This window comes from Pseudochaenichthys georgianus, chromosome 12, assembly GCF_902827115.2.
Source record: "Pseudochaenichthys georgianus chromosome 12, fPseGeo1.2, whole genome shotgun sequence".
Taxonomy (NCBI): Eukaryota; Metazoa; Chordata; class Actinopteri; order Perciformes; family Channichthyidae; genus Pseudochaenichthys; species Pseudochaenichthys georgianus.
In genome coordinates this window covers 22288860-22360948 of record NC_047514.1, presented here as the reverse complement: position 1 = coordinate 22360948, position 72089 = coordinate 22288860, and the positions used below count along the sequence as shown (strand labels likewise).

The window sequence follows — 72089 nt, the reverse complement described above, 5'->3', positions numbered from 1 at the left end:
CATGATAGCTGCTTCACCTGCAGCGCCTGTAGTCGAAGGCTGAGAGGGAAGGCGTTCTACTATGACGCAGGAAGGGTTTTCTGTGAAGAGGACTTTCTGTACTCTGGGTTCCAGCAGTCGGCAGACAAGTGCAACGCAGGTGGACATCTAATCATGGACATGCAGGCCCTGGGGAAGTCTTACCGCCCCGGTTGCTTCCGCTGCGTCATCTGCAACGAGAGCCTGGACGGAGTGCCCTTCACTGTGGACACTGAGAATAAAAAGTATGGAGACTCAGCAGACAAGGATGCAGTTTTTTGCAAGTGCCTTGTATAAATTGCACTCTCTTTTTTAAGAGTGCAAAAGAGGGAATTGTAAGGACATATTTGTATGTATTCATGCAAAATGTGAAGAAGCTTGAAAATGATTTGTGTAGAAAACTGGGCTGGTTTTGGGCCTGCTAACATGTGGTTTTTAGAGGACACAGGAAGAGGGGGAAGGTCAGGAGTTAACATACAGTCATCCCTGATGTGGGGTGTTGATGATAATTGGGGCAGCCAATCACTGGTCTGGAAGGGAGGCGCAGATAACTCCTCCTTGGGTCAGCGAGGGATATAGACAGAAACCCCGCTGTGTTCGGCCTCTTTCTCCTCTGGCTGGCTGGCTGGCTAGCTGGCTGGCTGGCTGGCTGGCTGGCTGGCTGGCTCACGTGAGTATCAGGTAAATGTGGGATCCCACAGAACTGTATGTAATTTGTACTGTATTGATTGTACTTGATTGTATTGCATTGTATATTACCATTAAAGTGGATTATTGTTAAACGGTTACTTGTATGATCTGGATTCCCTTCCTGTAAGATAATGGCTTGTGTAGGGACGCGAGGAGATTTGGAAATGCGGCCTAATTAACATTTATATCTCCTAACAGTGTTTACAGAAGTACCTGACTATGCCGGACTTTTGTGCAGCCTACGGATGTTTAATGGTGAATCGCTATCACTGGGAGCATATATCGCCAACTACTATGTATTTATTAAATATTCATGTTCCCCACATATGTTTATGTTTGCTCAGTCTAATAAACCCATAACATGGTTGTGAAAGAATACCAAAGCTGAGGCTGGACGATGATTGATTGTTGGTGTGCCATGTGTCACCGTGTGTCTTATTGGTTTTGTGTTATACTGTATTGTATTGTGTGCAGCTGGTCCTTATATCCAAGACACATTTAAAACAAATAACCTTGAACCTTGAAGCCCCATCTCTCCCCACCTGCTCCTGCTTCCTACACCACACCAAGTTGTTCTTCTTAATAATAATAATAATACATTTATTTTGGGGGGCCGCCTTTCATAACACCCAAGGACACCTTACAGGGGCATAGAGGCAATATAGGGAACCATTTAAACAGTGGATTTTGTGATATATCAGCCGGGGTGAGACAAGACAAACCACAAATGGACTACAGAAGGACACAAAAGGACACATGGTACAGTTTATATTATTCTTGGTCTTTTTTCAACAACATATTTCAAAGGTTCTGGATTTGTTTACAAATCTAGAAACTAAATACAAAACTAGGATGATATGAAGATCTCATGTCAAAAATAATTGTGATAAATGAGACAGAACTGGCCTGTCTGTGAGCACATTTTATGTTGGTTTGGTTCTTCTGATAAAGGTGTGAATATCTAAATAATATACCAACATATGCTATTGTCATTAGTTGTGTCCCTGTTCTTCAAGCTAAGGCATTGCTAAATTAACAACTCTTGGCTTTCAGGGTGGTAACATGAGACCGATTTTTCTATATAAAATATAAATGTATTTTAATTTGATAATTTATTTATAATTTATTTTAAATATTAACAATATAATAAAATAAATGGAAATATATACACCGGCAAATATTTAATATAAATACCTTGTGTGTGTGTGTATAGCTATTGCTTTATCTGATTAATGTTATTTTCATATGAAAGTCCATGATTATAAGTATGCAGTATCATAACTACATCTTTGATGTTTATAAAAAACCAAACTGTTTGAAAATTGGTTGAAAATTGAGCAAGCTATGGTTATTTAAATAGTAAACCATAATGTTATGAATGAGAGAACTGCCTGTGGCAAGATGGCGGGTGAGTCATCTAGTGTTTATATATATATATCTATGGTCAGTACCATATGTGCTCGGGGTCCGTTACGGTTACCAATGACGTCACGCATTGGCTGTACAGCAACCCAAACAGGAAGTTAACCTAAATTACATTTAAGACACTGCAACGAAAGTAACAAAAACAATGTAATATCCTCTTCCGTTTCACAGAACACAAATTGGGTTATTTACATAATTATGTTTACACTGGTGACATTTACGGGACACAATTCACTGGGTTATATAATGAATGAATGAATGAAAACTTTATTACAGACTCAGGGTCCAGATAAAAGACAAGACATTACATAGATAAAAGACAAGGCATTACATATAATAAATTACATACATAGCATAAAAAGAATTCATAGTTTAGGAATAATTTAAATCTGTGTCCTTCAAAGAGACAACTATACCAATGTCTCCACAGCTGCGATTGGTAGCGTGTAGTACTAAACCTTATGTTCGATAAGGCCAAGAGGATTTCATTATCAGAGTCATTAAGCCGGCAAATACATTTATACATAATATTTCTTAAAACAGCTTGTAGAGTATTGACTCCTGCAGCCACAAACATTTCACTTGCACTCGACCATCGAGGTCTCTTCAGCAATATTCTCATGGCATCATTATAAGCTACTTGAAGTTTCCGTAAACTTGCTTTTCTGTAGTTTGACCACAAATGTGCCGTTTAGAGCGGTGTGCAATATGCTCTGAACAGAGACATCTTCACTCCATCTGTACATGCACCAAACCTACGCAGGAGAATGTTTGCTTGTGCATACATCATGCGGCATTGCCTATAAATATCTTCATCATCTGTCATTTGTTCTGTAATAAAGTGTCCAAGATATTTTAACTTATTACAGACACTAAGATTAATATCAGACAATTTAAAATCAGGACATTTAAGACATGTATCTTCTTTGGTTCTAAAGATCATGACAGCACTCTTACTGGCGTTGTATTTGATGTCATGTTCCACACCATACACAGAGCACACAGCAAGAAGCTGCTGAAGACCAGCGCTAGATGGACTCAGCACAACAAGATCATCTGCATACATAATACGGTTCACTAGAGTACTACCAATCATGCATCCAGTATTACAGGCTTTCAGTCGCTTGGACAGATCATCAATATAAAGGTTAAAAAGAACTGGGGACATAATTCCACCTTGTCTGACACCATTGCTAACCCCAAATGGGGCTGAGTCCCTATTGCCCCATTTGACTTGCATAGTCTGGTGGCCATACCAGTAGACCAGAACTCTCACAATGTATTTGGGCACCCCTCTTTGACTCAGTTTAACAAATAACTTCCTATGATTAACACGATCAAAGGCTTTAGAAGCATCAATGAAACACATAAGAACTGAGGAGTTATGACCTCTATATTTGTTGACAATTTCCTTTAAGGCGTATATACACAAGTCAGTGCCATGTTTAGCCTTAAAGCCAAACTGGTTATCTGTTGAGTTAATAAAGTCATCTAATCTGTCCAGCAGAATTCTTTCTAGGACTTTTGACAATATGCTGGCTAATGATATGGGCCTATAGTTATCTAGGCTTCCCACTTTACCGGCTTTGTCCTTAATAATAATATAGTGTGTGTTCCACTACGGACGAGTTAGTGAGTGCACCTGTGTTGTGTTGTCATTCTAGCTTGTGTTGCGTGTATACAAGGGCCCTTTCTCATTTCATCAAATCCCCCTCCTCGACTCCTCGGTCCTCCGGTAGTGACCCGGAAATGAATTTCAGCGCGCCATGTTGAAGGACATCTCATTTCTCTAAATGCACTTCGAGGACCGAGGATCGAGCTTCGAGGAAGCTCTCTGGAGGAGCTATAACCGAGGATACACTGATGGGTCCTCCACGGTCCTCCACGGCTCCTTCGTGGATGCATTTCCGGGAACAGAGATGTTTCAAAGAGTCGTGACGCACGGCCGGACTTATCTCAGCCAATGACAGCTCTGCATGCATCCCCTGGATATTATTTTATTAACTGCTTTCATCGCGACGCGATGTTTACAGTGAGAACAGCTGTGAGGTCCGTGCAGAAAGCAGAGCATGTGTAAAATATATATCACTCAGTATAACAGGCCTACTCTCTTTATTTGCTTTAGTTTAGTAGATATCTACAAACAAAGAGTCGATCTTTTTCTAAAACCATTTAGTGCTTCACATAATATAATACACAACGGCTGTAGCCTGTTTTAGGAACTGTATGTGTGTGTGTGTGGTGTAGGTGTGTGTGGTACAGTGTGTGCGTAGATGCAGCGGACAGACAGGTCTCAGTTGGTTTGGTGTCCTCTGCTTACTTTTAATACTTGTAAATACACCTTTTGGCCTGTAATTTATTTTCCTCATTGTAGCGACCAGAGAGGGGAGTGGGTTATGTTATTATGAGAGTGCTCTGTTTGATTCTGAAATTGTATGTTTATATAAATATATACATATATATGTGTGTGTGTGTGTGTGTGTGTGTGTGTGTGTGTGTGTGTGTGTGTGTGTGTGTGTGTGTGTGTGTGTGTGTGTGTGTGTGTGTGTGTGTGTGTGTGTGTGTGTGTGTGTGTGTGTGTGTGTCCCCGCATCTATAGCCTAATATTGTCTCATTATACCGCACTGTGAATGAATTAAAAGTAGAGCCGGGACTCGATTAAAAAGATTAATCTAATTAATCTAATTAATTAGAGGCTTTGTAATTAATTAATCGAAATTAATCGCATTTTTATTCAAATATACATATTTGACCTGAGAACAGTGAGAAGCAATTTTCACATGGATTTTACTCCAAGTGGTTTACAGTCGAGTGCAATCCAGTGAGCCAGGGAGTTGGTTATTTTCTCAGACGTGGACTTACTTATCCTGGCCCTGAAACCAGTCATCTGGTTGAGTGTGGGTTGGGTCAGGGTGTGGTTCCTTGCACCCGGAGTCGGGCTAACTGCTACATGCTAGCTGCTACATGCTTTGCATTTAGGTGATACTTTAGGCTTGATGTGCTGCGGTGATATGCAAATAATTTTTTGCATAATTTCCACACAACCGTGCTCTTATCGACGCTTCCATCCGTCCGTTTTTTAAAACAAAATTTCCCATCCACGGAGCCGACCAAAGGGGTCTCATCAGCTTGTTCGTTCATGTTTGACTATTGTTCACCGTGGTTTGTTGTTGTTTGAAGTCCCATGCTGATGTCATGAACATTAGTTGGTGCTCCAGTATAATCGGTACGCCTGAACTCATCCAGTGAGAAACGTTCCGCTGTGCAAAAATAAGTGCGATTAAAGTGCGATTAAAATGCGTTAATTTTTTTAACGCGTTAATTTTTGTGTAATTAATTAATCTTAATTAACGCGTTAAAGTCCCGGCCCTAATTCAAAGTAAATATATAAGTCGTCATGAACACATCTGTCCATCAGACAGGCTGCTGTGCCTCCTGTCATCATTAATGGACGACTCTTTAAAATGACCGCTCATACCTCATTCAGGGCCAGTTCGGAGCTGGAGCTTGAAAAGCACCGGGTTTTCCTGTTCACACCGCAGCAGAGCAGCCTCTTAGCTCCGGAATCCGGTTCATTTCGAGCACCAAAAAATTGTCCGGCCAGAGCAAAAGCACCGCATACGTCAGGCTTACGTCGAGGCGGGGGCAGGGGCAGATCAACTCCTGAACAACAACAAAAAGCCCGCGTTTTATCCAGTTTGTACACAAGGATGGAGAAACTTAACAAGCAGCAGTGGTCCACTGAAGAGACCAGCTACCTACTGGGAATCTGGTCTGCCGAAGAGGTACAGAGGAAGCTGGAGCACAATCGGCCATTGTTGTTGTTGTCGGTGTCAGCTGTGAGGGGTTTCCGCGCGGTTTGGCTTTATGAAGCAGGCACGCAAACGGTTACGTCATGACGCAAACGATGACGCAATGACGCAGCACCAGTCGGACTCTGGGCAGTGTGAAAAGAGCCGGAGCTAAACCGAAGAACCGGTTCTGAACCTGAAAAGCTCTAGCACGGAGCTTGAACCGGAGTTGCGTTGGTGTGAATGAGGTATCAGAGGAGAGGAGTTCTCATTTCTCTAACCGCCTGCTGCTTCCCCTCCTCTCTCCTCGGTTCCCCTCCTCGGCTCCTCCGCTCGCATCTCCTGTGGGCGGGACTAAGTATCGAGGATAGGAGTCGAGGAGGGGAGTCGAGGAGGGGAGTTAGAGAAATGAGAAAGGGCCAGAATCATCCTGCTGACTCCCATTCATCGGCTCTACAACTCTGTCGATTGTTCTTTTTTGACATTCAACCATAAAAAATAACAATCGACATTAATCTGAATGAGGGAGGTGATTTATTATCATTACAATGTAATTTCCCGATCATTTAAATATGAATATGGTGAAATACATTCTTACAATAAGCGAGAAATTGATTTAACTCCTGTTTGACAATAACTGTGAATTTATTTCCTTTTATTTAAAATTAGAAATCAAATTTGATCATACACCTATAGGGGGTTCTGTCACAAGTTAGACACTTCTATTATTGCTTGTTTGGTGGCTCATATTAACTCTCCTGTCATTTCAGATCCCGCCTTCCTCCAGGCTCACTTCCCTCACCTGGTCTCCCCAGCCCTTCCCCTCACCTGTTACTCATTCCCTCATCACTGTCCCCAGCAGAAAGAAATTATGACATTGGAAATCGAGAACTGTTGGCAGTGAAACTTGCCCTGGAAGAATGGAGACACTGGTTGGAGGGAGCAGAGCAGCCTTTTGTGGTCTGGACTGATCACAATAATTTGGAGTACATCCGTTCAGCTAAGCGGCTGAACTCTCGTCAAGCCAGGACGCTTTGATTTTTCTCTTTCATACAGACCTGGTTCTAAGAACATCAAACCTGACGCCAGTTCCAGCCAGAGAGCTCTCCATCTCATACTGAGAATATCATCGCTTCTACATGTGTCATTGGTCTGGTGACCTGGGAGGTGGAGGATAAGGTCAAGCGCTCTCATGCTGAACACCCAGCCCCAAGTGCCTGTTCTGTTAACCGTCTGTTTATTCCTGCCACTCTCCGTACCCAGGTTCTCCAGTGAGGTCATAACTCTCGCCTGGCTTGTCACTCAGTAGTGAGACGGTCCCTAGCCCTGATTCGACAGCGATTTTGGTGGTCTTCCATGGAGAAGGATACCAAAGAATTCATTGCTGCTTGCCTAGTCTGCTCCCAAAATAAGACCTCACGCCAAGCTCCCTCCGGTCTTCTTCATCCCTTGCCTATCCCTCATCGTCCCTGGTCCCACATCTCTTTGGATTTTGTCACTGGACCACCACCCTCAGACGGTAACACAGTCATACTCACAGTCATAGACCGGTTTTCCAAGTCTGCCCTGCTTATTCCATTAACCAAGTTACCTACTGCCAAGGAAAAGGCTGAAATCATGCTACAACATGTGTTCAGGCTGCATGGTCTCCCCAGTGACATTGTGTCTGATCGGGGACCACAATTTACTTCTCGTTTTTGGTCCGAGTTTTGCAGGCTGCTGGGAACCAGTGTCAGTCTCTCATCCGGATTTCATCCCCAGTCCAATGGTCAAGCAGAGCGAATTACGCTGTCTAGCCTCCTCCACTCCCTCCTCCTGGTCGAGGCAGCCTCTATGGGTTGAGTATGCCCACAAAACCCTTCCTAGTTCTGCTACTGGTCTTTCTCCATTCCAATGCTCCCGCGGATACCAGCCACCCCTTTTCCCTGCACAGGAACGTGAGGCCAGCGTCCCATCTGCACAGGCATTTGTAAGCCGATGTCGACGCATGTGGTTAAAGGCCCGCTCCGCGCTCCTGCGCTCTTCCGACCGTTATCAACGGACCGCCAATCGCCGTCGCAAGCCAGCTCCACAGTACTCCCCAGGGCAACGTGTCTGGCTCTCCACACGGGATCTCCCTCTCAGAGTTGAGTCAAAGAAGTTGTCTCCCCGTTTTGTAGGCCCATTTCCCATATCTAGGGTCATCAATCCTGCAGCTGTCCGCCTGCGTCTGCCCCCTTCTATGAGGATTCATCCTACCTTCCACGTGTCCAAGATCAAACCAGTTAATGTGAGCCCTCTTCAGCCCCCCTCTAGACCCCCACCATCACCCCGGACTATCGACGGGGAGACTGTTTACACTGTCCGTCGCCTCATCAAGTCCCGGCGACGTGGTAGAGGGTTGCAGTACCTGGTACACTGGGAGGGTTATGGTCCTGAAGAGCGGTCATGGGTGCCCGCTCGCAGTATCTTTGACCCATCTCTCATTACTGACTTTCACCAGGCCCATCCCGATCAACCTCGTGGGACGTCAGGAGCCGTCCATAGAGGGCGGGTTCTGTCACAAGTTAGACACTTCTATTATTGTTTGTTTGGTGACTCATCTAAACTCTCCTGTCATTTCAGATCCCGCCTTCCTCCAGGCCCTTGTAATCAGCTCACTTCCCTCACCTGGTCTCCTCAGCCCTTCCCCTCACCTGTTACTCATTCCCTCATCACTCCACAGTATTTATACCACCTCACTATCACTTGTCCTTTGCCAGATTGTCTTGTCGTTTCCGCCAAGCTCTCCAGTGAGTGTTGTGCTCTAGCCTAGATTTTTGTCCTGCCCGGTTTTTGATCCCTGCCTGCCCGTTTACGGATCTCGAGTTCCCGCCTGCTCCCTGTCTGGTTTTGGTTGCCTGTCTGACGGATTTCCTGGTTTTGACCCTGCCTGTCCCTGACCTGAATAAACTGAACATTGCTATACACTGGTTGTATCTGAGTCGTGCTATTGGGCTGATCTGTACCTGTGATCGTGACAAGGTCATACTCAGGTGCTAACATGAATCTGAAGGAAATCCTAACATGGGGGTGTCTAAATTATGTGTTTTTTTTATTTGGAATTCAAATATGAGCTTATTTAACTCGTCTCTAACCTACATCGTTTTGTATTTCTAAATTGGCCATTTTACCCTTTCGAACCTCTATATAAGATAGTAAAAGATATAAAGGAAATCATTTATGTTGACAAAGCCAAATCCTATTTAAATATTTATTAACAGGTGAACTGCATATATATAACTGGATAAGATTACAAAGAGCAATCTTCTGACTTCTTGAACTTTGCCAGGTTGCACAAGTCCTGCTTTGACTCATTCTTGGACATCAGTCTCCTGCTAGTCTCCTGAGCTCTGATCTCTCCTCCATCCCTCTTTTCCTGTGAGAAGTACTTAGCAGAAGCCTCGGTCACCATTTTAACAACCCCAATTTCTCTTATTCTTCTCCTTCTCTCTCTCTCTCTACCTACACTCATTCGTCTTTGATCAGACCCCCGGTATACGCTAGTCAGCGCCCCTAGTTACACCAATCAGCGTGCGATTACCGTACAGCCAATCACAACGCGTGATGTCATTGGTAAGCGACGGACCCGAGCAGATCTGGTAGCCCGTGTTACTACCCGATCTGCAGTGCGCATGTGCGAGATGGTCCGCCATATTGGACAACTCCGTACCGCAACCCACAGTGACACAGTGGCTTTTGGCAAAACACAAAAAGAAAACTCGAGAGAGATGAGTTATTGTTATTACAACGTGACTTCACTATTATTTAACAACTCTTTTCATTGGGTTCTTTTATTTGGGATTAAGTACATTGTAAGAATAAGTGAGAAATGAATTTAACTTCTGTTAGACAGCTATCATACTGAGTAAATATTTCCCGTGAATGTATGCAAAAATGTATGGCATATATGTATGGGTTAGCCCTACCATAGATTACCCAACAAAAATACTCTGGCGCCGCCACTGAATACAACATTTACGGTACAATATGTAATCATACAGCCCATGTAGTATAATAATGAATTACAGCAAACATGTGCAATATATTCATTATTACAGCTCCGTGGGATGGCAGTAAGACGATAGGGTCCGTTCTTATTGTGCATCCATGGGTACAGATAAACGCAACTCACATTGGTTTCTCATACAGCATCTCTGTAAACTACGTGTATTCACTGAATTTCACTCTCTGCCTTTAACGGCTCGTTGTAGCTCCAGCCCCCACCCTCCCTGTGAGCACAGTGTGCTCTGATTATGCTGAACACGTACCATGAACGTGCCGGCGGCGCGGTCCCGTGGGTTAGATGCGCGTTCATAATGCAGAGGGAAATAACTCTCAGAATAACGTTATTAGCACATTATTACAACTTGAGGAACGCATTTTCTTTAATAAGGGCTATACAAGTGTTCATACTGGGTTGTTTATTTAGTTTAAAAAAAAGTATGCAACGATTTACAGACCTCTCTTTCCCCATGTAAATCAATGGGAAAAAGTGTTTCCGGGCCTGGCAACCAAACGGAATATTGGAATATTGGCCACCACGAATATTTTCATCTGAGTCCGGCGCACTTCCTGGGGGCTTGGTAGTGACAGCCCGAGCACATAATGGTACTGACACCGGCTAAAATGATTGGTCGTGCTTTTTACAAGTACTACGGCTTCCACTGATTAATTTTTTTAATGGATTTTTTGTCAAAGCACTTAATATATTCATTGCTATCGGGATGTTAAGAGCATTCCATGGAATATAACAAAAAGTGTATCTCGAGCCGGTTTCTCAAACTTACCTACCCCACCTTTAATTTTCGTTAAATTGATTTATTAACTTTTAATACTTTGTAAGACCCCGCGGACACCCTGTATATTATTTATGAATACAATGTTTGGTTATAGTTTACAGTGTGTGCATTGCCTACAGATTAAAGTTAGTTTTGAGCATCCCACAGACAAAGTATGCAATGTCACATGATTTACGGTGAGTTTTGAATCAAACTTATTTTATTTGCTTTTCTTTAGCATCTAACCTTTTGTAATCCTGAAAACTAATATGAAAAATACCCCAAACTAGGTTAGTATCTGTTCCCAATCCTAATATATAGAATTGCAACGTGTTTTTTTCATGCCACACTCATTCATGCACAAGAAACTCACTCAGCACAGAATAATCACACTGGGCATGAAATTACAGATTTTTCATTACATATGTTTAACGGCAGGATGGAAAGTAGTGCGGTGTGCTTTGACAGGCCCGCGAACAGATGATTTAGATACATATTCACACAGTGCCAGGGACTCTGCACCTAAGAGCAGAGCCAATTCAAATATAGCACAGATTCTTGGGAAAAGGTTTCCTTGAAAAACATGATTAATGGCAGAGCAGCATGCTTCAGCGAGGCTGCATGGCATGACTAATGCAAACAGGTTTTCTTAGGCAACACAGTAACCTTTGCACATAAGGAAATCCCAATTTCATCGCCTCTTTTTTGACCCCATGAAGTAAACTACAGTCTTTAGAATACTTAAGAACCCCTTTTCTGTATGGTAGCATGCTGGGGAAACAGCACCCTAATAAACATGACAATGCACAAAACATATAAAACGTTATTTAACTGCATGGAAACAGACTGTTTAAAGATTTTCTGTAGTTCGTTGCAACAGCAGGAGAGTTGGCTGTGTACATTTGAGGCAGCTCTTTGTGTAAACAATGATATAACAGTATGCAAATACTGAGAGTATCACAACGTGTAGCAACACCATGTCAGTTCCTAGAACTGTTGACTAATTTTGGTTCACATGAATTAAGGCAGGTCCCACTTTCAGCTGAAGCCTGCTGAGGGAAGGATACATCAGCCTCTAGGAAATATATATATGTACACTGAACAAAAATATAAATGCAACACTTTTGTTTTTGCTCCCATTTTTCATGAGATGAACTCAAAGATCTAATACATTTTCTATGTACACAAAATAACCATTTCTCTCAAATATTGTTCACACATCTGAACAAATCTGTGATAGTGAGCACTTCTCCTTTGCCGAGATAATCCATCCCACCTCACAGGTGTGGCATATCAAGATGCTGATTAGACAGCATGATTATTGCACATGTGTGCCTTAGGCTGGCCACAATAAAAGGCCACTCTGAAACGTGCAGTTTTGCTTTATTGGGGGGGTCTGGGGGGGTCCGAAAACCAGTCAGTATCTGGTGTGACCACCATTTGCCTCACGCAGTGCAACACATCTCCTTCGCATAGAGTTGATCAGGTTGTTGATTGTGGCCTGTGGAATGCTGGTCCACTCCTCTTCAATGGCTGTGCCAAGTTGCTGGATATTGGCAGGAACTGGAACACGCTGTCGTATACGCCGATCCAGAGCATCCCAAACATGCTCAATGGGTGACATGTCCGGTGAGTATGCTGGCCATGCAAGAACTGGGATGTTTTCAGCCTCCAGGAATTGTGTACAGATCCTTGCAACATGGGGCCGTGCATTATCATGCTGCAACATGAGGTGATGGTCGTGGATGAATGGCACAACAATGGGCCTCAGGATCTCGTCACGGTATCTCTGTGCATTCACAATGCCATCAATAAAATGCACCTGTGTTCGTCGTCCATAACATACGCCTGCCCATACCATAACCCCACCACCACCATGGGCCACTCGATTCACAACATTGACATCAGAAAACCGCTCACCCACACGACCCCCAGTGATGTACCTGAACGCGTTCAATGAACGATCGTTCATGAACGCGTTCATATTTTGGGCTAACGTGAACTGAACGTACTGTATTTCCGCTAGATGAACGTAATTGAGAACCGCGGAACTGGCTAGCATTGAATGAATGAATGAATTAGTATGGACGAAGCCGAGAGCAGTTGCAGCAGCACTCGCTCAGAGTCAGACTCTACGGCGTCGGCGTATGAGCATTTAAAAGAGTTTTACGTTAAAGTCAGTACTGACTCAGACGGAAAAAATCTAACGTTTGCCTGTAAACTGTCTCCGCCCGGTTTGAAAAAGCAAGTCCGTACATCGACGACGTCGACAGCAAACCTTAAACGGCACATTGAGAATAAGCACACGACTAGCCTTTCAAGGTATGTGCGAGTGGCGAATAAAAAAGAGAGCCAAAACAGATCCACTACCACCCAAATCCCATTAACATCGTACAGGAGACAAATAATAGCTCGCAGCAACGTATTGAAAAAATAACTATAAATTAGTTCATTTTTGAAACCATGAACTTTAGTTCAACATTTTGAATTATGAACTATGAACTGAACTAGTTCATTTTAAAATTTGTGAACTGTGAACTGAACTAGTTCATGTAGAAAGTGAACTTTCCCAACACTGACGACGCCACACACGCTGTCTGCCATCTGCCCTGAACAGTGAAAACCGGGATTCATCCGTGAAGAGAACACCTCTCCAACGTGCCGGATGCCATCGAATGTGAGCATCTGCCCACTCAAGTCGGTTACGACGACGAACCGGAGTCAGGTCGAGATCCCAATGAGGACGACGAGCATGCAGATGAGCTTCCCTGAGACGGTTTCTGACAGTTTGTGCAGAAATTCTTTGGTTATGCAAACCGATTGTTGCAGCAGCTGTCCGAGTGGCTGGTCTCAGACGATCTTGGAGGTGAACATGCTGGATGTGGAGGTCCTGGGCTGGTGTGGTTACACGTGGTCTGTGGTTGTGAGGCCGGTTGGATTTACTGCCACATTCTCTGAAACGCCTTTGGAGACGGCTTATGGTAGAGAAATGAACATTCAATTCACGGGCAACAGCTCTGGTGGACATTCCTGCTGTCAGCATGCCAATTGCACGCTCCCTCAAAACTTGCGACATCTGTGGCATTGTGCTGTGTGATAAAACTGCACGTTTCAGAGTGGCCTTTTATTGGGGCCAGCCTAAGGCACACCTGTGCAATAATCATGCTGTCTAATCAGCATCTTGATATGCCACGCCTGTGAGGTGGGATGGATTATCTCGGCAAAGGAGAAGTGCTCACTATCACAGATTTGTTCAGATTTGTGAACAATATTTGAGAGAAATGGTTATTTTGTGTTTATAGAAAATGTTTTAGATCTTTGAGTTCATCTCATGAAAAATGGGAGCAAAAACAAGTGTTGCATTTATATTTTTGTTCAGTGTAACTGTTATTCAGCAGGTTTCTACAAGTGCTTTTGCTCTCCAGGATGATTAATGAACTATAATTCACCACATTTCCTGTAGGATTCTCTCCACTTTCACTAGCAAATAAAGGAATAACATGCACAAGAAAATAAAAATTAAATAAATCAAAAAACACTTAGTAATTTACACATTGTACAACCCTGTTTTAGATAACTAATAATTAAACCTTGAATTTAGTGAGTTCAATATTAAAGGTGGGGTAGGTACGTTTGAGAAACCAGCTCGAGTGCGCTAGAATTTGAAAATACACAACCGGAGAAAATCTGCCACTTCCTTACAGAGCCCCTCCTCCAACACACACGAACGCGCACATGACCAATGAGGGCACGAGATAAGTTTGTGCCCCGATGGAAGGCTGACAGGCAGGTAGGCCATCCAATTGGTTGTACTTTTTACAGTATTACGGCTTCTACAGATGACATTTTATTATGGATTTTTGTCAAAGCACTTAAGATATTCATTGCTATCGGGATGTTAAGAGCATTCCATGGAATATAACAAAAAGTGTATCTCGAGCCGGTTTCTGAAACTTACCTACCCCACCTTTAAGGAGCAAAAGCTGCAACTACTTTTTTTTTAAAATTTGGTTTCAAATTAGCATTTGAAACACGAATTAGAGATGAATTAGAGATGAGGCTGATGTAAATGTCAGTAGTTCTGGTGATATAAAAACACAAAATAGAAATGCAAGTTTTGATCTGATGATGGACGCTATGAAGAGTTAGGGATCATTAACCTTTATATTATTCATCCTCTGGGGATCATGAATGCTGAACCAAACGTGACGTAAATCAAATCCAAATGAGAACCTGCTAGTGGGGCAAGATAATCTTTTTTCTTTAAAAGATGATCATCAAAGTCATTCATCCTCCGGGCCCGGATGCACACAATTCAAACCAATCAAATATTTGTGGAGATATTTCAGTTTCAACCAAAGTGTTGGCAAACCACCAACAGACACGGGTCTAAACACATTAGCAACCTAAAATCTAGCCATTTCCTTGATTCGTTCTCTGGTTCCTTGATTTGGAGTTATCTCACCAAGTTAACCCCTCACACTACTAATAATCTCTTAACATGTGCTGTTATCGGCTCTTATCAACAGGAGGTGATCGGGGTCAGGGGGAATATTGAGCTGATTTTGACGAACATGAGTGTCAGGCAATTGTATAATCTCCTTCTCAACATTGAGGGGTAGACTTGGGATTTCTAAGAGTACTGTTACTCTGGGGGGCTTTATTACACACTTGACTCTTGACCTCAGGGTCCTAATTTAGAAACGTCTCAGGATGAAATTTGATCACAGCAATTTGCATAGGTAGAAATCCAGGCCAACAGTTATTTCTAAACCTTCATGGGGAAAACTCCCCGCTCCATGCCAGCCTCATTCTCCTCATTCCTCATTGTCATATTCCAACTAAATGTTCCAACACCCTAATCCTTCGACAGCTGAGTGTGTCAGGCTTCTCTGAACAGCACGAAAATATTCAAAAAACCTCTGCTGCGATTATGACAGGACCAAACATGCACACTGACCCCCAGGAGGATCGGATGCAAAAGGCCAACATGTCCCCATTAAACTGGTCTGCAAAACAAACAAACAGAGACGTGTGCAAAGAGGACATGTTGCTGCAGATGAAATCCAACTTGAGATAGGATCTGAACACCGTGACCTGTTCAAGACTAACATGACTAAAAATACAACACAAGTAGGACACTTAGATCGGAATATTGAATTAAATCATGGCTCTTTTAAAACTCTTATTTCTGTCTTTGTTGAGCAATGCAATACTTGGATTGGATGACAACTGAAAAGTAAACATATTGATTTATTTAAACTTGGTGCAGCTTGCACAATAGGCTCCACTTGCAAAAAAAGAAAGATAACCCTGATTTTAAACTGAACTTTGGATCCTGGCTCAGACATTTTAGGCTGCTCCAAAGCCAGTAAGTGGGGTCACTATGAAATAAATGCATAAAATACCCAAGTATAATCCAGAAAATTATACTTTACACTTCATCATGCTACCCTGTTGCACACATGTTTAATAAATACAAATAACTTGAATTTAACCGATTTTCTTTTGAATTAAAATGTGCACTTAACTTAGTTTGGACCTGAAAAATGTAAGACTTTTTTAAACACCACATACATTTTTTACATTAAAATAAAAGTGTTGCATTTAAATAAAGTCTTTAATACCCTCCAAAGGACTTATTTTGCTGCTTTTAAAGGCCAATTATTTTGACACTTCATAGTTGGTTTCTCTGTAAAACACACTTCTAAATACACTAGGCAGCAACATACAATCCATTACATCGAGCTTTTAGAGAGTACACACTGCCATCTGCTGGCAAGGAATAAAAAAGAAAATTAAAAGAACAGCTCACACAGACTTTTATCAAACTATCATTTTTATTTTTATTGAAGGTTACAGAGCATCTTTCTTTAAACATTTAAATATGAATGTAGTGGCATTAGTGGTCTCCAAGCGGTCTCTTGGTTTTACATTAAATACATACGTTTATCTTTCAGTATATTAAATATGATGTATCATTGTCTTCATTTATCCTGGTCAATATCTGACAGAGGGATGTAACTGATTCAACATTTATACATAATGTCTTGTGGGGTGTGTTTCTGACTATGTGCCTTTGACATGTTGCTGATCAGTGGATGCATTTACACACTTTTACAATGAATTCCTCACTACAGATGTTTATCCAAATAACACATGTGGTGCATGTCCATTCACGCTCATCAGACTTAGCGCTGCCTTCAAATACAGTGCCAGTCTGGGATGGCTGTACAAAACACTGTTTGCTTCTTTGGTGGAAATGTTGCCATGTTCATGTCTCACAGCCAAAATGCAATTACATACAGTGTGATTGTCTTTTGTCTCGTGAGTATTTTTATTAAACATTTGTATTGATGACTGATGGGGTGTAGATGAGGAGGGGGTTCACACAAGTCTATGATCGTTCATTTCTGAAGTTAGCCGGCCTAATCTTCATCTCTGCAAATTCAATTGAGTGTTCGTGGCCCTTCCAGTGGAACCAGTTGATCCCCTGCAAAAAGAACGCATATCATGGTACAAAGGCCTTCAATAGAGACATATCTGCCATGTCAGCTGTTCCCCTGCACCGTACATCCAACACAAATACATATCTGATTTGTTTCTTAACAACTCCTAACAGCTAACAGTTCCAAAAAAGTCAGAAATGTTGGGAAGAGTGTGGAATATTTGATGTAGATCACCCATTTCCTTTCAGAAATGTAAGAAAATACCGTATTTTAAATCAGAGAATACAATGTTATGATTTAAAATACTTTGAATAGCAAGTTATAACGCCAGTACAAAGAACTAGGGGTAGATAGCCCCCCTGTTGAAGGACCACTGACTTGTAAACCTTAACAAAAATGTTGACTGAACAATTTACAATACTTTCCTTTTCTTACCTTCAATGTTTAATGTCGCAAATCTTTTTTAAATGTTTCCCTTATCAAGAAAGCGACAACATGAGACTTGAATAAAACACACGTACCTTACTGTGACTGAGATCCCCATATTTCCCCATGAGGTTGACACGATGACAGTTTTTATACCAAAAGGCTCCTTTGTAGGACAAGGCGCAGTTGGTGACAGCAATATCGTTATCGTTGTCGTAGGTGGAGAAAGGTCGACCCTGGTGGTACGTCATGGAGTCCCCTGGTGAACATATCAACACACAGCTCATGTGAACGGGAGTTTATTCATTAGAAGCAGTCTGATAAGATTGAGTTAATTGTGTTATAGAGGCCTTTGCTAAAGGAAACCTTCAAGAATGTATTGCTGAATATGAACTATTAGCCTAGTTAAGCATAGAGAATGCAAATGGAGAAACACAATCTGTCTACTAAATATCCACGTTATATCTCGTTTAGTTAATTTGTTAAAAACTTGAGGTGTAAAACTATAACGGTTTGGTTATACAAAGATGTGTGTGCCATACTATATGTACGCTTGTAACCCAATTTGTAGTTCTTTATTTTACAAATGAACCGAACAAGATATAAAGTGTTAATAAATGAGCTTTAATGACGCTGGTAGGTGACTTTCCTCACGCCACTTTTTGCCCTGTTTTCAGCTTCTACTGTTTACTCGACAGACATTAGAGAGGAATGACTTTCTCTTCTAACTACCATTGGTGAACTCAAATAGGTATAATCCACAAAAAGACAATCTTATCCTTTAAACTAATACCCACCTGCTGTTCCACTGTACGCTCCCATGTAGACTTTGTAGCGGGTTCTTGGTTCTGCAATCGTGAACTTGTCGTACTGAGCGTAGGCCGATTCTCCTTCATCCCTCATGTCCACTCGCAGATCATAATGGCCAGAATTTGTGATTTTATGAAGGTTGGAAAGACCTGGAGGAATATAATATGTGTGAGTTGTGACGGTACTGACTAAGAAGAGAAAGACAGACAGATGACTCGAAGACGGGAGCTCGTACCCAGCCAGAACTCATCGCTCCTGTTTCCAAAGCCAGCAGTGTAGTTCTTCCAGTTCCTGAAGAACTCCAGATTTCCATTCTGCCGTCTGAGGAAAACCTGGAGACGTTGGCCAGAGTGTCACAACAGTCATAATCATAACAAATCATAACAAAGAACAACAAAGGTCACCATGGTTTCTGATTATCATTGTTAGAGAAAACAGCCAGTTTGATAATATCAGATTCAATGTCATTTTACAGCTGGAATGATCAATTATCTTCATTATGGTTTAAACTGCTGATTGCTTTCTAGATTAAACAATTGTTTTTCATATCATACACTGGACTTATATTTGGTTATTTTATATCGCTGGTTTTCATTTTTATTGTTTTAGTGACTTTTTCTAAATGTAATTTTATAAGCTCTTTCTTTTGCACTATGTCTCAATGTTTTAATGATCTTTTAAAAAGCCCTTTGAATTGCATGGTGTTGAAATGTGCTTTATAAATAAACGTGCCTTGTCATGCCTATAAAAAGGAAACGGTGAGGAATGTCCATCCTAGTTTCTCAATGTCTTGTTTTGCCATTCCAAAACCCAAAGATTTTTATTTTAATATTATAAAACAGAAAAAATCTGGGAAACGTTTGAGAGTCTGAAAGCAGCATTTTATGCCTTTATTGCATTAAATATGACTGTTTCTCTCAATATGATTTGTTTGCCAGTCTAGGTTGCAAAAGTGCCTTTGAATGGAGTCCAGCAGGCTGAGTCACTCACCATCCAGCCTCCTCCGTCTGTGGTCATGTCACAGTAGACCTGGATGGGCTGGCTCTCCTCTCCTCCCACGCTGATGGTGTACAGCCCAGAGGTCGTCTCTCCGTTCAGAAAAATCTCAGCGCAGTCTTTAGCGTGTCTGTACAACTGTCCAACTGGCAGCACACATTAAAAAGACATCTTAGCAGGATAACCTTCAAGACAGTATACAGTGTCGTGAGTGAGTATGGACTTTGGAAAGAAAGAAGGTTTTGAAAAAGAGAAGAACGGAAAAATAAAAGGTTTTTCCATTATGACACAGAAAGAAACATAATCACAGGTGCAGTATCAGGTTGAAGGGAAGGAATCTGCGCTAGGAAAGGTAATATATTTCAAAGTGCAGGGTGGGTTGCTTTAAAAAAAAAACTGCTACAAGAATACCATCAATGACGTCACTTTTTAGAAGAATAATGACAAACAAAAGGGAGACAGTGTTAGCATGCACGTGTTTCTTTCGGTCCTTACTGGTAGTGAAGACGGTGGTCACATGACGACTCCTCTGGGGTCCAGCGATGGCCTGGAGTTTCACATTGTACTCTGTGGAGTCGGTGAGCTGAGCCATGTTATAAGAGGACGCTGTCGGGCTGAGCACCACTTCCTGAATCCGTGCACACACATTGAGAAAAAAACATTTACAGAGAGCAAGACCATACTGGAGAGTTGACTGCAATATGTAAACATATACATCATTTCATTTTTGTATGGAAAACAAAAATAAATGCAACACTGGACAAGTAGGACACGCCTTCTTCTAGGATTTTAGAGTTATTCTGTTGTAAAAATTCTGCTGATTTGTATTGAAAAGCCTTCATTATTTTTGTATCAACAGCATTTCTAGACTCGGCATTTAGGATTACTAGACTAAAGATTTGAGTCCAAGATTTTCATGGAAAAGTCTTGTTTCTTTTCAATAGTCATATGACCTTGTGACTCATAATCCATACCAGATATTACACACCTGTTTATAAAGGATTTAAGCGCATTTTAATTTTTGAAGGAATATTGTTATAACATGTCAGACATTTCTTGAATCATGATGGACACCTTAGTAAAAATATGTTCTGCTTTTCTTTGAGTGATTATTACAGGATCCCTGAGAGGTAGGTGAGAAGAAAAACAATAGCTGCCAAGAATGTAGAAATGAATCGAACACCTGATGGTGTGCTTTGGAAAACCTCAGTAACAGTGAGTGTACGCAGTCTAAAGTTGTGTTTGTTTAAACCCAAAACCCTCAGTGTCGTCAGTAATGTACACACCCTGATTACGCCATCAGCAGAGTCAAAGGTGAGAGTGTAGCCAGTCACTGCCGCCTGCGGAGGTTTCCATGTGAGAGTCGCACCGTCAGTTTGGACGTTAATAGCCCTCAGATCACGAGGAGGATCCACATCTGAAAACACAAAATCACACCGTGGATTTAGCATTCCTTCAAGATAGACAATCATGTTTACACGTGTTCTCTCTCTACAAGCCCACCGGTGGTGAAGTCAGTGTCAGCAGAGTCACTCTTCTGGGTGTCTCTCATAGCGTGAACTCCAACGGTGTAGTGGGTTGCAGGAACCAGAGAGCCCATCTCAAACTCCACCGTGTTCCCAGAAACATGCTCCACCACGGGGGACACTGAGAGGAAGGACACACCCACATCAATAATCCAAATCACATCATCAGAATACATCTAAATTAGTCATAGGTTGTATGTTTAGAAAACCCTTTGGACTCGTTCAATCGTTTTTTTATATTGATAAAAACTATTACTGGCTGTAAAGTGAACTTTCTCATGATATATAAAAGATGTATGTACTATAGTCTGTATGTAGTATGTATGTATGTACTATATGTTTCATTACAGTTTTGGGAAAAGTAGACCAATGTGCATAACGATAGTAATATAGTAGAATCAATTCAATATCAATAAAAAAGTAAGTAAACCGCATTAAAAAAAACAAATGATACTGTAGAATGCATTTGTACTTATTTTTCAAAAATCATGACGATGTAAAAGTCTGTCCTAAAATACTTCTGTACGGCATTTAAATCATTTAAACTAATGAGAACAAAGGTTGTGCCATTTCCTCATTCTGGTAAATATATTAAAAACGATCTATTAGCATAGATGGGTCTTTGAGTCATTGAAAAAAGCGCTATAATAATAAAATGTAAGGAATTAATTATTAAAAATGAACTAATTCTGCTTCTTGACTAAATGACAGGATATTGCATGTACTATATAAATAAATGAGAACAGAGACACACCCGAGTCAGCACTGTAAGTAATGATGTAGCCATCCACAGTGGCGACAGACGGTTGCCATAGCAGCAGGGCGGACGTGTCAGTGACATTAGCTGCAGTCAGGCCCTGAGGTCTGTCCAGAGCTGCAGGACACACAAACAAGAACAATTACATTTTCCACGAACCAACTCCAACGTCATCAACAGACAGGAACGCACAAGTGTTTTAAAAAAGAAGAAGACGAAGAAGCCAACCTGTGATGACAGTGTCAGTGTTGGGGTCACTTTCCTCCAGGCCCTTCATAGCACTCACAGTCACCTGGTACTTTCTGCCAGGGCTCATATTGGGCAGCAGAGCCTCGAACACGTCGCCATCCACAGTCACCATCAGCGGGCTTCCTGCAGGCGATACACAACAAAATATGGGTCCTGCAATAATAACCAAATAACATACTGTCCATGGATTTGACGGTTTACCTATTCTTCTATCTATAACTAAGCTCTGTTGTAGAATGTATTCACTACAGTGTATTGCAATCCATGGGATAGTTCTTGAGATGTTTCAGCCTCCACCAAAATGGTGGATTGACAGTCCACACTCCCAAGAGCCATGCCACTAACAAGGCTAAATGTCCTTCAACTTCGATTTATTTGTATTTACTTGCACTATTTTATCTGTTTTATTGTGTTGCACTGTTGGTGCAGCCTGTGACCTAAGTGCATTGACATAACTACACTGTAGCTATGTACAAATGACAATAAAAGCCTTGAATCTTGAAACTGCCGTAAACTATAATTTCAGTATCAAATAACAAGATTAAACAAGGTAAATACATTCAAATCTAGACCCGAAATACTGATTTATATCCGTCATGATCTATAGAAACAGAAAAACACAGATTGACCTCTTACCTCCTTCAAAGGGCACGTAGGTGATTCTGTAGTTATCCACTGGAAAGCGAGGCATGGACCAGTGGACCACAGCTGAGGAGTCCATCACTTCAGAAAAGCTCAGTCCATTTGGAGTACTGAGGCCTAGAAAAGTACAAATAGAAGTGTGCAGACAGATAAGCAGAAGAAAGGTTATTTAGGTGAAGGAAATATGGCTAGTAACACTGCGTAAATAGAAGAAACATGAAAGATCCCAAAAGACCATTCCATTGGACATGGAGTTAAGCCTAAATATGAGGAATACAGATTTTTAGTTGGACTGTGGTTTCAGTCATCAGGCAGCAGATCACACACAACAAGGTTTAGTAGTTAGTCTTAAACGGCACACTGCTGTGGTTTTATATACCTGTCTGAGCAACCCCGAAAATAGGTTGTGAGCGTCGATCCAATGTGACACCGGAAAGCTCTATTTCATACTCGGTGCCACTCAGGAGTCCAGTTAGAACCGTGGTCCTTTCATCACCGCGGACACTGTACTCGTGAGGGTGGGCTAGTCTTTTACTGTCTCTTATTTTGATCACAAATCTGTCAAACAAGTCTTCATCAGACGTCCATGACAGACGAAAACCTTCAGCCGTGGTGTCCGACACAAAAAGATGCTCCACCTCCGGCTCAGCCTCTGATTAGACAGGGGGAAAACGATGCAGAAGTTTTGAAGTTTTCCCAGAAATATTCATCAAATTCTGAAGTATGGAAGAAGTAGGCAATCAGGCAAGAAGGTGTCCAGGTGGAAGACAGGGTTATATTCCAGCCTTTTTGTCACCAATCCGACATGCTGAGGCGTCCGTTAGTGTAAACAAGTTAAAACCACAGCACACGGGCTACAAAGGCTTGGGGGAATTGAAAAGACAAGATACTTTTTGTAAACCTTTATTTATGTCAGTTAACAGGGTCAAAGTCCTTTAAAGGCTCTAAAGGATTTGTTTGATTTCGCAAACCCCAGTTGAGACAAGGTCCCCATGCGTCTTCAAGGCCAGCCTCGAGGCATTCAGTGCATTCAAAGACGACGAAACAAATGAGAAGAGAAAATAAATCAACTGACATTTCATGCCGAGAATGTCTTGTTGATTAATCAGTGTTTTCCTAAGTCTGATCCTTTTGTGATAGTCACTCCAGTCAGATAAAGAAACCAGCATGAGTTAGCAGCATGGTGGGAGTTACTTTAAAAAGACGCCCAAAGACGTCTGTGTAGCACCAATCAGAAATCTGAAGGAAAACACTTTTAAAATATGAAAACAAGCAAATTTGCTTGCTCATATTTTCGAGTTAAGAAGAAAACAGGCGGGGGTCCACATCTCTTCCCCCGGTGACGAAGCAAATGCTTAAAAAACAGAAGAAAGGTGAGATCATTCTGAAAAAGATTTGTTTTAAATACGAGTTAGGATTAGACAAACAGTACAGGAGCTGAAGCCTCACCATTGAAAACATGGCAGTTTACCAAATGTATCATCCCCAAGCACATTTTGTTAAATCAAATCTTCCAGTATTATAGTTTATATAAACACAAACAATTTATATAAACAAATGATGCCAGCTGCCAAGTTGTAATGGTGAAACTTCAGAATAGGTACTTCTGGCTTCTGACTACCTGTCACAGCCACTGTAGTGAGAGGCCGAGAGAGGAGCCCTGACTCTGACACCCCGGTCAGCCTGACCTCATAGCCTATGCCGGTGATGAGGCCCCAGATGTCCAGGTGACTTTGGTTTCCCGGCACAGTGAACTCCTGAGGCTCCAGCAGCCAGCCGGAGTCTGTCACCACTATTTGAAAATGCCTGAAGCCGCCACTAGAGGGTGCTAAAGCCTCCTGCTGCTTCACCTCCCACGACACACGGAAGCCGTAGGGGGTGATTCTGGAAATGCTCAAGTTCTCCACTCTAGGCAAAGGCGCTGGAGAGGAGTGGGTTTGATTTTTTTGTTGTGAGAAGGGAACACATGTGGGAAGGGGAACAATTTCCTATTAGGTGGATAATGTGTGCAATGGTTGCAAAAGCATATAATAAAAGCTGTTCCTTTTTTTGAGTTTTAAATGAGGCAAAATGAAGTTTAAGATGTGAAAATCAGATTTGAATACCTCTGAAATTGAGGGCCAAAACACATTAAGGGCAAATTTCGCATGCATCATAAAGTTTTATGTAGTTCTACAATATATAAAAATGACTAAAAAAAAGTATGTAACCTGTCGTTTGAAATTCCACATCCTGTCTGGAGCCACAAAACCAAAAGGGTGAAAATAAGCAAAAATGTACAGCAATAACGCTGATATTTCTCAGATGTTAAAGATGCTTAAAGCCGTTGATCACGAGTAGTGAAGACAACAAGGTCTAGTACAAAAAGGACACAGCAAATCACAGTCATCTAATGGCTATAAGTGTTGCTGCATCTTACCACAGTTCTGGCTAACAAGTACTGTATAATAATCCGGTGATGTTTTTTAATGCAGGACTTTGTGTTATCTGTGGATCCTAGGCCTGAAATGCATTAAGATAGTCATTTTGGTATAGCAGGAGACCAAAACATACTTAATTCCATTAAGAGTTTTTATGAAAAACCTGATCAAAAACCAACTGAAGAGAGTTTAAGATATGAGTAAAATACGTCGTACCTGTGACGGCGTGGGTTAATACAGTGGCAGTTTGGCGCCCATGAGAGATACCATACAGTTCAATATCATAGCCTGTGGCATCCATCAGGCTAGAGACCGTTAAGTCACGGCCGTCACGAGGCAGTCTGAACTCCAGTGTATCAGACTGCTGCTCAGGGTCACTGACCCGGATAACAAAGCCATCAAAGTGACCTGACACAGTGCTCCAGGACAGGCTGAGGTTATGTGGGCTCACGGATGAAGCAGCTAGGGGCCCCAACAGTGGGACGTCCTCTGAACAGAAGGAAACACAGCCTTTCAGTTATGTTGTGCTGCTAAATCACAATGTGGTTGGATGTGGATGAAGTGTAAAAGAAAGCAAATAATTAGGCCTGTCACGATAATTACTTTCTTTAAAAATGGTATGATATACAGTAATGACATCACCTTGATATTTTCTACATAATCCAGTAATGTAGAATATGTTACAGTAATAATTTTCACAATATTGTTATTATTTAACGGCAATAATTATATATCTTCCTAAATTTGTCTTTTTTGGGATGGTGGGAAATAGCATTTTGATTTCCCTGTTTGGATCACACATTGGCAATAAAGTTGACTTTTACAATATCGTCCAACAAAAGTAGTTATCATGACAGGCCTACATGTGAGGGGTACCTGTTGTAGCTACTTCAAACAGGGGCTGTGTGTTCTGGCCACCAGCGCTGGCGTACAGTTTTATGTCGTAGCTTGTGCTGGCTTTGAGCCCGGCCATGACTGTGGAGTGCACGTCTCTGGGCAGAGCGCGCCCCATTGCCTGCGAGGGCAAAGCAGACTCTCTGACTTCTACTATAAAGTTATCAAAAGCCTTCTCTCCTGTCCGCCACGACAGAGAAAATCTGTCTGAGGTAATGTTTGAAACAACTAGCCTGGACAAATCAGGCTCTTCAGCTACAAGGGGAGAGAAAAATATAAGATATATTCATTTATTGACATAGAAAGCATGTTTGAGTCTATATTAAAGCAGGCCCAACTCAACTTTAAAGTGCAAATAAGAATATTTAAAAACTAATAATATTGAACCCTTTCCTTTGTAATAAAATAAATCAAAATACCTGTTGATGCAACAATACTGACAGCACTTGTTCGGGATCCCTTGTATGTCCCATAGAAGTAGGCTACATAGTCAGTGGTGGGCCTGAGCCCTTTGACATCATGGGACTTTGCATTGTGGGAAATGTTATATTCCTTTGGCTCCGTTAGCCAATCAGAATCAATTATCTCCAGGATATAACCATCAAATTTGCCATCAGTGCCGTTCCAGGAGATTGAAAAGCTCTCTGATGTTAAATTAGAGATATAAAGCTCTCCAAGCACTGGTAGATGCACTAAAGAGAGAAATCATTATTAGTTTTTCATTTTGTTTTGCAATATTTTTGCAGAATACATTCAGATTCAAGTAGGAAATGGTTGGTTTGATAGAATTGTGTATAGCGTTACAGACAACTCACCACCCTCCAAGTTGTTATTCCTGAAGCTTAAAAGATGAAATACATGCTTTTATTCTGCCATCAACATTAACTTAGGAGCTTGAATTTGAATCAGTTACGCCTATTGCTTTTATTGAAAAACTGATAATAGAAACATTTAATGGCAAAGGGAAACTAGCTGAAGATTACTGAAGTTTAAAAGTGTTGATCAAAAATTGAAAATATGGCGAAGGAAGAAATTGAATAGTATAAATTAAAAATAATTTGTCATGCATGTACAGGGAGGTCTGATCATGCAGCTGATGTCCTAACATTATGAACAAGACAAATTCTGCATAATGTTGCACCAGAGCAATTCAAAGAGGACAGCTACACTTTTTCTTTTCCATGCAGTCACAAATCAGTCAGTTGCTTTGCAAACATGCAGCAGATAAAATAGCCCATCTTTAGATGTAAAACAATGTGGCATTACTGTTAACCTCACATTATATTATTAGCTTTTTACCTTAATACCGGTCTTGATTAAGATTGAATTATTTGCCACCTAGTAGTTCAAAAGGAAATAAGGATATTTACTTTGACGTTCTGCATCAAACTCTACAAACTATTTCACAAAGACTAAATGAACTCACTAAAATGCACGTGCACATACATGAGCAAATGATCCCTCAAGGTTAATCAATTATACACTGACTGAGTGTTGATGGGATGAAATGAGATGGTCACGCTGTCATGGTGTGACAGGCGTGTGGTGGTGAAAGTTATTGCTTTTGCTTTTGCAATCATTGCAGCACATCAGCGTCAAACCTCACCACAATGCAGGGGATGGTAGAGGGAGTGGGGGAGGGGGCTTCATGCACTTTTGTAACTGGGATGGAGGGAGCCGTTCGGGGTAAGGGCGAACATTTGAGGGGCGTTTGCTTTGCTCAGTGATGCGGCATGGGTCCATCACCCTGCCCTCTCCCAGCTAGACAGAAACAGTGGCTGGAGGGTAAAGAATGGTTCACGGCATGTTGGTTAAGATGACAAAAACACAGAATTAGGTTATTAGGTTGTTCTGATTTCATGCAGCGAGGTGTGGATGGTCCACAGAGGTTCTAGTGTCAGTGTATGCTTCACAGACTAAAATAGAAAGTTAAAACCCAGAAAAAGGAAAGAGTGGAAGTTAAAGAGTTAAAGGACAAAAACACTGCAACGCTGCAAGTTGCAGGTACCTGTGGTGGCTTCAGTGTACACGGGTTCCAGGAAGGAGCCCTGATACATCCCAAACAGGCCAACCATGTAGCTGGTGTTGGGGTTGAGTCCGGAGAGGCCCAGGCTGAAAGCGTCTCCGGACAGACTGAGGTTCTGGCTCTCTTCGAAATTATCCAAGTTTGTTACCTCAATGACAAAGCTTTCAAATTCCCCCCCCATGGGGCTCCAGGACGCAGTGAAGCCGTCCCATGTAATGTCAGAGATGGTGAGGTTCCCCACCATGGGCTCCAGCTCCTCTGCTAGATAGACAGATCAGAGCGGGTCAACGGAATGGCATTGGATTGTAAATCTCTCAAAAAGCTTTTAAAGGCACATTTTTATCAGGCCACTGATATATAAAACAAGTGTTTTAGATTTTAGGAAGTCAAACTAAAACAGAAACAAAGTTGAAAAATCACCAGAAAAAAGTTATAATATTTTTTTACTTTAAACATTTTCGCAATTTTCTTAAAATATTATGCATTTCATCTAGAAATAATAACTTATTCTCAAAACATTTTGACTTTCATTTTTAAATATGGTGTCATTCTTTTCTAAAAAATATCTATCTAACTATCTTCCTGAAATAAAATGTTTTCCCTAAAAATATCAGGACTTTGATCTTAAAAGTTTAAGACTTTATTATTATTTAAATGTAAGGGATTTTTCTGGAAATATGAATCCAAATCTTGCTCGTTTTTTTTGTGGCCCCAATACTCCGCCATGAAAAAAGTAAAGCAAAGGAATGTAAGGGAAAAAAGATGAATGTATTTTACAATAAAACAGCAACAGTTTGTGTAATCATCCTGAAATATGAGAACATAAAAAGTCAATGGATGGGATGATGATGATGATGATGGGTGGTGGTAAATGCCTACAAAAGAAGAAATATTAGCTCCATGTACCTGTAGTAGCAAAAACTGTGAGAGGTAAAGACCGCTTCCCTTCCACCAGCCCTTGAACTGTAATATTATATTTTGTGGAGGGGGACAATCCCTCTATTTCAGCCTTTCTCACACCTCCTGGAAGTGTGGTTACATGAGCCTCTGTTGGCCCTGATGGAGCACTGAGCTCCACCAAAAAGCTTTCAAAAGCCTCGTCAGGCGCCGACCACGCCAGGCTTAAGCCGCTGGAAGACACATTGACTGTGAGGTGTCCCAATACTTCCAGGATGGAGCTCTCAGGCTCAGCCCCAGAACTCATCACTTCAGTATCAGAAGTGTTTAGGGGACGGAGGGGATCTGGGTTTCGAACTGCTTCAGTATCCAGAGCAGTTGTTGGAGCATCTTTCACGCTCATCATAAGAACATCTGGAGAGGTAGGTTTGGGTGCTACAGTGAATAAAAGCAGGTTAAAGAATGAATATGTTACCGGCTTTGCTGAAAGAAAATCTGTGAAAAAGAATACAAGTTATTGTAGTATTCATATTATTCCGCTTGAAGCTACGTCCTTAATTTACATTAGTTGTGAAGATGTTGTGGTTTAATCCGTGTTTTACCAGGCCCACAGTTTATCATCAAGCATCAGCTAAGAAATTAATAGCACTTGGGTCAGTGCAATTAATTTTTGAAGCATCCGAGTAGTCCATCAGAGTGGAAGTACAAAGTTGACTTCAAATATGTTGTAAAGCCATGCATAGACTTTTTTCTGCTGCTTTCTTGCTGCTGTCCAAAAGAATAACTGGTCCGAGTCACTTGATTGACATGCGAGTGACGTACTGTGTCATCTTCGGAGACTGCTCTTGTTATTGCGATTGAAGGCGATACATGATGCAGATGGACTTAGCTTTCAAAGAGCAATGGTTGCATTTCAAAGCTCAAATGCAGGAAGAAATTGGGACAGATAGAGTATTAAAAACCCCTTGTATCTGAAGGTGTCAATGGCTCAGGGAGGACATAACGCCCACCAATTCCCAGTGTTCATTTCTTCTTGTATTTAAATGTTTGGCAGCAACCTTAAGCTGCAGTATTGAAAACTCATGAGATGATAAGTGTTAAGATAATATCATCTATGTTGGGTTTGTCTTCATACTGTCTCGTGCCAACGATTATACCGAGGACGGTTGCTCTGACAAAATGAAATCTTCTTGCTGAGAATCTAACATAATGAGAAACCAGCATGCAAGTCATATGGCTATTCGGATGCAAGCAACTATTCAAACGAACATTTTGCACTAAAAGGAGACAGTTTCAAACAGGATCAAATGTCCCCTATAAACTAAAAGTAAAGCGTATAATACCTGTGACTGCAACAGCTTCAAGTAGCGAAGATCTTTGGCTATTGATATTTCCATAAAGTTTCATTTGATATTCTTTCGATGCATTCAGTCCCTGGATTCTAAAGCCAGTGGCATCTCCGGGAAGTTGGACTTCTCTCACATCCCATAACCGCTGAGTGTCTTTATATTCTACTGCCAAACTATCGTAGACACTATGAGCCTTCAGTTCCCAAGAGAGGTCAAATCCGTCAGGCGTGATGCCCGAGACAGTCAACTTCCCATGCTCCTCCTCGGGCTCCGTCTCAACTGAAAACTGGGACTCTAAATGCACAAAGCTAATGACATTGTCCTCCGAGCCTGGAGGAGTCGTTAGATCATGGTCGTCTGAGTCTGCTAAATAAAATGTGAAAGTGGCTACAAGGGGGGGGGGGGGGAAAGGCACAAATCCAGACTGCGTTATTTTTGGTGCACTTAAATATCATTTCTGGTGTTTTACTTGGTAGTTAAATCATCAAATCTGTTAATGTTTAGCTTATTTTAAGCATATAAATATACCAATAAAATACTGAGTGACTTACAATTGAGATTATAAACATGAATGAAAAATGAACAGAAAAATAAACTGGTTTTGCACAAATAAATTGGTATCATTCCTCTTTGAAAACGTTTTGTTCAAGATGGTATGGCGGTAACAATGCTCCCTGCCCACCTGTGGTTGCAGACAATGTGACCGGTGTGCTCCTCTTGAGCCCCCTCTCAGCAGCTAAAGTGACGGTGTAGCTCATTCCAGGAATCAGGTTGTACAAGACATGGCTGGTCTCAGTGGGCGGGATCTCCACCTCCTCCACCTCTCCATCCCTGGAGACGTACACCAGTCTGTAGGCACCGACCTTGGCCTGAGGTTTCTGCCAGCTCAGCGTGAGCGAGGTCTCTGTTGACTCCAGTTCTGTGAAATCTCTGGGAGGATCGATATCTAAAACAAGAAAGTGTCAAAAACCTCTGATGGTAAATCTTTCTCACTTCTGCAGCATGGAAGTGAGAAAGTTTCATTTCATCACCCAATTTGTATCAACAAACATGGTTGTCTGTGTATTGATGAAGGGGTGTGAAGAAGGACCGTTTGGACAGCGGCTCTTTCCTCACCAGTTGCTGCATTTGTAGTAGCAGGGAAGCTTTCTCTGTCCTTCTTCACCGCCGTCACACCGATCCCATACTCCGTCCCTGGCTTCAGCCCTGCCACACAGAGGGACGGGAGGACATTACTGACCAGGTGGTATGACTAACACAAGTCATATGTGGTTGTGTTTATTGTATGTGACCCTCACCAGTGATGGTAGCTTTTGTGGTGTCTCCTGGCCCTCGAGGAAACAGTTCCTCCCCATGAGTGGCTCCGGAGAGGGGAGTGTATTTCACCAGATAGTTGCCAACATCAGCTTGACTGTTGGTCCACTGCAGGGTGATGCTCTCGTCTGTCTGTGCCACGGCCTTCAGGTCCTTGGGCGCATCCAGGGCTGATAAACGTAAATACATGTACAAGCATATTAGAAGAATCCACCTTATGATCCTAAACTTAAGATTTATTAGACATTTACTTTATTATCTTGGCAAATATTGGAAATTAGGCCAATCCAATTGCAGTGTAAACACTGATGTGCACATTTCAAATCATTAGACATGGATATACATTCTGTACAATATATCCACGGACTAGCATGTGCTATTCTATATTTGTTATATTTCCAACCCACCTAGTGTCAGCAGAATGTATTAAAAATAATGATTACAAAAAAATAAATTAAAATATATATAAAATATATTTTAATATCATGTTTAATCATCTGATTCATCTGTACATTGCTGTTTTAGTCTGTGTTCTTCTAATTAGTGTCTACAGTGTGTGCCATGTGGGACAAAACCCAATCCTGCCCCTCCCTCTCACTGTCTAAGTGAATGGTGACTGTAAAAACTACACTGCGCATGCTCAGAGTGTTGTGGAAATATTTTCCAAGGCCCATAACTTTGACCCAGTTGATCAGTTCATGCTGTCCTGACTGAGCACACGCACCTCGTAACCTTGGCTGCTGTGCTCTCAGTGTTCTGTCGCCCTGTTCCTGCCTGTTGGCGTCAGCTGATAGAGGTGTTATGATTCTATCTTGTTATGCAGCATGTTGATGATGCTCTCAGAACTAGCTAAGTACAGGGGTCTGAGGTAGAGTTCTTTAGAATTGACGTGGCAATCCACCCGTGCAGTCTGACCGTGACTGCTGTGACTTGTGATGTGAATCCTCCGGCCGTAACTCCAAATAAACCTCCAGTGGGATAATATCCACATGTCTACCCTACTTTTATAATCATAAATCTATCGATTAGATTAGATCTAATCTATCGATTATATTTATGATAGACTTTTGAAACTAGGACTTTTACAAAAAAGTAATAGAGATTTTTGTCCAGAAGGACAGATAGGCAATGGACTTCATCTTCAAGTCAAGGTAAGACCACAATTATATTAAAAATGGGATCTTACTAAGAGAGAACAATTCAATATGTAAATGATACAATTACATTTTTTGGGTACCCTTTTGTTGAACTGTCTGTTTAAAATTAATCGAAGCATCAGACTAAAAAAGCTTTTGAAAATAATATTATATTTTGATTTAGGTCAAAATATAATATTTGTAAACCTGAAGAGTCTGTGCCAGTGCCTCACCAGCCACGAACCTCACTGCACGTCTCTGCAGAAGCTTATATATATCTAAGTTTATTGTGCCCCACCACTTTTGTACATATAAAAACGGCACTGGTTATAACGATGGTTATAACTTAAAACAGCCTGTGACTGTATTTTTAGACAAATGTATGAAACAAGAGGACATTTTGCATTCATTATTATTCATCTACAATCTCTATGTATTACATTAATGCACACAATATCTTTTTTTTTTATTACTGCCAAATTGTATTTTATTCCATTCTATTTCTATGTAAATATTGTTATATTTCACTATATTTTGTATTATTTTTAATATTTTGTAATGTTATTATAGTTTTCTTAAAATGTTTTTTTTTTTACTTTTATGTATGCACCATGACATCAAGTCAAATTCCTCGTACATGTCAACCTACCTGGTAATAAACCTGATTCGGATACATTTTGTTCTGTAGTGTATTTAGGTCTAAATAACATGGTATGTGGAAATTATTCAAAATACACATCTGGTAATAAAGGAACATGTCATCCAGGGTAGCAGTGTAGCTCAAATATGTTATTTCTAATAGTTTTCCAACAACAACAACAACAACAACAACAACAACAACAACAACAACAACAACAACTGAGCTCTATGGCACAGAGGAGGTAGGTATAAATTATTATTTGATACACACACAATACTTAAGTCGGATAAATGTGTAGTTTTGGTATTTTTCTGGGATTTGTTGACAAACAAAAACATAGCCTTGTATTGTGTCATGCAAATCACACAAGCAAATACTGTACGTGCAGCTTAAGAATGAAAGAAGATTTAAATCTGCAGTGACTGATCATAAGCCTACCTGTAGTGAACGTGGCGATGACAGGGTCACTGGAGACGTCTCTGCGCCTGGAGATGAGCGACACGGTGTACTCGGTGTCTGGCTTCAGGCTGTCAATGCTGTACTGAGTCTCCGGGATGGAAACCTCCACTATGGCTTCTTGTGAAGGCTCAGAGCTAGGCCTGTAGGCCAAGGTGAGTCTGTCCATCGGAGCCACCGGCAGAGACCAGCTGACCAGAGCAGAGGAGTCCGTCACGTCCTTCACCTCCACCTGCCGGGGGCCTTCAATCTCTGGGGAGGGATTCAGGTGAGAGAGAAAAGGGAGAGGGGAAAGGATGCATGAGAAATGTTTGATTCATTATGAAACTTACAATTAAGTAAGAATTCGGTTGACAGTCCTTAAAAGATGTCATACATATATCTGCAATGTGCAGAATAAATCATTTCTAGCACTAAAAGGGAACCATAATATTTAAGATATATGTATTTACCGATATTTCAGTAAACAGTTAAAAAAGGTTTTTAACTTTACATTTGCTGATGAAAATTAATAAAGACAACTGTAAGAGTGGAGTAGGTCTATTTGCCAGCAAGCAAATACGCTTATTTCCCAAATGATGCAGTCTTTTATTTTATTGGTATCAAGCAGATAAGGGTCTGCAAAGTTGTTCTCAGCAAAGATTGAATACGTCTCTGTCGGAATGTGTTAACTGCCAATAGTACAATTCAAAAACAATCAAGACAAAATCTCTTACATTGGTGTGAGATCAATATTAAACGCAAACATTATCACTCCTGACATGGTATTTTGAGCCTTTACAAATAAAAGATCTCTCATAAGCCTGAACTTGGCTCTCTTATAAGATGAAGCAATAAGTTGGATCAACCTGGGAAAAGGCTTTAATGAAATATAATGTGCTTCCTTTTCAGTCTGGCTTTATGTTTACTGCCTGACACATTTCCTGTGTTAACATGTGGGGGCGGTATCTATTATTCATTTATGGGGGCTGTGTCTAGTTTCAGCCAAGACATATATATGACATCAGAAATGAAACGGCGTGTTACCCAAAGAGCAAAAACACACCAACGTCTACACTAAATGGCTTTTCCATGCACAATGAAAGTTGTTTGGCCTGGCGCGACATATCGATTGCATACTTAAAGCGTTTAAAAAACCTAATGTATGGAGTAACACAGCTATAAAACTTCACCAAGCAGAGGACAAGAGCTGAAAGCAAGATTTAGTGAAAATGAAAAATCATGCGAGGCTGACATTTAACTTGTCCGAGTTATTACTCTTAAGCTCAAATCTGTACGATGGATGGACGGAGAGCCAGAGGGGATTTCCTGTTATGACTCTTCTTTTCATTATGGAATTTCCCTCTTTGACATTAATGTATTTTTTTAGCTCTGTGCTCGAGGAAAGGGAAGGTTTTTTTAGTACCGAATTGCTAAAACTTTGATTTAGGTAGAAACGGCATGATTTTGAACATCTAATCTCACCTGTTTACTCTTAATAATGCAAACATAAATTAAGTTTACAGCCACCAACTCACTGGTCATGACTTTTTCAATTGTTTGGGGTCCTCTTGTGTTGTTCTTGATGATGTTAACAGAGACTTCATACTCCTGTCCCGGTCCAAGTCCTGACTGGATGAACTGGTTTTGATCAGGTGGAAGGGGGCTCACGATTTTTCCATTTTCTTCTTTCTGCAAGGATACATAATGCACAAACGAATGTGAAACATCCGGTTCAGGACTAGCACATACTGGGAGAAAGACAGGTTAACGTGCACTCACTGCAGTCGGCTGAACGATTCTACAAGTCAAGTTTACATCCAGCAGGGCACTATCTAGAGTCATGGCATTTTTTGTTTGGAAAAACAGCTTTTATGCTGGCATTTCAAATTCAAAAAGTTAGGAAAGCGGTTTGGATCTTTATTGTCTACATCTAATCGAGGATACAAATAAATGCATTATTAAAAATGTATAATTATTTCCTTTAAGTTGATATGTATTTAAAAAAAAACATTGTGATGTGACAGTACATGCTGAGTAATGGTAGAGAAGACTTTCTCTGTGTGCATGCAGTTGAGTTCAAGGTGTATTCTTCAGCAGTGACAATTATATATTTTTATATTTTGAACATTTAAATTGAAACAGGGAGATTAGAGTTTTGTTAAATTAAAGTTTGGATTGAATTATTATTATTATTGTGTATTTGTTGTGAAAATGTGCAACTAATCAGCTTTTCTCAGAAGAAATCAACCTGGGGTAATATTTAATATTTAAATCTTAAGAGGCCACACTACCTGTTCTTGCGACTCATGTTTAAAGTTCCTTATTGTAACAATAAGTTAGAAATCAGGTAGAGAGCATACAAAAAAACAAAGCTGCATGCAGAAAAATTAGCACTGTTGGCACATCAATGCAAAACACATCAAGACGCTACACAGGAATGTGAAAGTACAGAGACGGGTTGTGTGGTAATCTACATCCCACAGCCTAATATCAAAATGAACATGGTCAGCAGAAGACATGCATATATAAAAATAGGTTAATACTCTGCAGCAGCTTCAACATGTGAAAAAGCTTCTGAATTATCAGCTGACACAGTAACTTATTCTCGAAGAATTACTGGCTGGGATTCTAAGCAGCAGATTTACTCCCAATTCTATGACATCCGGACTTGCCCTCTCTGAGGTTTTCCCCATATGTCAAAGCGATTTTAGCACTGGAATAAATCCATGTTTTGCGGGGCTTCCAATAAGCTTGAGGAGCTTTATCACATTTTCCCCTGTCACTTAATAAAATCCTGTGCAAGCCTTTAAAGGAGATAGGCAGACTGACCGTATTGCGGAAATAGATCTCCCAGCCATCAAAGGAGATGTCCACCTGGTCCCACATCACCTCCACAGAGCTCTCACTCACTGATTTGAATATTAAACCCTCTGGCTTTGGAAGCGCTGCAGGGATGAAAAAAATACATTATTTACTGATTATTGGTAGCTAGGATACATCTTCTTCTTTCTTTTTTACAATAAACTAGCATATACCTGTTGCCACCCGCGCACTGACGGGGATGCTCCTCTTGTTGCTTAGAACAGCGTAGACACTGATCAGATACTCGATGCCAGGCTCAAGCTCTTTGACGGTGGCAGCAGTTTTGTCTCCTGGCACAATGAACTCTTGTTGAAGACCACCAGTTCTGGTGGGCACATACGTCACAAGGTACTCTGTTACCAGCATCTCGTTTTCCCAGTTCAGGTCCACGGTGTCAGGGGTGACCTCGCCTAAAGTAAGGTCCTTCGGAGAAGACACTGGAGAAAAAGAACGAAAGGAGGGGGGTGTTTTCTTTGACAGTTTCTCACGCCCTCAATCCACCAAGCGGAGCTAATTCAAACACCAGCTGTGGTGTCAAGAACTGCCATAGATTGCGAACAAATGCAGACATTGACTATGAACACTATGTTCACTGAAATAGTTTATATCAAGAGTGGTGAGAGAAATTGGAGAAAGGGAGGAAGTGACATCACTTTAAATGAATAGTACATATACTTAACACATGGAAACGTTCAGGATTTGCGGATTGCCAAATATTTGTTGGTGTGTGAACTGAACATGGCTTCTTACCTTCTGAGCAGTCTTCTCCGATGTATCCCTCATCGCATACGCACTGTCCGTTCTCACAGCGGCCTTTGTCCTGGCAGTTGTTGGGGCAGCTAAGGTCTGCGCAGCTTTCCCCTTCATATCCAGCCTCACACGTGCACTTTCCATTGATACAGTGTCCCCTGTTGTTGCAGTCACCTGGGCAGGCGTGCACAGAGCAGTCGTCTCCTGAGTAGCCTTCCGGACAGATGCACTTGCCGTCGTCGCAGTAACCCCGGGCCAGGCAGTCGTTGGGACAAGCTTTCTGACCGCAGGCCTCCCCACTGAAGCCTTCATCGCAGACACACTGCCCATCGATGCATCGCCCGCGGTTCTGGCAATTGTTAGGGCAGCTAAGCTCAGCACAGTCCTCACCGGTGAAGCCTGAATGACACACACAGCGTCCCTTGATACACTCACCGCGGCCGTAGCAGTTTGAGGGGCAGGTCCTGATGCTGCAGTCCTCACCAGCAAAGCCCTCCTCGCACACACACTGGCCGTTCACACAGCGCCCCCTGTGCCGGCAGTCATTTGGACAGGAAAGCTCAGAGCAATCATCTCCCTGGAAACCAACATCGCAGTCACATTGCCCGTTTATGCACTGGCCTCTGTTGTTACAGTTGTTGAGGCATGCCAACTGGCTGCAGTCTGCGCCTTGATAGCCCACATCGCAGATACATATCCCGTTGAAGCACGTACCTCTGTCGTTACAGTCGTTCAGGCATATAACTCGAGAGCAGTCCTCTCCATTGAAGCCGGCAGCGCACACGCATTTGCCATCTACACAGTAACCATTACTGAGGCAGTTGTTGGGACAGGTGTGCTCTCCACAGTCCTCCCCGGTGAACCCCTCATTGCAGTAGCAGGTGCCATTCACGCAGCGTCCACGGTCATAGCAGGCTTTGGGGCAGATGAGTTCAGAGCAGTCAGGGCCAGTCCAGGGTTCATCACAAACGCAGTCTCCGTCTTCACAGCGGCCGCGGCCTTGGCAGTTGCTGAGGCACTTGGTTTGAGAGCAGTCTTCGCCGTAGTAACCATAGGAGCAGACACATTCACCTCCCACACACTGGCCGTATGTACCGCAGTCCACAGGGCAGTCGTCGAGTGCGCAGTCCTTTCCGGTGAATCCCTTGAAGCACACACACTTTCCGCCAACGCAGAGGCCCCGGTCCTGGCAGTCATTCGGACACTCGGGTTCAGAGCAGTTGGGTGGTTTCCAGCCCGGCTCACATATACAGCCACAGGTTTCAGTGCTGTAGTTCCCATGACCACTGCAGTAGGGTTTAGTTCCCAACTTACCTTTGATAAGAAAGTAGAAAGATTTCTTTTAACAAACGTTTTTTGGAATATCATCTCTTTTGTATTACAATTTTGAAATGTTTGAATACAACCAGCTTGTGAGCTTCTTTCAATAAAGCAATTGCTTATTCACTTTCCTGAGAATTAGCAAGTATCAAGAATATTGATACTGCTCTATGTACGTACTGCTTTCGATGAATTAAACATGTAAAAGGAAAAATAGAAAACAGTTTAAAAGGCAGGTTGTCGGCAGGATTACTTCTTTGACTCGTGCCATGTCCCTTATCTCCAGTGATTATGCTAAGCTAATCAGTGGCTGGCTCTAGCTGAGAGTGGCATCCATCTCCTCTCTAACTAAGAAACGGAATAAGAATAATAAATCAATCCTTTAAGATTGCATTAGTCAGAAAGGGTCCAAAGCTTATTTTAGCAAATATTATGGAAGAAGACATTAATTCATAGTCAGCATGAATGTCATGTCATTTAATCAAAAGGAAAAAAACATTCAACTGTAAAGAAGTATCACACTCCCCCATTGGACTCCAAGGAATTCCTCAACAGATGAATTGAACAGATGTGACATTTGGTATTCTTAGTTTAGCACTTTACAATGACATTTTTGGGAACAAAGGAATATTTGTACTGAACTGTCTAGAATCTACATACCAGACAAAGCATGAAAGACAAATGACTCCTACCTGTGACCTGTGAACTGCCGCAGTGATCTCTCAGTGTTGAAACTTCTCCCTCGAGCATTTCCAGTCGGCTTAGGAGCTCTTTCAGGCCGGGCATGTCGTCAGTACAGCCACAGGCCCGTCGTGGTATGTTGATACGGTGGGTGAAGACGATCTGGTTCTCCCCGTTGACTGTGTGCTCAGTCCCGGGAAGGCCTGAAACGACTGCTGCATTTGTAGGATGGAGGTCCGTACTCTCTGGAGCGTCCACATCCTCCGAGCACAGGGCACTGGCAGGAACATTGATGTTATAGACGTGGTTGAAAACGACAGGACGGTCCGCACTGGGCAGCGTGATGTTATGTCCTTTTTTAGGGGATTCCAGAGTCTGTCGTCGATGCCGGAGGATTTTCTTCACGAGCCCGGCATTTGATAAGCTGAGCAAAGCAGTCAGGAGGAGGCAGCCCAGAACACCTCGTGCACCCATGCTAGATGATGTGGGACGTTGATGTAAAAAAAAATCCGATTTAACTCTGACTAAAGGCCAATCCGCATTTAAGATGAAAGTTCTGGAAAACAGAAAGAAAGCATTTTATTACAGATGCATTTGTATTGGGATGTAGAGCTGCAACAATAGACCAATACTTCAAACTTCATTCAACCAATCAATTACTGTAGTTAACTAAAAGGTTTTTTTTATGAACCTAATATTCGGTCTGTTAACAGAATAGAACACCAGATTTTCCAATAATCTTTGGATAACTGAAACAGTTATAGGCCCCTGTAAATGTCATATTTTTCCTAATATTGTAATATAACAAATACAATCAAAGTATTTGGTTGAAATGCTCTCTCCTTACTGACTGATATGCAAATGCACATACAGTAGATGCAATGAGGCCACAAGCCAAAAAACCCATTCACCTAAAGCAGAACTTTAAAAGTAAAAATTTTACAGAATAATAAGTACATATGGTCAATGTTTAACTGTTTATTGATGTGTATATATGAGCCAACCTGACTGAGAAGCCATTTCACAGACTAACTCCAGTTTAAAGCAGATTTAAAAAAAAACGTGTATCATAAATCCTATTGCCAGGTTCTTGCCTATCATTGTTTTAAGCCCAGTGCTTTTGTAAAGCAATCTTTTGGTGTTAAAAAATAAACTCAGACAAACATGAAAAGGATCTGAGAATTGACCTGCCTGCAGTTTGCTAAACAATGGATTACTATGAAGTGTTTTTCCCACTGTTTTGGAGATTTAACTACATCTTTATAAATTCCACTTCAACGATGCAACAAACATAAACACATGTTTACTGGAACAAACAGCAGAGTCCAGTCAGAAGTACCAGAATCCCTTAACACTAATTAAACCAACTCCAGGCTAGCGTAGACCACACAAGTACGTGTGATTATTATTTACAGTTTGTGCAACATAAATAACCGAGTCACTGCACTCAACATAATACTACAAGCTACTGTAGGTAAAGGAGTCCAAACACGAGATAGTGAGTAATATCATCTTTGTTTGATTTTGCTACGGTAAACAAAGACACTGCTGCTTTGCAAATAGTCTTCACATTCGCAGAACTTTTAAAAAGGTCAACAGCAGACACAGCCCATATTCCATGTGTTCACACTTTCTCACCTGTGTTTTCTGGATTACCCAATGGAAATAGAGTGTTTGCAACACCAAGGACTGTACAGTTGTTCTGGCCCATCAATTTCTTTCACAATGCACATGTTCGAAAGTTTCAGCTGTTTTGCATGATACAGCATATATAACAAAATAGGCAACATATATCCCATGCACAGATCTCCTTTTCACCCACGATGACTTCATCAGCTGGACACCAAGAACGCTATCATTTGTGGGAGGCAAAACTAGAACTAATGACAGGCTGCTTGCTCAGCGTGGGAAAGCCTCTTCGGATTACTGAGTTTCCGGAAAACTTGAGTAAGAATACTGAAAATCAATAGAAAGCCCCACAGTGAGTGCAAATGACATAATGTATCTGTGCACAGGACTCTTCCTCACAGGATGTATGACCTCAGGTTCAAATGCACGTCTGTTGCTATGTCTGGGAAGCTGCAAACTATACCTCTATACATCGGGTATCATCTCTGTAAGTGATGCAGGATTTTGTCCAGATCTTTTGACTGGTGGCTGACAGAAGATTGCACATGCTCACAAATGATTTCCAGAAGGGAGTTGTTCAGGCAGTGATAGCTATGAAAAGACATGTGGAGCACCAGGATTTAGTTTCCCATGAAGACTTTTTGAAACTATATATTGAGACAAAGCTGAACCTTATCTTCCACGGGACAAAAGCAGATGTTCCACAGCGATTCAGCTTCAGTGCATCTCAATTATAACCATGACTGCAGTCACCTTTTCCTTACTACTTGGTTATTTCAACAAAGAACATATGTTATACTCAAGACACACAATCAAAACAGGTCATGGCACCCGCACATGAAAAAGCAACTTCATCAAATGCAAAAACACACAAGGAAGTCAAAGAGACACAAAAAAGCCTACATGAAACGAGTTTCTAAACAGGAAGAGAAGTAAGGAAACAAGTATAACCATAATAAGTCAAAACATGAGGGAAGAATATATGAAGTTGTTACAAGGAGAGAAGAAAGCTGTCTTTTTCCAAGAACCAAACATGCTTCATGATTTCGCAATTAGTCAAAAGATGAAAGAAATTGGACCCAAAATGTGCACAAACATACCCGCTGTTTAGCCTCCCACCGCTTTCAAAATGAAAACCCATGCCTTGACCCTGTGTCTACCTTTCACCCGAAACCTCAGGCTCTAAATATCCTCTACATCAGTGGTTCCCAACCTGGAGGGCGCCAAAGGTCGCAGGGGGGGCGCCAGGCCTCAGATGATTTGAGGCCAAATATCATGTTTAGACTTTTTTTTTTTTTTTACTTCAAGTTAGTAGCTATTATAGGCATAACAAGACAGAAATGTATAATTCTTTCTTTAATAGAAATGTTTCTTCTGCGCGTAAAGTGTCCAAACCTTTTCTGGATAAGCGCATTTTTAAAACATAGTCATTGTCCATGCCGGTTTCAGTTGGATTATTTGTCACAGTTGCTCCGATCAGATCGGTCTCCTCCATTTTTGTAGATTACTTTTGAATCCACATAAACACCTCGGCAAAATCCGGCTTACTTTGAGCATGTGTTTTAAACAGTTTAATCCCTTTGTGAATTGTTTCCACTTGCGCTGTCCTTTAATTTCTTCATACAGCGGGAATCCAAATGAATTAATCCTGAGTCCAATAACCATCAAAGTCACTCCAATAGTGCTCCTTAATTACGCTTTTATCCTCCTTTAACAAAATACTCCACATTCATCCAGTTTGTGATAGTAGTTATAGCATTTTTGAGACTTTTAAACTTTAATTACCGCTGTTGCCCCCCCCCCTTGTGTGTGGGGGGGGCGCAACTTCCAACAGGAGTCATTTGGGGGGGCTCTTGGGAAAAAAGGTTGGGAACCACTGCTCTACATTATCAGAACTTCAGTAGACTTCTGAGTGAGAAATTAGTCTCTTGTCTGTTTTACGATTAACGACTGAAAGGTGTGGGATTAATGGGCAGGCTGAGTCTGCTCTGTTTTCATCTTTGGTCCAAAATATGAAAAGTTATAAACAGGATGCAATACATTCTTCGGTTAGGAATTTATATTTTGTAAAAAGCACTTTAGGCAGCAGGAAATATCAGAGCAGAATGTGAGAGAAGTTGAGCAAAGGTTGCGGCCTAATGACCTACGGTCTTTGAATACAGCAAGTTGACAATACAATTTTTCGGGCTCCGGATATTCAGTAGTAATCAGCAGCGAATATTCGGCGCGCGTAGTAATCAGCAGCGAACCGCTTCAACACGTGTATTTCGGTGTATTCACGGCATTCATTTTGTTATTCTACAGTATTGTTGTTTTATAGTTATTTGTTAATGTAACCCAATTTGTGTTCTTTGAAATTGAAAGGGATATCGCATTGCGTTTGTTACTTTCGTTGAAGTTGTAATATGTCTTGTGTAATTTGGCTTGGCTTCCTATTTATGGACATGCTTTTATTTTGAAGGAGAGTTAGCGCTGTTGACAGGAAGTTGTTGTTGCATTGGAAACAACGTGACGAAGATTAACAGAGAAAAGTAATATCTACATATAAAGACGGAGAAAGTAAACAATAACGTTTATGGTTAAGTGTTAGCACCCCCCGAAGAGGCACAAGCTCTTACGTTGATATTGGAGATTTCAATAAATTCAATTTGAGAAAAAAAACAGGAAAACAAACAAAACGAATAACGAAATTGAAACCCCAATAGTACTCCAACGAACGAATATTCGGATATTCGGGTACAGCCCTAGTCGACAGTAGCAGTTTTATGCAGATCAGGAGTTCCATGACATCTGAATGATGTCATTTCCATTTTGGTTTGTTTTCATTTGACACGCAGCTCGATGCATTACCTGAGTCAAACGACACATATTTTTCCATTACCCTCAGTCCCTTTGAAGCCCTAATCAACACTATTTCCTTTCCTTCTCCTCTTGACATTTGACCTGACCTTTTGTTCTCCTCACCAGCATCTTTGCATGCCTTCACTGCCTAAGACACATATATAAAACTCAGCTTGGGTTTCACAAGTTCTCGCACATCTGGTAAGTGGTAGTATAAAAGACATGTTATGGCTGGTGTTGTAAATCTAAACACTTGGGCTGTCAATATGTTTTGCATCTGCCTCTAGAAAACGTTACAAGACACAGAGACTGATCATTTGCGGTCTTAGAGGTAAAGAAAGAATCCTTTGAGATCCTCGGTACTCTTTTTTCAGCTGAAGATGTTGTAAAGTATTACAAATATGATTTGTATACAAGAATGACTCGATATTGTAGCCAGAGTGCTTACAGTAAACAGCCAAGAATACATCGACCATGACTAAGGACATGTGAATTCTGGACATGGGAAGAAAATGTGGGTAAAAAAATTGAAATCAATTTAAACTGTTCACTAAGCTATAATCCAGAATTGGTGTAGCTTAAGTATCCTTCCCCCATGCTGGCAGCGGGATGGGAACTTTCACGCGTGGAAAAGAGAAACCGGGAATCTTGGCCCTGGTCTTAAGACATCTGTTTCTCTCAGTTAAAGAAAAGGAGCTACTTGTCCTGTTTCCACACAAACTGAAAGTGCCCCTGCATGCATCATTTGTCGTCTTTGATCATCTCTATCTGTGCAATTATTCAGTTAAGGGCTGATTTTAGTCTTTATTTCACATCAATAAGAGCAACACAAGTGCAGCATGTCTGGACACACTCATGGAAATCCTTTGCGGCTGATAAAGGAGTGTCATCATCGTGAATCTGCTTGTTTGTCCATCTGTGATAATTTACCGGTTCTTTTTTTTTGTAGGTAAAGTCTGATTCTCATAGCATCTGGAACAGCTGGAAATCCTCTTAAGAAAAGTTAATTGGACTAGTTGGTGTAGCCGGTAGAACAATAACAGAAGTTGCAACACCTCATTAGCAGATTGCACATTCCCCCACTGCTGCACAGATATCCTGAAGCGGTTCTTTAACAATAATAAACCTGAGCTTTATGTGTTCCCATCTGAGCCTGAAAAGGGTGCAGACTTCAGTTTCTATTTGCAATTATGGAGTCTCTTCTCAATCAACAAGAAAAAGCTTAAGAGGAGACACATTTGTATTCCTTTCATATGAGCAGTTCATACTTCCATACATGATGTATTGTGTGGAAGTTTGGGGGAACACATATAAAACAAATACACATCCTATCTTCATCCTGCAAAAAAGAGCCATACGAGTATAAAACTACGTACAGAGAACCAACAAATAAATTATTTATCAAACTAAAAACACTAAAACTACAAGACCTGATAAAACTATTCAAATTATGTTCAAAGCCGCAAATCAACAATTCCCTACCTTACAAATATCCAGGGACTTTTCACACGGAGAGAAAGCATGCACATGTTGAGAGGAAACTGCATTTTCAAAAACCACCCGTACGAACAAATGCCAACTGCATTGCATCTCATCAAAAGGTGCCAAAGCATGAATGGTTATGAACATGACCTGTAAAATCCCATTTGTTATTTTTTGTAATTGTAAAAGTAATTGCTTTCTGATTGTTTTGTAAAAAACAAACAAACAAATTAACAAGACAAACATGTCGCTGATGACGATGACCTAATATTTTATTTAAAAGGAAAATGTATGCTAAGGGGGTAAGACCAGAACAGTTTTTTTTATTTGAGATATTTTTTCCTTTTTTTATAAATTATGTTATAATTATTATTATGAGTGAGAAAAAAGAAAAAAAACAGAATATATATATATATTATATTATATAATATATTATTGTTTTATGTATTGTTTCTGACATGTTCAATAAATTGACACAAAAAAAAAAAAGCAGTAACGATTTACAGATCAATCGAAACTATAATTTTACGAGCAAAAATCCCAAATGTCTGCTGGCTCCAGCTTCTCTGGGATCATTTGCTGCTGTCTTAGTCATGTAGGCAACACACTATCTTTGGTTAGCTTGCACATTGCAGCATATCTTGGTGTGCTACAGCCACCTATTGAATGTGACACTATTGGTTGGATTATCCCAATAAAGGAGGTCCCTCTCATAGGAAAACAGACCCATAGCACTTCTGAAGGTCTAAAACTCCAAAGAGAACTGTTCATCTGCTGAAGAAATTATTAATTAAATATTCAATACAGAAAAAATAGTTTTCAGCCCTAGTCTATAGCTGTAATGCTAAACAAAAATAATAATACATACTGTAATTTGACATTTTGCAGCTCCAGTGTTGTTGTTTGTGAATGACCAAGAGAAAAAAAGCCAATATTAATCAGCCAGAAATTAAACTAATTACAAAACAGCCATCTGTGCACAGCCTCCCGCCCTAACCAACACACCTTTAGAGCACAGCAGCTACTAAACCAGCTGTCCCTGACAGAGGTTTGCTTCACACAGACACCTTCCTCACTGCAGCACAGACACATTAGCAGTAAAGCTGGAGTGAAGAGTTACCAATGGGACGATCATTTATAGATGTGCTGTGGGATCAAACAAGAAGCTCAGAGGAACTAAATGATTATAATCTTCCTCGGCTGAAATGCTCACGAGTGAAAACCACCATAAACCAGACTTGGATTTCAATTAAGCAGCGCTAATGGACTGAATGGATGAAGTACTTTTTTTCTCCCTGCCCACGTTGGCAAATCCTGCCACCAGTTTTTCCCTTTCATTTCATGGAATATGGAATAATGACACACAATGAAAACTAAATTGCATTGCAGAAAGTAATGTGATGAATCATCAGGCTGCACAAGCTACCCAGACAAAGGGATACTTGCACACACACACACACACACACACACACACACACACACACACACACACACACACACACACACACACGCACACACACACACACACACACACACACACACACCACACACGCACACACACACGCAGATGGACGTTTTTGTATTTTTAGCTTTTGGAATATTGATCAATAACCTCACAAAAACTTGACAGGATCATTTTTGGCATGAAGCGTGCTGGCTGCTGGCCCTTTCCTACTAAGACGATCAAAGCTTCCACATACTCCCTCAGCAGTCAGTTACAATGTCTGCTCCTGCACTGGCTGCTATGCGAGTCTGACGGGGGAAGAAGTTGCAGTACACACCAAGAATGTACCGCTAAGCTATAATCAAAGCCCTCTGGTGTAACCTGTGCTCGACCAGAATGTAATGCCAACAAAAAGGTATGCTACTACTATTTTTATAAAATATTACTTTTGAAAGGGAATTTATCTCAGAGAAGCAAAGAAAAGTCAGGAAAACTGCCCTTTTGTCACATGAAATTGCAAATGAAAGTATCTTCTTACCTGTGTTTCTGCAGTCTTCTTGACCCACGCCCGTGCAGGTAAGATGAGGCACACCTCAGGGTCTTCACAAATGCATTGAAGCCGAGATATATGATGCTTTGCTCTGTTGAGTCACTGCTCCGTCTCGCAGCTTGTTCAGCAAGGTGGCAGCTCTGTCAGTCAATCCTCCCTCAGCTTCCTTATCTTCCTCACAGCTCACACTGGAGCTCTTTTACTGACAGAGGGTGAGGGAGAATCACAGAGAGGGAGAGAGAGTGGGAGCAAATGGCTTTTAAAGTGTGAGGAGTAGTTTAGGTCAGACCCCCGTTGCTTAAACACCAACCCTTAAATAGTCGTAATTTTCCCTCCCTCCAAAGCCTTTCCTCTCCCTCTCCTGAACTAATGGATGCAGAGCCGGGCTGCTGCCTTTAAATGAGATGCCAGTGTTACTGGGAGCCATGACAGAGCAAGCAGTCTCTTGTGGTTGTGAAGGAAAATGAGTAAGGGAAACCGGGAATGAGAGGAATGTGAAGTCAGAAGACAGACAGTGGACAGACGGTTTTCTTTCACCATATTAACTCTGCAATAATGATTTATGATTTAGTCGTGCACAAATAAATACTAATTTTTGTTCAAATGTACTGAAATATGATACATTCAACGAAAGCCCTCTCCTCAATCATCTCTACTTATTTCCATACTTCATCAGCGTGAATCCGTCCCCAGCTCTGTCACCGTGATTCACAATACAGCAGCTGAAACCACATTTTTATTATGCATGCAAGCACTCCTAATTGAATAAATCTGTGGCACGCCCCCTGATTGAATAGTTCCAGTAATTATCTCGTGACGCTTTATTAAAAGTGACTTCAAAGTGTTGAAGTGGATGTTAAACAGTGAAGCCCATCTCTTCCTCCTTCAGTAAATGTTTCATTGCTCAGACACAGATATTTCTTGCACAGACAGTTCATGTCTCGTACATTTACCAGCAGGGATGACCAGGACACCGACACATTATGAACCAGACATCGTGGATTCAAAGGAAGGCACGCTGTAAGGGAGTACAGTATGTGATTCAGTGGTGGCCAATTGAAGCTCAGCAGGGGAAACAGGCAACATGTCACCATACGGACGCAGTGGCCACACGCTTTAATCTTAATATGATTAGATCAGGATGAGGTTTAAATCTTTAAAGTGATTCTGTGAGACTGGTTTACATGTTCAAGACATGCTGGTGGGTAGTTTGTTTGTTGTGAAAACTAGAGTAGATTGAGTAGAATAATTCAGATAAGGCAACACATATTTATTGTTATTATCAATGAATGTGCTGATGCTTTTTCTTTGTTTAATCCTCAGATTTGAGAAGATGTAAAACAAAACGACTTAAACGGTTCATCAACTACAAAGTTATTCAACCTAATGTCACCTTGTGACTTTACTCCTTATCACATCTAATAACCTCACGTATAATTGTTTGTCATAGTACTTAAAGTTAAGATCATTACGATTTTTCCTAAACCAAAACAAACAAATCCGCAGATCCCGAACATGTTCAGTGTACCTTTGAAAACACAAAGTCAAGCAGTAAATAGCTCTTTATGAACAACATGTGGAATGCGCATCTAAGATTTGACTTGCACGTTGGTATTATTAAAGCAAAATAAACAAAGTCCAATTGGAAATGTTGGTTTCGCCTTGTTTTTTTACGAGCTCACAAGAAGGAGGAGCCTTAAACTTAAACAATACATCCTGACTAATCTGACAGCACAACAGAGCTAAGCAGATTTGTCACATTTCATTGGAGGATGCTCGAGTCAGGTAAACAAAGCCACAAGACGCAAGGACAACACGTGTCTGTTTTTCAAGATGTTGGGAAGCAAAACAGGAAATGTATGCATGTTAGAAACAGAGTCCAAGTACCTCACAGAGGCAGAAGGTGCACTCGTAAAATCTGTCACCATTCATCCAATTCAAATGCTCTACTCGGCTCCAGAAGAGCCCAGGGATGTGGTCCGAAGGGGAGCCCTGAAGAATGAGAATATGGTGTATGGACCAGAGTAAATAGGTCACGCGGTGCCACTTTTAATTTAAGACTTCACATGTGTTCCACGCATACTACGCAACCCATGTGGTTCAGGCAAAAACACAGAGAACATTTGGAAGGTTTTGCTATAGCAGCTAGAGTATAAACAAAATGGCAGTTATGATTACAACAAGGCAATCTGAAGAATGTGACATTTAAGCAACCACGTCTGCTACTAACAACAATTAGAATTACAGCCAAGCAAGGCCGCTCACTACGATTCTGTTCACATGCTGATGTTTAGCACCTTTAATATAGAAATAGATGGTCTGTCCTTCATATTTATTTTTCACAGACAAACGTATTCACAGCCAAACATAACGGTATCTTAGGATAATAAGAGAAACACAAAAAAATACTTATTTCCCACTTCACAGTTAACGAAAAGAAAAACACAACAACACCAAAACATATATTTACTGTATAGAAGTGTGGGGCAACACGTATATGAGCAACATGAAGCCATTGTCAATATTACAGAAAAGGGCAGTAAGAATAATACATAAAGCTGACTCAAGAGAACACACCAACAGACTGTTTTTTAAGTCAGGACTCTTGAAACTCAAAGAGATAGCTGAGCTGCAGACATTATCAGTAATGCTCAGGGCAAAAAGCAGAATGTTACCAGTATATTTACAACAGTTGTTTGTTTTTGGATCAGACAAGGAAGACCACAGAAGGACATTTAATCTTAAGCATCCTTATGCAAGGACTACTCTAAAGCAAATGTGTATTTCGGTGGTTGGTGTGAAATTTTGGAATTCTCAACAGAAGGATCTAAAGCAGTGGTTCTCAACTGGTCATGCCTCGGGACCCACTTTTTTGAACCACTCAAATCTATTCAACAAAAAATTGTGCAGTAAAATATATTCTTTTCAGCATACATTATTAATTAAAGTGAAGTACAGTGCATATATCCCTTATATCGCTTCACAGAACTAAAGTATGCTTTTAAATAAGGTTTAATGAGATGATGGAATCAAAGCTGAACTGCATAACATAAAAAGGCACACATGCTGAAAACCCAACCCCACAAGGTGGGTCTGGGGGGATTTTTTGAAATACTAACATATAAACTACCCATTCTGGTACACTCTGAGAAGAAAATAAATACATCTATTACTACCCGACATATTAATAATATTTTATGCCATTGTTTGTTTTTCACTTTGATCTGACATCTTGCTGCTCCTCACAGAGAGAAGAGCAAAGAGGAGATAGTCTGTGTGAATTACTTTAAATTGTGGGTAAGGGTAGATAGCCCCCATTGTTCTGTGACCTGTCAATCATAAAACTGGGGGTCATATTTCATTATGTGTTCATTGTTATCTGAAGTTGTACCCATGGATGTATAAAGAAGAGTTCTACCGCAAAGTTATTTTCCGTTGGGACTTCCGGCAACAATCTTGATTCTGATCAAAGGCCAGAAGATTTGGAAAAACATCAGCAAAGATGTTTTATTGAGAAGATGATCGCTACGTGACAGAAGTTTTCAAAACCGTTCATGGTCTCCGGTACTTCCAGTCCAACGCCTACTGCATGCACAGCGTTAGAAAATCGGGCCTTCAAAATAAAAGTTTGACTTTTTCCCCCCCAAAAATAAATAAATACAAAAATATATTTTTTTTTTCTTCACTCACACATCTGCGACCCACTACAAACGGGTCCGCGACCCACTAGTTGAGAACCACTGATCTAAAGAATTGTATATGTATTTTTCAGTTAAAGAAATTATATAAATTAAGAAAGATGGGACTATATGAAGCAAAATGTGAATAAGTGTATGTACTCTGGTCCTGTATTGGAAAATATGTCTGTTGTCTTTGATGCGATGTCTGTTCTTTATTTGTAGGTCTTATTATTATGCGCCACTTTCCCCCTTCTAGGACTCAGATGAGGGTGTTGCACGTTTTATATGAATGTTTGTACCAAATGTCCACCCAATCCATCCAATAGTTGTCAATACATTTGACTCAGAACAACACATTTCTATTTCATGGTGGTTGTAAAGGAAATGTCAAAGGACTCTCCCACTGAGCCATTCTAAACCATTTTAGATAAACTGTTTTTAATACATCGAATTAAGCTTTCTCCTTTTATGCAGTGAAAATAATTGTAGTCTCTACAGAATAAACATTCATTGGTAGTTTAAAGAGTGGCAGTCTTTCTTAGAAAGGATAGCCAAGTCATCCAATCCATCCAGTTGTTCTGACTGCTACTTGGTCGACTTCTCTATAATCTTAACAACTGGCATAAAGAAAAACAAAGTGTCTCCAGTCTGACCTTTGAACAGGGTTTATGTTATGGATAGTTCAGGCTCCACTGTTCACTTCAAATAAACAATGAGGTCAGGAAAATATAGTTTTAATCACGGATAATAATTGCCTAACCTGGACCTTTATATTGTTTTGGGTTTGCACAAAATACAATGTTTTAATGTTACGAATGGAACATTTAAAAAAATAAATTGCAACATGACTGTCAGGGAGTTTCCAAACATTTCCGAAAAGACACCTACAATGAAAGAGTCCTTTTTTCATGTTGACATGGATTACTGTGGAATATTTACATGGTAACTTACTTGATGTTTAATTATGCTGCTCTACAATTATAGGGTGTGTTTTGCAAGATGCTCTAAGATAGGATAGGTAACTGTAGGCTACTGTCTGATCTTTTCTAGTTGAAGAGTACAATACTACAAGAAAGAAGGAATAAGGAACAGTATTATATGGAAGTTAAAATAGTGTTATCCCACACAAAGGAGGCCATTAAGAACTTGCGTTCGCCTTGCATGGTTTCTAATAGAGACCACGTATAAAGATCAAAATCTTATTGTGTTATATCTGTTTGTTCAGACTTTTATATTTTGGCATCCAGCAGAGGTCATCTGATTTATTATCAACAAGCGCTTAGTAATTGTAAACACAGCAACGCATTCTTTGAAGACCTCATTCGTTAACAACCCACTTTAACTCATGGTACCCAATGGCATTTACACGTCACTTGTAAAAACTATATCTGCCAACCGTTTGTGTCACGATAACAGCTGGTCGTCAAAATCTGCCTGTTATGTAAGGTTACAATTGATAGAAAGCTTTTGTTTACAAGTTATTTAACTGAATACATTACTGTAAATTGACAAAATAACTGTGGTACATACCGAGAAACGAAAGAAAGATGGAGCGCAATGCGTCCTCATATGTGGTGCTACATCGTCATCAGTCTGACTCTGAGTCAGCTAAAGGCCATGTGCAGACACTAAGCAGACCAGAGATGTCACAGCTCACACAAACATGAACTAATATGGCTCTGAAGGCATCACAAATCCCTCTCTGCTCCCTCCGGAGGATGCCAGCACATCTGCTGAGAGCTGCTGATTGTGCAGCTTTAACCAAAAGCACGGACGGCAAACTCTGCCCGGAGATCCCTTTGTTGTCTCCGTGTGGTAGCTCTAATGAGCTTGTGCGCTTTACAGATTAGAGGATCTGCACTCCCAGGCATTAGTTTAAGGATTATCGTGACATTGGTGAATGATCTCTACTGAATGTGGCCCTTTGTTAACAGCTGTGTTTGGCAGGGTTGAGTTCGAGAGCCTTATCAACCACAGGGCCAGATATTACTAATAAGATAAGTGATCAGTCATTCATCACAACAGTTAATATAGTGATGAGAAGGAATACAGAGCTGCTTTCAGGCACATACAACTTATATCATCAATGTATTAGATAAGCCTAGCATCTAGCTGCATTATAAATGTAGCACAATCATATGGGTATAGAAACATGTACACACTTCTCTAAAGCTATAGTGGTGATTCAATAAATGTTTACTTTTTGTGAATTTAAAATAAGATTTAAACTAGCACTTAAAGGTGGGGTAGGTAAGTTTCAGAAACCGGCTCGAGATACACTTTTTGTTATATTCCATGGAATGCTCTTAACATCCCGATAGCAATGAATATCTGAAGTGCTTTGACGAAAAATCCATAAAAAAATATGTCATCTGTGGAAGCCGTAGTACTGTAAAAAGTACAACCAATCCGTTTAGCCGGCCCGAAAAAATCTGCCCCTTCCTTCAGACTTCCTTACGGCCCGTCCACACAGCGGCGTGCGTTGAAGCTTGCCGGCGGACATGTCTGAAACTCGACCAACATGAATCTCCCGCCCCTGACACACAAGTAGCGGTTTGATTGGCTAGAGCTTGTACTGGCATATGATTCGATTGGCTGACGCTTCTGCCGAGGCTTCAAAAGTTGAACATTGCTCAACTTTTGCAGCGAGCCACGCCAGCAACGCTCCGCGTCGCTTCCCACAATGCAGTTCGGCGAAAAGTGACGTCACCCCATTCAAAGTGAATGGTGAAGCGTCAATGCACGCCGCTGTGTGGACGGGCCGTTACAGAGCCCCTCCTCCAACACACACAAACGCACACATGACCAATGAGGGCACGAGATAAGTTTGTTCACGAGATGGAAGGCTGACAGGCAGGTAGGCCATCCAGTTATTTTAGCCGGGCCGGCTCAGAAGATTGGTCGTGCTTTTTACAGCGCCACAGCTTCCACAGATGACATTTTTGTATGTATTTATTGTCAAAGCATTTAATATATTCATTGCTATCGGGATTTTAAGAGCATTCAATGAAATATAACAAAAAGTGTTTCTGAAGTGAATTACCTACCCCACCTTTAAGTGTCAAGTATGTATTAATTATTAGTTGAGCATGTTTTTGGTCATGAACCCAGACAAATTGACCTGATGACGGCCCTAGATGAAAAGCGAATGGAGCACCAAGGTATTTACAATTCACCCTGAGGGGAACACAATGCAAATGCATCTACTAAATTAGTTTTAGACCAAAGTAGTGGCAAATAAATCAGTCTAAATTCACATAAACTTGTTAAGATAACGTTATCATTACTTAACACCTAAACAGATTTAAAACACTGCCGAACTTCAAAAGGAATGCATTTCTCGTCAACTAAATCCAATTTCTAAAGTTAATTGTCTTTTTCAGGTGGGAGAGAAATTATCGCTGTCAATTAAAAACACACAAAGAAAGATACAGACATGCATTGACTGCATTATGAGAGTCTTTTGTCATCACTGCATGCCCCGATGCACTCAGTGTTGTAAAGTGAAGATGTTGAGGGGTTATTAACAACACAAAGAGTGTCCTGAAATGAAAAGAGAACATTTAGATAGATATAATCTGCCGCAGTCAGAAGTTTAAATTAAACTAATTTCCTTTGACTTTATCATTACCCAACTATAAATAATTTTATAATCTTTAATACAACCAATGACAAAGTACATATTCATAGCTCCTCTTTGATGTGTTTTGCAGACAATGGCATGTCTAGCTTATACTATGTGCACACTACTGTTCTCACAATAACACTGAAGTGTGCCAACTAAAGAAGACAGTGGAAACATTTCCCCCTCAACAAATCTGCTTAGGCTTTCAAGCAATACACATTGTTCCAAAATACATCAGCAAAGTCCCGACAGACAGCAGAAAGCAGCTGTAAACGTGTTGACTCAGATATCATGTAGAATACTTATGCTAAGGCTCTGTTGGTGTTTACATCACTGCATAATCCCCTCTCGGGTGTTGATGACATTCATGCCAATCGCAATCCTGCTAAAGCTCTGTATAACATTTCTATGAAACAATTCAGCTTCTAACTTTTAAATAACAGACAGTTGAAGAAATATTTAAATATATTTGAATGCAGTAAACAAGTTTTATTTCGCTTTTTGGCTTGAGACCCTTTAAGCAAAGCAATGACTGCCCTTGATGCACGCTGTATTTTTCTCTTAATGAAATAGCACTATCTAATAGTTCACTATGAAAAGATTGGAGAAAGTTGTAGGTAGCAAGTATTTTGTAATCTTTCTTCAATAAAGATGAATTATCGAGTGGCTGTGGTAGAGGGTGGCTGTAGCTCAGGAGGTAGAGCGGTGGCCCGTCAATCAATATGCAGAAGTGATCTTTGGCAAGATACTGAACCCTTTGGCGAAGAACTGCTGTCTGGCACAGCCCTTTTCTCCTTTAACCTGTTTAGCCCCAAGCCTGTTTTTCAGGTCTCAGGCTCGAAAATGACATTCCCACAACAGATGACTATATCTTCACTTTTAAAAAGGGGTAAATTAATAATCTTTTTTCTCAAAGCAATGATAAACCTGTGAGTTGGATGTAGAAAAATCAGAATCAATATAGATTTTTTTTATTTTAAAGTAAATTCAGATTGAACATAGTAAAAAAATGTCAATTGTAGTGTCCGTCCAAAAACAAAAAAGTACTTATAGTGAAAACCACCCTTGAATTATGGGATAGTAGATAACATATAATAAGTACCCTGTATCAAGATTGATGCAAAACAAGTGACATTTGACCTTTTTAGAGAAGTTTAGCAAAAAAAAACACTTGCCATATCTCTGGCCCCCTCGGTCGATTTTGATGATTGACACCTCTTTTGAACCGTTAGAGCCAATGGAATCGAGGGGAAGTTCCTAAAAATCCATCTAAACATTACCATTGAGGAGTGACAGGAGTGATGCGCAAGCAGTTTGCCCAAAACCGGAAGCTGGGTTGTAGCTCTAATAGCAGCTAATATGAAATCTCCGTATTTGACAAAAATTGAATGATGGATTATCAGTAATAATTTCAAAGTGACACAGACACATTGGATTAACCTTCAGCAGCGTTTTTCTTGTTTTAATGCCATTGAACCCAACTTTTGATCAGAAAAACAGCAAAGGTAAGACATATTTGCCGTTTGGCTCAGTAAAGCTACGCTGTGTGTTGTCTGGTTTTGCCTTCGCTGCCCTGAGTTTTGGTCGCACAGTGATGATACTTATACCTCTATCTGTGGAATCTCAGCTTTAATCTGATATCTTGTTTGTGCAGATCCGATAAGTAATAAAGTATTTCTACTGTGGGTTCTGTGCTAAGTGCGTTCAGAGGCTTGGTACTACCCTTGTGTTTTGTTTCGGTAAAAATGGTTCGTATCGTCAGTTTGCTGAGTTTCTTCCCGTTAAGTGGGAATGACACATTCATAGTTTGTTAAATGTTAAGAAGCCCTCAGACGCTGTTTCTTGCAGATGTTGCGTTTTTGCCCCCGCCCGCGGGGCCGTGGGGCTCAACGCGATAATTGGTGTATATTTGTAATTGCCAACAGTAAAAACTTTTGAAAGTCCTACAAATTACATTATGAGGAAATATTTATTTTTAAAGTCGTAAAATGTTTACATGCAGGATATAAACTTGCAAACTGTTACATTCAATTTCATACAACTTGCACAGTTGCAAAAACATATAGTGTACCTGTAGTCTCTAAAGCAGTTTTTAACATTAATATCACATTTTTACCATTGATTAAGCTTTATCATTGATTAAGCTCTTGAAGTCCTTGATTAAGGATGGGAAAATATCCTAGGACTGCAAGTATCAATATAAGATTTGTTTTAATCCAAAGTAATATCAGTATCATCCTACCAAAATGCAGTATTGAATAGCCTACAGAACACAATTCTTTGCATCCTAAAACAATAGAAAACTTTCTTTGGTTCAACAGAAGTTGTTGACTACTCTTTAGTTTATATCTGCACTGTTGATTCTACTCTTTTGGATGCTTAATATTTTGAATCCAAACAAAGTTATAGTCTCTCCAAAAGGTATGGCACACGGCTGAAAACGCTTCCTGATAAGTTATAACACGGGTACTCTCTGCTGAGCTGCAGGGACTCCCCGGCTTCCAGGCCTGCCTCATTCCATTCAGCTGACATTCCCCCGCGGTGGGAGATGGCCGCTGTTCACAGAGGCGACTCAGTCTGGCCTTAGTTAGCAGCTACTCAGTGCTTTCATGCACACAGCTGCAGGAACTCTGTGGTCTCCCCTTGGACATCACATATGGAAACTGTGTGGGAGCATAAAGTGATCGTTCTCACTCCTGCTGTGACATCTATCACTGTGTGAGGTCTGTCGTTTTTCATCTGTTTGAGCAATAGGCTTGAAAAAACCTCTGTGGCTAGTCTATAACAATTCTTAAAATTCTTACAAAAAGTTATTATGATATCCTTTCCTTATATCAGGGTAATTTCCCAGGAAAACTGTATTTTTTATTTTTATATTTTGGTACAACTTTAGTTATGACTAAGTGGAGTAGAATATGGCAGCACTTACAAGGGTATCATAGTCAACTGGGTTCAATTATGTATCTGATGTGAGAGAATGCTGACCTCCATAGAGGGCATAACGTGTACAGCTAGCTTAAAATAAATACACAATGTAGATAGATACAGTATATTTCAAACTAGCTGTCAGGGCACATTGAGGCAGCACAGCACACCGCTTCTCTGCAGATGACAGGAAGAACAGAGTTGTCGTCAACTGATCATTATCTTTTTGAGATCCTTTCATGTCTGATAAAAGCAGGTTGGGTATTCATAAATGAGATGTTCCGTGGGATGAGATGAATGAAATGTGGCTCATCTGTGGGATTAACAATTGAAACCGAACATGTGTACAATGTGGCTAGCGTTACATGGAGAAGATGTTTTGCAGTGGCCCTCCATCTGCAATAAAGCAGTCAACTTCATACATCCTCTGCACCCCCAACACCATATCCCTGACAATAACACTCCCAGCTGCTAATCTATTATACAAATATGCACACTGAAGTCACCAAAGATTAAACTTGTCTACTTATTTATAACAACTTGGCATCAGTGTTTCTTCAGCTACACTCAGCAGGTCTGACTTCTATACTGTAATTGTGTACAGGGTTTGAGCCTCTCTTCTGATCTGTCCATGGTTTCCCTGATGAAAGTGTCGTTACATTATAACTACATTATAAAAATGCTGAATACTGTGGCCAATAATCGGTCAATTCCTGAACTGTATACGTGGTTAAAAGCAGACCCCGGCCCTACTATAAAAGTTGCTTAATGGCACCTTAATCTGAAGAGGCCTTAAATGCAGAGTTATAAAGTCACCCGGCTCTTCCGATGATTTTCCGCATCTATAGGCCTATTAAGTTAGCGCTTTGGGCTCGTTCACATAAACAGAAACACAAATAACTTTACGTGTTCAAACTGGGAAGTGGATTCACCTAAAAAAGATATTTGCTGATTTCCAGATGCCTCTCTCCGGAGGTATGTCAAAAGAAAACAAATATTTGTATGGCCATTGGCATCCCTATTCAGACCCGGAAGTTGTACTTTACCGGTTTAGATGGGCTTCAAAGCCTGGAGCTCTTTCTGGGGGCTTGAGCATCCAGGTGTCACTAAAGTAAATCAATGCTGCAGCAAAGACTGAATTATATGCATCAGCTCATAAACTTCTTACAGGATCTTAGAATAAAGGGTACCACAGAGGAAGCTGCAGTCTAAAGTCAACTAAAGGAGAAATGAAATGGTAAATGGACTGCATTTTTATAGTGCTTTTGGAGTCTACAAAACACTCAAAGCGCTTTGCACACACGACATGCCAACATCACCCAGTTATACAATAAGTTACACACTGATGTCATAGGCTGCCATGCAGGGCGCCAACCTGGCTTCAAGGAGCGCTGAGGGGATCATTGTCTTGCTCAGGGTCACTTTGACGATCTCTCTTCAGCGCTGTTGATGCGTGAAAGCCATCAACATTTTTTGCTCATGATTCTATTTGTATAAAATGTGGAAGGAAACACAGGGTACAACTAAATATTTACTACATGAGGTCATGTCATTTACAAAAGTGTTGCAGACAAACTCAGAAAAGGGAGAAAAAGAAAACAAGTTGCCTATCAGCAGAGTGTGTTTCCATAACAACCTCATGCAAATATCCAGAAAGCTATATCATAGTTACAAATGCACAATTTTTACCAAATGTTTACCACTTCAATACAGCACAGTCAGCATAATTTGCAGGAAAGAGTTGGTGAGGTCAACACAAAATACTTTAACAATATTTGTTCCTTATAACTAGGGATGCTCCGATCGCCAATTTCGGGGCCGATCGCCGGAATCAGTATCGGCCGATACCGATCGCCGATCCGATCGAGTGGGCGGGGCCTAAATGGAAGATTTAAACATCACTTTAAATCTTCCATTTAAAGTGATGTTTAAACTCAGTTAATGGGGCTCATTCACTGGAGCTTCCACAAACAACAATCAACTTAATTATTACATTCAAATGATTTACATTATTCAAGTTTACATTCACTTTGGATAATAACACGGGAGAAATGAGCGGAAGCGCTCTCTTTTCCTCTCTCTCCCCCTCTCTCCCCCCCCTCTCTCTCTCTCTCTCTCTCTCTCTCTCTCTCTCTCTCTCCTGACAGCCTGTCAGTATCTCATGCAGCTCACTGATCCAGTAATGAGTGACCCGACAGTGAAGAATACATATATTTATAATGACTAGTTTAGCTTGTTCCAGAGGTAGATAAAATAGCTAAGTTTGTTAGGTCTAACTCTTGTGTGTTCCGCTCACCGGTCCGCAGGATTTCTGCTTCACACACGTTGCATACCGCTATTTTACTGTCTTTTTCGGACACCTTAAAATAATGCCAGACCGGTGAAGCCATTTTGGCGAGCTTGTTTTGCCGCGCACTGAGAAAAGTGTCATGTATTTTACGTCATGCGATCGGCTCTCGCGATCGGCATGTTTAGAGAGCACCGATCGATCAGTAGAGTGTGAGTATCGGCCGATCTCGATCGGTGACCGATCGATCGGAGCATCCCTAACAGTTATAAGTCATTCTAAATCTGGAAACTAGAAAAGAAGACTACAATAGACGCATTCACACCGCAGTACTTTTCCCACAAAGGAACTGCGAACTCTTTAGTTCTCATGAACTAAGTACAGATCGTGTTCACACCGGAATGAGTTCCTGGGGAAGGCAAATTAAGCCGCTGACATCACTTCTTCTGCTTTGGGTTTACTGGCAGGCCACAAACAACTTCACGGCGTATACTGCCACCCGAAGTCCTCGGCCGGAAGTCCCCGGAGTTGGGGACTGGCTTCAGAAGAAGCTGCTGTGACTCCCAGCAGCTTCTACTTAAGCCTTCTGAGTAAATCGCCAGAACGCCGACACCTCCTCATCTCCACCGCTCCCATGTTTTCTTTTGTGTTGCCATAAGTTAGTCTCTCTGCGTTTGTGCGCTGTGCTAATGCTAATAATGCTAATGCGAGGATAATAAAATGGCGGCTTCACAAAACTTTTTTTGAGTTTTAGGGGCGTGGTTTGCAATCCGCCCAGCCAATCAGACATAGGAACATTTTTCTCACACGAAAGTACCTGCTCTCTAGCGGAAAAGGGGGTAAAAAAGGTTCTGATGAACTAATTTGAGTTCCGGCTCTTTTTGGTGTGAACGCGACATTTCGGAACTATATCGGAACTAAAGTGTGAAAAGTACAGCGGTGTGAACGCGGCTATTGTTTTGGTTTCAAACAGGATTAAGATTTCAAATAGTTTTGTTGGCAGAAGAGATCTTTATCTTGAAGAGCTGTTTTTATTGTACTACAGACTAAATACCTAACAGACACCTTAAAACCATTTCCAGCAGACTGATTTACCATTATAGTGAGAAGAATGATTTAAGATGAAGATGGATTTCCGTTGACTGGTCAGCTCAAACAAAAAAGTCTAAGAGTTTATCAAGAAGCGGCTGCTCTGTGATCTGAACACACTTTCTGATTGTGCACACACCCGGGAAGAGCAAAGTGATGTCATGCTTATCTGGTCACTGGAAACACTAGTTCATGTCAAACTACTGGATAAACATGGCAACGTTAAGAAAAGTGTGTTGTGTTGACAGTTCAGTTCAAACAGAGAAGTCCAAGAGTTATCAAGAAGTGTCTGCTTTGTGATTTAAACTTCTGCACGCAGCCTCAGAGGAGAGTTGAGGTCATGCTTATCTGAAAATGTTAGTTCAGATCAAACTACTGGATAAACATGTCTACGTTAAGTTAAACATCGCCATGCCATGTGTCTATTGGACTTCCTACTCAAAGGAAAATGGAATGTAATCAAAACTTGATATGCATTTATTCATAACAATAAGCAAGAACATCATTTAAACCGTTTTTTATTTTACATAAAAAAGTTATAAGTAGCTGTCAATATTCCAGCTGCCCATACTGGCAGTGCAGAGATCTTTTTCTCAAACTATTCCAATGTGAGAGATGTAGGTCAAACTACCCTGTCAAACCCAATGCTAATGAAGTATGTCTTTTTAGAAATGCAAGTAGAATGAAAAAAAAAAGTTATAGCAATGTTGATTAGACCAGACAGAAATATCTCAACAATGAGATTGCGTTCATATGTTTATGATGCTCCGAGGACAAAGCCTACTAACTGTTGATATCGCCATAACATTTGGTGGGCCCACTGATTTCCACCCCAGGATAAATTATAATACCTGTAATGGCAATTTTAATGTTCCAATGTCCTATATCCTTTTGCCATTACTTCACAGGAGGGTTTGAGTGACACAAACAGATGATTTTCCGGTCTTTTGCTGCAGTTTACCAAGGAGCAAGTTATCACTGTCCAGGAAACCAACATGATTTGCCTAATGTGATTGCTAAGGCTTCATATCACCTCCAGCTGAATTTTGACCTAACATTACAAGCTGTTTGTAAAGAATCTCTTCAGAAAATATGTAAACTTATCCCTTGAGGTTTCAAAAACATTGACGTTCCAATGTAAACACTTCTCAGGGCCAAACCAAGCCTTGTTGCAAGGATGGAAATGCAGTCAACCACAAAGTGAATATGCCATAGACTGTGGCAAGCAACAAACCACCGAGTCTGCTGAACACGAGTAAAGTTCTTCCAAATATGAAGTCACATATTTATTGGTTTTAAGCCCTTGGGGAAGAGATCTGTAACTCGATTGAGAAATCTTTTTTCCCTTCAAAACTGTCCAAAACATGAAAAGTGTTTAACCACAACACATAAACCCAACATGTGTTGTGGTGTTAACTTTTATGTTTGACAAACCTCTTGTCAGACTGTTTCCTGGACTACTTCACTTATGCACGCCAATCAACATCTTTGATCCATTTAACATATTAATATAGTCCTCTTTTCATCAATACCAGAGGATTGCCAGAAAACTGGCTTAAGCAGCATGCATTTGATAAAAGGGTCAGGTCAACCAAATTGCAAAAATAAACATTATTTTAAATGATCCCTACTGGTATGAAACCATGCATATAAGTTCTGTATTATTTGTTGAGCTTTGGAGCCATTTGTCTCTGGGATTTATGTCTCCATCAAATGTTATGGAAGGGATGAGCATTTCTTTTGCTGGACTGAAAGCATGGGAAATAGTTAAATATGTATTTTGTAATATGGATGAAGTGACGCTTTACAAAGAGTTGAAACGGGAGAGCAAAAAGAAGATCAAACACTAAGCTTTGAGAGAAATTAATTATTGGAAAAATGAAATGAGTCAAGTCACTGAAGGAGTTTCCCACCTCATCAAAAGACCTCGTCTGAGCCAACCAAAACAATCTGCAGTTACCATGACTACACTGCTGCCATCAGATGTGGGAGGTGAGACATTTCCGTTGATGTTGCTCTTAGTATGATTTTCCATAAATATCCTGCTTAAAACTTTAGAAAGATTCTGCTAAACGTTTTGCATTAAAGGTCCCATGGCCATTTCTACTGATCATAATTCCATCATTGAGGTCTACTAGAATAGATTTACATTGCTCAATGTTCCAAAATCACATTGGTTTTCTCATACAGCATCTCTGTATAGTCTGTGTATTCACTCTCTGTCCTAAAGGCTTGTTGGAGCTCCTGCCCCCCCCCCCTATGAGCCCACTGTGCTCTGATGTGTGTTTATGTGTTACAATGGCGTTTGTTAGCAACCAGAAAAGGATACCAGTTGAGAATGCTGCATGGGGTCTGGGTGCCGTCTTGGCAGGACACTGCTCTGCCCTTTGAGGCTCGAGGAGCGGACAGTGTGAGCTGGATTACTGGTGTCGTTTCCTGGTTGCTGCGTGGGGTCTGCGAGACAGCGAGACACCGCTCACAGCCAGGCTGTGAGTGTGTGGCGAACTGTGAGTGGAGATCCACGGAGCCGCGGCTGAGAAAAGATAAGGCTGAGTGAGTGTGAGTGTGAGTGTGTGTGTGTGAGGAGCTCCATGGATTGGTCCATTTGGACCTGGGTATGGTCACGTCACTATACTCAGGAAGAAAAGAAAAAGAAAAAAAAAATCTCCAACAAGGTGTTCTGGGGCAACATAGACAGGTCTTTTCTGTGTTAGAGTTTTACTCGCTATAGGGTGTACTTTGAGGGTTTGTGACTTTTCAGACCGTTTTCATGCAGAAAAAGCTTCATAACACACAGGTTGACGGGTAGTAACCGGAAAAGCATGTCATGGGACCTTTAAGTGATCAATCAGAAAATTGGCGATCGGAGCATCCCTAACCAAATCCTTACAAAAGGAAAATAATTGTTAGTTGCAGCTTTTTTTACATCCCACTATTCACTCGCTTCTTTTACAATTGAAATATGCACTCCGTCTCATGCTCAGAGAATACTAGAAGACTATATTTTCCATAACTAAATTAACAACAGTCTACAAATTGTCATTCTGTACAGGTGTCATCATTTTAAACTGGCATACTCATGTCCCTATGAGTATTTGATATTTGAACCCACTATACTTTACAGGTTGTTTTTAGCATTAAGTTCCGTTTGCCTCAAACTGCAATGAATCTCCAGGAGAACGTGACTGCTGTCTCTAGAACCATGGAGAGGAAAACACAAACATCTCAAACAGTGAGGGTGATGGGACAAAGCTCAGCGGAGCGAGGGCCTCAACTGTGGATCTCGTTGCTCTAAACCAGATGTGCTGACAAGTCAGCCAGCTGCTGTTTTCAACAACTTCTAAACAAAAGTCAAAGTTTCATTACAGCTGTGGGATACTTGTCCCTTTCATTTGATACTTCTAGAAACTTAAAAAAAGTTGTACATTTTTTATTATTTGACTAGACATAGAGAATGGATATTGGCTCTTTTCCTTATGTTTTTTGTTGGTAACTGAATTTAAAAAGTCAAGTGTATACTGTAGATAAAATAATAAATGTTACAAGAAGGTTTACATCCACTTTGAGGATATTATTCTGAAAAACTCAAGTTTCCAACTATCCAAAAGCAAACAGTAGTGTCAGTTCATATTTAACTTTAATACAGAAGACCTGGTCCAGTTCAGAATATACGACACAGTAATGAAGTGATCCATCAACATGTAAGTACGTATTACTGATCACTATCACTTACTATTACTATCACTGTTGCAGCTATTAAGGGAGGCACTTATTTCAAATGACTTTATATACTGCTAGATGGCATCATTTAAAACAATACATCCAAATATATGAGGTTCACATGTATAACCTGATGCTGCAAATTAGCTAGTAACTTTTGCTGTCAAACGTAGAGGAACAGAACTAAAAAAGAATACCATGTTCTATACATAATATCATACTTGAGTAAGATGTACCGAGTTAGACTGGGGATATCCATACACTTTCTAGTTGGTACATCTTTTTTGACACAGCACTGATCACAGTTATTCTCCCAGATCAATGGCATTACTACACATGTTAAATTAGACCAAAACATAAGCAAACAGCCAGTCATTTCTTAGCACTTACAGCTTAAAACGTGTGCCCCTTGTTAACTCCGAAACAACTGCAGGAGATGAAATGGGTCCTGTAGAAGAATCCACCATCAATAGGTGACCACAAAAAGCCCAAAACAAGTGTAGAGTTAAATCCAAAAGCGTCACTCATAATCCATAAAGACTGAGCATTCAGTAGCAAAAAGCAAAAAAAGATATTGAAGTAAACAATTAATTGATCTTAAGCAGAACAAATGTGTAGCGTTTGTTGGTGTAGCCAACAGTAGCTGATATGTGCATGGGTCATCTGCCTCACTGCAGAAAGTCTGTAAAAATAAAGGAGCCAAAATCAATACCGGTAATAAGCCATCAACTGAACAAAAGAGGTCAGTGCTTCCAGACAGAGAGGGATTAGAGCTGGCGTGTTCGTCTGGGACCATCGTATGAACGCTGCCGTCCTGCACTTGGATGGAAGTTATACTACAAAATGTCTACTCTTCAGTATAATCTACTGTCTCCATGAGTTAACTGCAATGACTTTTAAAGGATAGGAAATTCACTTTATCTGTTTACTCGTTTTTAAATCGGTTTTTGCAGGTTGTCAAATACACAAATAATAATAATAATAATAATAATACATTACATTTATAAAGCGCTTTTCCTGGTGCTCAAAGTGCTTAAAACACATTACACAGGAAAGGTTAAGACCCACTTCAGGGCTGGTCAGTGAACAAGAGCATTTAGATAGATTTGATTTCATCTTCATTTAGTGGGAATGCTGACAGCATTCCAACTATCTACGCACGTTATGCTACGCACAAAATTCTTTATTATTCCGCCGTGTTATTTTGCGCTGCTTCTTCTCCCACATTGAACATCGCAGAAACTCCGTTCAAACATAGACATCATGGTGTTTACATGAGCACAGAGAGATCGGGTTATTCATGTTCCCTGTTTACATGATAAATACTAGTAACCTGGCATTTCGATGCCTTTTATCATCTAAACCAGAGGTGCCCAGTACGTCGACAAAAAGCAATGCTGGTAGATCACGAGTCATTCATAAAAAAAAAAATCCGGCTCCGTTAAAATAGACAAAACTATAGGTTACTTACGTAACCCCAGCCCTCGGAGTAACATGAAGTGAGATGTCTCACTATGGGATGCGCCTCAACGCATATGCAAACAGAAGCATCAATCTCATTACGCCAATCCTGATTGGCTGGTGATCTTGACGTCTACGTCAGGGAATCCACCCACCCTTTAAGTAGCTTGCGCTACGTTGCAGCGTCATTCAAAATAAGCACCTCTTCTCGCCCAGAAGGGCCGTCTGGTGAGACATCTCACTTCATGTTACTCTGAGACCTGTGGTTACGTAAGTAACCTATAGTTCTCATTCATAGTGTGCCTACATTTTTTATCTATTTCTATATTATTCATTCTATATATTGTCAATCAAAACTACCACAAAAAGCTGACTATAAAAAAATGTTCAGGTCCCAAAAGACCACTGTTGCCCTTATAACCAAATAAGTAAATCAACTAAACAAAACAAGCTGCCAGCTGACAGTAATTGTTCATGAATGGTGGTTAACAAAATAATGACATTCTTTCAATGAGACAACGTATCGTCCCATTAAGCTATATTTTAACTTGCCAGGGAAGACCTAAAAAAGCCAGCTTACTAGCTTGTAGGCTAACGAATGTTTCTCTTATAATATTTGTCTTATTAGTGCTTCATCAAGGGATATTAATGGATTCCAGAACTACAGAGTATCATAACCTTAATAATCTTTTCCTAATTGTCTTAGCTTCTGCTACCCGTGAGTTCTCCTCCCTCTCCCCACTCACACTGATCTCTCTCCCTCTCATCATCTTCCTCATCACCAATATCGGCCACGGGTGCTGAATATGGACCTGCACCTGTACTAAACATGTCGGTTATTTTGACACAGCATCAGCACGAAGGGCCTGCTTTTTTCTTGCCCGCAATTTTTCTGCTCCCCCTTTTCGCTTGGCCTTCGTCTTCGCCTTCTCCATTTCTAACTCGAACTTTTTTTTTTCTCGAAAAAAAGGCAGTTTGGCTTCAACGGCCGGCTCACCTCCTGGGGGCGTGATTTAATGATGCACACCGAGCGGCCCAAAGGCGGAGGTGATTAAAGATTTGATTGGGCCGGTCCAGTGTCAATTACTAAAAACATTTAAACAGAGGACCAATCTACCCGTCTTATGGGCCGGGACTTCAGAAAAGAACATGCAACACCAGAATTGTACATGGATCGGATTTTGAGGCGTAGTCGTGGGGGAGGGGGTCTGCAGTTCGGTGGACTAAGGATTGCACCACTGCTTTTTGCAGATGATGTGGTTCTAATGGCTTCATCGGTCTGCGACCTTCAGCACTCACTGGATCGGTTCGCAACCGAGTGTGAAGCGGCTGGGATGAGGATCAGCACCTCCAAATCTGAGGCCATGGTTCTCAGCAGGAAACCGATGGACTGTCCACTCCAAGTAGGGAATGAGTCCTTACCCCAAGTGAAGGAGTTCAAGTATCTCGGGGTCTTGTTCTCGAGTGAGGGAACAATGGAGCGTGAGATGGGCCGGAGAGTCGGAGCAGCGGGAGCGGTACTGCAGTCGCTTTACCGCACCGTTGTGACGAAAAGGGAGCTGAGCCAGAAGGCAAAGCTCTCTGTCTACCGGGCCATTTTCGTTCCTACCCTCACCTATGGTCATGAAGGATGGGTCATGACCGAAAGAACGAGATCGCGGATACAAGCGGTCGAGATGGGTTTCCTCCGCAGGGTGGCTGGTGTCTCCCTTAGGGATAAGGTGAGAAGTTCGGTCATCCGGGAGGGACTCGGAGTTGAACCGCTCCTCCTTCGCGTCGAAAGGAGCCAGTTGAGGTGGTTCGGGCACCTAGTTAGGATGCCACCTGGACGCCTCCCTAGGGAGGTGTTCCAGGCACGTCCAGCTGGGAAGAGACCAAGGGGTAGACCTAGGACCAGGTGGAGGGATTATATCTCTCCGCTGGCCTGGGAGCGCCTTGGGACCCCCCAGTCAGAGCTGGTTGATGTCGCCAGGGAAAGGGAAGTTTGGGGCTCTCTGCTGGAACTGCTACCCCCGCGCCCCGACCACGGATAAGCGGGAGAAGATGGATGGATGGATGGATGGATGGATGGACCAGAATTGTACTTTTTGAGCTAATAAACTAGTGCAGTCAAAGGCAGAAATGTAAGCAAGATTTTAGAAAGGTGGCCGAGGTCAAAATAAACCTCATTATAAAAACAATCTTAGGAATCAGGTTGTTGTAGGATGAGAATGTCACTACGGGAAGATCAAGCGTGAGACAATTCTGATGCATTACTGGATCGTGTCTCTTTATTTGGGTTGCCAGGTTGTGTTAAACTCTCTTGACTGGTGGTGTTTACCCTCTCAATTATTAACAATTTCCGTAAATGCAGGTAGACTGATAATTATTACTCACTTTCTCATCAAGTCTTTAGTTATAAAAATGGAAAACTAAATGAAATATATTAGGTCTGCACAACACTTTTACCCTAAATAAATACATTCTAGTTTAGAGAAATGTTAAGATTTAAATGAAAAAGCATGCTGGAAAAGGAACAACAAAACCCCAGTCAATGGATTTTCCCCAAACTAACAACCCAAAAGTTGATCTCATTAATGCTTGATAATTATAAAGCAATAATACAATGTTTATTGATATTAAGGCTTTTTTTTAAACTATTTTTTACCCCGATAAATTGATTAGAATATTTAGGATGGAGGAAGTTATCTAAAATCCCTACTTGATTTACTAATGTATTCACTGCAGTTAATAGACTGCAAACGTTTGTCGATATGATAAAGTTAAGTAATATTGTAAAGCTTTTAATAAAAGGTACTGTTTTTCTACCAAGTCATGGACGGAAGGCTTTCTTGCCCACTGTAGACATTTACCAGGTTATCAATATATATCTCTTAGTCTGACTGTGGCAACCTGATTCATTATGTAATGGATATAAACATTTTCCTCTTGTCTCCGGGAGTCTTTCCAAAAAGAACAAAGAAGCCAAAGGAGGCCCTGCAAGATCTCAGACCCTGTCAGGAAGTTGTTGAACAAGACTACTTCATCCAAGTGAACACTAATAAAAGGAGGATGTCACTTTTAAGATGATGACTTTTAAGATAATAATACTGCTAAAGTTTAGGATTGATCATATTCAATGATAATCAAATTAGTTAGCACATTATTTGACAGAGAGTGGAAAGCGGAAACAAGCACATCCAGTAGTGTCAATAGGTCCACTGGAGCCCAGCAAGATGAGTCATGTGGTGAAAAAAAGAAAAGAAACAGTAATGAAATGTGGAATTCTTGACTCATAGTATGGTAATAGTTGGCCATTTCTGTCAACTAAATATAACTACTTTAATTATTAAAGTCACAGTAACTCAATTCCTGTGGTTTTTATTTTACTAATATAAATAGTGGCACTATACAAATGGCAAATACAGCTTACTTTAAGTCCTCACAACTCCAATTTACTCAACAGTTCGACAAGTATCACCTATTGGGAGAAAGCCAATCAGATTTGTAAGTAAAAAAAATATTAAAACTAAAACCGTTGGCTTAAATGTTAATTTACATGACTTTATCTAAACGGATAAGCCACTCTCTACCAAATGGTTTGGGCAAAAAAAAAAAAAAAAAAAAAAAAAGCAAAGTATTCAAAGTAGGATCATAAGAACAGGTTAATAGTGAGTTAGATTGATGAGTTTGATGTTTTTTTCACATGTACATGTAACAGAGAGATGGACTGCAAGAGATAGTATTTAGAGAATGAGCTCACATACATCAGAAGTCATTATTTAGCTTTTTTTATTCCACTTTCATGAGTAATCATAACATATTTGTATGACCTGAATGTCTTGCAATGACACTTCTTTTACACATTTCCTAAAAGATACATAATTGTTTTAAACATACAGTAGGACAAATGAACTACCGTATATGTTAGCACGGCCCCTGACACCACAGTGGTTCGTTATGTGCAGTTAGCGTGACAGTATACTCTCTTTTTAATTAGTATTGACAAGACCCCAGGGAGTGACCTGATTTCAATGCAAGCCAGCCAATCAGAGTTCTTGTTTACTGAGTATTTTCCGTGGATGACTGAATGTTTTAACAATAAGGAATCTGAATGACGTTTGTGATTTTTAAACATGAGACATTAAGCACGATTTTATATTCTTACCCCTAGCTCTGAGGTCCTCAAAAACGGTCAGTAGTCAAAACACTTTGTTTGTTTGTGTTGAGTATTGATTCACAATAATGTATGGTACCATTAAACACTGAAGTGTATACGTCATTATTCTTATATCTATAAATGAATAGCGGTTGATTTTCTCACAGAAACAAATAGCACAACAGCTGAGGCATTTTCATTGTCTTGAAACATGCTACAAAACTCTGACCGCAACTCACTTGGCTAAAACTCAAGCAATAAAAAGCATCCAGGACACGGAAAAGGAAACTGTGGCTCCTGTAAAGTCTATCTAGAATTGTTTTCAGGTTTATCTCCCACCGCAAACTCCCAATTATGACCATTTTACTTGCTTTTATATTTGGTGACTCAGCTACAGTGGTTGTTGGGTTTCTCTAGTCTAGATATCTTAATGTCCAGTGGGCCGTACAATAATCTAATATTGAGGCCATTTTAGTTGAGTGCACTGCTTCCTGGCAACAACAGTCCTTGCTTTAAAGACAAGGACTTGAAATATGACTTTCAAAAGTATGAAGACTAAATAAACAGAGGAACTGCAGGTGTTACTTCTAATCCGCCTTGACTAACTGCCAACAAACATTCGAGACAAGGCATGCCATCACTATCGTCATTATGAAAATATGTCTTCATCTCAAGGGTGACGAGTGCAGCTTTTCGCCAGCCATGAAAGTACAGGTAAATGTTTAGAGAACAGAGGACACTTAAAGCTGAAGTAAACAGTACTATTCGATTATAATTTTGGTTCGTAGAGGTACTTTTGATCAATGCATCATTCATAAACAATAATGAATATAGCGTCCACCACTTGGTATTTTTTTATATAAACTTAACACAAAAAGTAAGGACATTTGTGTTTGGTAGATTATTTCTTTGTGGTAGCAATGCTTCTTGGCAATAAATATTAATAAATAAATGCTGGTTGAAGAATGGGATGCTACCCAGCGTTTCCGCCAGGCGGGCGTCTTGCCGCCATTTTAAAAGAAATTCAAGAGAAGATCGAGTTTTTATCGCTTGAAATGACGAAAAGGAAAAAAGACAAGGACATCCCTCTGTTGGAGGGGCAAAGGAGTCTGGTGGGATTATTTTCGCTGCCAGCAAAGCGTGTTCCTGTGACGGAACAAAAAAAAACGCATTTTCCACCCCTCCTGGCATGGTCCGGCGGTGTTTTTTTTTTGTTCCGTCACAGGGAGACGTAGAGAGATAGTATATATAAGGGATGGCGCAATTCAAAATTCTGTGTGTGTGCATCATACGTGAAGAGATAGTATCTATAAGGGACGGCTCAATTCAAAATTCTGCGTCATACTTGAAGAGATAGTATCTATAAGGGACGGTTCTTCCACACACTACTTAGAGGCTGCTTGTTAAATGAATCAATTGTTAATAAATAAATTGTTGACAATATGTCTTTATTTATCAGACTTCAATCATCCAATCCAGAATCCACCAAACAAGAGTCAGCAGCAAAAAAAGCTGTTTGGCATTGGCAGAGGAGATTTGTCACATTTGTCATGGGCTCACCCCACATACCCAGAAATGAAAACAGGCTTTCCAACGGTATAAAATCGCCGAAAAGCATTGCTACAACATATCAAATCACGTACCAAACACACATTTCCTTACTTTTTGTGTTAAGTTTATATATCGGCATATAATAAGGCAAAAGGAGGAACAACTTGAAAAAGAACAGAGACAGTAGGCTACCATCCAAATGCCAATCCATCATTTGGATGATGTCGTCCTCTGGATGTTTGTACAAAAAAATATGGCAATCCATTCAGACGTTGTTGAGATAATCCAGTTTGGACCAGAGTGGAAGACAAACACCCAACACATCATACACAGTCCTCCACCCTCTTTCTTCCTGCAGACCA

The 72089-nt window shown here is 40.7% G+C and overlaps 1 protein-coding gene across 3 annotated transcripts; it reads right to left on the bottom strand.

The window, feature by feature from the left end:
* Nucleotides 1-17036: 17036 nt before the first annotated feature.
* On the bottom strand, nt 17037-47366 carry LOC117455746 (tenascin-like). 3 transcript variants are annotated; one of them, XM_034095289.1, is made up of 29 exons: nt 47240-47366; nt 39317-39861; nt 37305-38618; nt 36728-36991; nt 36522-36637; nt 35228-35381; nt 33693-33962; nt 31463-31648; nt 31281-31370; nt 30847-31110; nt 30159-30551; nt 28825-29250; nt 27901-28176; nt 26312-26584; nt 25875-26147; nt 25215-25487; nt 24200-24499; nt 22958-23230; nt 22573-22695; nt 21916-22059; nt 21685-21804; nt 20908-21051; nt 20691-20821; nt 19900-20032; nt 19399-19550; nt 18644-18740; nt 18396-18557; nt 17694-17857; nt 17037-17216 (listed from the first exon to the last, which is right to left on the bottom strand). In XM_034095289.1, exons 2-29 carry the CDS (start codon nt 39777-39779, stop codon nt 17121-17123), a joined length of 7074 nt encoding a protein of 2357 aa, XP_033951180.1. In that variant the 5' UTR covers nt 39780-39861; nt 47240-47366; the 3' UTR covers nt 17037-17120. The 3 variants fall into 3 exon arrangements, with proteins under 3 accessions (XP_033951180.1, XP_071061136.1, XP_033951181.1); XM_071205035.1 differs by lacking the exons at nt 24200-24499; nt 25215-25487; nt 25875-26147; ... (3 more) ...; nt 30159-30551; nt 47240-47366 and having other exon boundaries at nt 39317-39852; XM_034095290.1 differs by lacking the exons at nt 22958-23230; nt 24200-24499; nt 25215-25487; ... (4 more) ...; nt 30159-30551; nt 47240-47366 and having other exon boundaries at nt 39317-39852.
* Between the last annotated feature and the right edge of the window lie 24723 nt (nt 47367-72089).

What these genes read in the sequence shown, in the direction of transcription:
- LOC117455746 (XM_034095289.1), bottom strand. Translation starts at nt 39,779, where the DNA reads ATGGGTGCACGAGGTGTTCTGGGCTGCCTCCTCCTGACTGCTTTGCTC. An exon ending in CACAGTTTTTGCTACTACAG is followed by an intron (nt 28,177 to 28,824) that starts GTACATGGAGCT and finishes TCTATCTAGCAG; the next exon opens with AGGAGCTGGAGCCCATGGTG. An exon ending in GAGCGATGAGTTCTGGCTGG is followed by an intron (nt 18,558 to 18,643) that starts GTACGAGCTCCC and finishes ATATTCCTCCAG; the next exon opens with GTCTTTCCAACCTTCATAAA.